The sequence below is a fragment of the Aulonocara sp. 'chitande type north' Nkhata Bay genome, linkage group LG23, assembly GCF_057382095.1.
Source record: "Aulonocara sp. 'chitande type north' Nkhata Bay isolate Kocher_YH1m ecotype deep benthic linkage group LG23, A_spYH_male_GT1.1, whole genome shotgun sequence".
NCBI classification, from domain to species: Eukaryota; Metazoa; Chordata; class Actinopteri; order Cichliformes; family Cichlidae; genus Aulonocara; species Aulonocara sp. 'chitande type north' Nkhata Bay.
In genome coordinates, this window is record NC_141365.1 from 33,571,230 (window position 1) to 33,622,856 (window position 51,627).

Below are 51,627 nucleotides of genomic sequence, written 5' to 3' on the forward strand. Positions count from 1 at the left end.
TTTCTGTTTGTTTTTATGTTAAGGCCTGCACTACTCATGTTGTGTTCATTCCCATGTTTCTCACGGTGTGATTTCCAAATTTTTGTGAAATAGCAGCTATACCAAAAACATCACTAACATTAAATGTGAATATTTGAAGTCTGTTTGAAAACTCTAACCAGCCCTTCTTGTAATATTAATAATTTTGAATAATTAAAAATTAATTAATTTATAGGATTGCTAATTTTGCTACATTGTGTCTCCCCAATTCCTTTTAAATTGCTTCAGTTACATTTTCATAAATGCAGGGGACATTCTATTTTGAGAGGTTTTTTTTAGTTTTCAGTGTGGTTATTAAAATCATTTCTCATTCTCAATAGGACTGAACTATGGCCATCAACCATTCCAACAATTCCAACTGTACCGATTTGGATGAACTGATGAAACACTACTACCTGCCTGTGGCTTATAGTCTCATCTTCATTGTGGGCTTGGTTGGAAATGTAACATCTATCAGCATTTACTTGACAAAGCTGCGTCCCTGGAAGAGCAGCAGCATCATCTTGGTCAACCTGGCGGTGACCGATCTTCTCTACGTCCTCAGCCTGCCGTTCCTGGTCTACTACTACAGCAGATGGGATAAGTGGTCTCTCTGCGGATTCATGTGCCGTGTCGTGCGCGTTGGGTTTCATTTGAACCTTTATGGGAGCATCCTCTTTCTAACATGTCTGGCAGTTTTTCGTTATGTAGTGGTGATTAAACCACTGAGTGCAGCACAGGTACAGCAGAAGCGCTGGGGTATAATTGCCTGCTCAGCTGTTTGGATCATCTCTGCCGCTGAAATAACACCCATGTTGAGCATGATATCAGTGAATGATAACAAGAAGTGCATAGACTTTGCAAGTACTGAACCCATCGCTACTGTGCGGTTGTACGGCTGGCTACTTACTGCGTTTGGATTTCTACTTCCCCTTGTGGTGGTGTTTATGTGTTACACTGGGATAGTAAAACAGCTGGCAAACGGACCACGCACAACAAGTTTCTGTCGGATGCGAGCACGGCGTGTGACTGTACTGATCCTGGTGGTGTTTGTTGTATGTTTTATGCCATATCACGTCCTGCGTGTGTTGCGGATAGAATCAAGATATCATAACGCGACTTGTCCGGCAGAGAACATCGTGCATGCAGCGTATATCATCTCCCGGCCTCTGGCTGGATTTAACACATTTTTCAATCTGGTGCTCTACACTCTTTCAGGTGATACATTTAGGAGGGCCTTTCTCAACGCTTTCCACTGGGAACGCTGCCTGACCAAAACAAGGTCACTGGTCCACCTGGCCGTCATTAGCAAGGCAAGCAGGGACAAGTCTGCTACATGACTGACAACACCTAACTTTCTTTCTTCAGTAGCTCTGTGACTCATACTGTAGACATGCTGTAATAATATGCACTCATTGTGTCGTCTTTACCGTAGGTTCGTCTTGGGAAACTTTGCAGCAACCCAGAAGTGAAAATAATAAGGACTCAATGTATTAATGACTCAATAGTTAAGACCTTTGTCTACAGTTTTTCTTTCTCTGACTGGAAGTCCCCTGAGCATATTTACCTGACTTACAATGGATTCCTTTGTTTGAAGCCCCAAAAATATTTCCTGTGTAGCTATGGACCTTGGAAGAGAGTTTGTATTTCTAAACTCTTTTGTTTGTGATTCAGATTTCCTAACAGAATGCCTGAGCCTCTGACATGCTAATTTTATTCAGATTCTTTCAGCTAGTAAGACAACCCCCTATGAGCAATCAGGTTGAAAAATAAAGCCACAAGATACAATGAGGGCAGCTTCTAGGACAGAACATTGAGATACTAGGAGACTTGCTCACATTGTTTTCCATTTGTGTCTATTTTTAGATTTCATAAGGCAAGCACTGCCTGCTTTGCTCTCCCCAACGAGATGCCACAGTGGTGCCTGAATATAGAGAACTGCTAGATCTCACCTTAAAGTTTCAGAGTATATCAAAAATTGATGGGCAACGTGATAGATAGATATGTGAAACTTTTACAGGCATTATTGCTGTTACAGCTATTTTATACATTTTAAAACATCTACTATAACAACACGCTAAAATTCAAAAAGGAGTTGTAGCTAGCTGAGTCATTTTAGCCTATCATTGTCTGGTTAAATAATCTTAAAATATTATGCTGTCAAACGTATCATATTGCATTAAGCATATTTTATTTTATTGAGTTACACCTCTACTGGAATGCTGAATCTGATTTTTTCCCTATAAGCACCAAAGGCTTTGGCTCATTTGACTAAATTTGATAAAGGAACAAACCTATTTAAAGTTGGATGGATTACCATTTTGTTAAACCTGCTTCACAACATGCTACTTTGTTATTTAAAGCACATTAAAAGACAGCAATCTTTATATCCAAATCTGGTGAAAGTAACAGGAAATATAAATTTCATGTACAGTGCTTGATGTGGCTGTTGAAGGTCTCAGTATGAATAGTGTGAGCAATAATGCTTTTTGACAAGATAAGCAACATTTAAATAAAACAATAACCAAAATAAATAAATGTATTCAGTGTGTGAACTTTTTCTAACAGGAGTCATCAAATATAATTTAGAATCAGCAAATTGACTCGTTTTAATTCACCTCCACCATCTATCTCTAGCACTTTTTTCTTTGAGGTTTCTCTTTGCGTCACATTGGAAATGGTCAGAAACGTTTTAATTGCTGGCCCTAAAAACACTGCATTAGTCATCCTGCTTTGTTGCATTTCCCCAACAGTGCTATAAAACGATTATATAGCCCGACAACACCTCCTCCAGTCATGATCTGTGCTAAGTGCTCACATATCCCAGAGTCTTTCAGAGTTCTCCGTGCAGATGCGTTCACCTTTCCCATGTGCTAGCAAGACAGGCTGTGCAATTTTCTCATTTCTCAAGCCTAGATGCTCTAAGAGCAAGAGCCAAGGACTTGGGACCTTCAAAGAGGCCGATATTACTAAGTCAAACCAAAGCACAAAATTTGTGAGAACACACAAACAATCACCCAGAAGTCCTGGAACAAAGTCATACTGTCAACCCAAAGACATCCTCAACAGAAGCTTTTATATCATTTGTCTATTGCTGCTTCTTCCTGGATACAGCTTATTGTTCTGCTGTTGTTCCCTTTCCTGATTTATATCTGAGATTACATTTACAAAGAAAGCCTAAAATTCGTGATATTATTTGTTGTAAATGTTAAGGAAGCCATCAGTCCTCTGGTTTTGTACGAGGGGGGAAAAAATCCTGCATCACTAACATGTTTTTTGTTTTGTTTTGCTCTCATACAAGCTGTGCAAGTAGAATTGAAGCTACAGCTGGGAATAAAGAGGCTATTTTTGTCTATGGCATTTCCTTTTCTGCCTCCTGACTGATCTTCTCCTCATCCTCATTTGCCTTCTCATAGACAAAACACCTGCATGGAGCAGTCTCCCACATAGTAGACAGGTCTGGCCCAGATCTAGGATCAACCTGGCACTGTTTGCTGACTTCTGGAACGATAAGACGTATGTCATCCAGATATGGACCAGGCCTGGCATAGATGGCGCTGTCTATGTCATGGCATGCCATATCTGTCTTGATTGTGGTTTGGGTTATGTGGCCCAGGCTCATAGAAAACAGGTCTTCCCTGCAACCGGCATCAAGCTGGCACCTCTGACTGACTGATGTTATGGCGGGGTGTAAGTCAACCAGATGTGGGCCAGGTCTGGCAATGATGGCACTATTTATGTTCCTATTTTAGTTAGAAAACCCAAATGCCATGTTGCAATACTATACTGCTATGGTAGCCAACATTTCAAATGCAGGTTTGACAGGTTTGTGAGGGTACACTTTATCCAAAACCTAGTGACGGTTTACTCATCTTTGCCAGTGGGTGGCTGTAGCTCAGGTCACCTACTGATCGGAGGGTTAGTGGTTAGACCCCTGGCTCCTCCAGTCTGCATGTCAAGAGTGTGAATGTGTATGAATGTAGTTAGGAAGCACTCAGTTTAGAGAAAGTGTGTGATTGGGTGAATGTGGCATGTTGTATAGAGCACTTTGAGTAATATGGGAGAGTAGAAAAGCGTTATCTAAGAATCAGTCCATTCACTGTCTGAACAGAGTTTCGTCATGTTACTTTTGCACTATTATGTTCCGGCACATGTTGTTATTACATGGCTTGATTAAGTTACACATTAGGCTGACATCTGGGGTCAGAGCTGAAACTGTTCTGGGCCAGCACAGGGTCAGCAGTGTGTCTGCAACTGACCCGTGGCTGCACACAACTTACATATTGCCCACATACCACAAAGAATGACGGCCCTTTGGTATCCCAGATCTGGCTTTGCCAGAGGTAATCCACACATGGGCCAGCACAGGACCACCAGCGTGTCTGCAAATGGCCTTGTGCTGGCCTATGTGTGGGCTACATCTGGCAAAGCCAGATCTGGGCCACCAAAGGGGCGTCATTCTTTGCGGTATGTGGCCATGTGTAAGCAAATTGTGTGGGCCAGATCCGGGCCATACCAATTTTGCTATGTGGGCTACTGCAGTGTAAATGGAACTTCAGCAGAGCAACATGTTTGTCAAATTAGGGAGGAAAATGTGTTCAGCAAGCTGCTGGGTTTTTGTTACTTTGTGCTAAGCCAGAGTCATGGTCAATTGAACTTTAAATGATCAATCTGGAAGCAAAAAGCCCCATAATCAATGGCCTAATGGTGGAAATACCAATGTTCTGTCTCTGTGATGTAAGAGTTCTGAAATTGGCTCTGACAGCCTGTCTGTCAGGCCAACAGCTCTCCTCCTCTCCTTGAGAAAAAGCTTCATCAGTGTGCGTCACTGTATTTGTGCGTGCATGGTGGTGGAAGAAGTCGGCACACTGAGGGAAGATTTCAGATTTTTATGGTGAGAACATGCTGTGAAAAAAAGGAGCAAGGCAAGAACACTTGCATGTACACATGCATAACAGAGAGTCCATCAGGTACAAATTAACATCACTGGCTGCTGCATATTTTTATTGAACACATTTCCTGCGAGAAATTGCTTCGACTGTTTCTCTTATATTGCAGCTTAATCAGTCGGAAAGAAGAAAACACACTGCAGACTATTGCCAGGTTTGTGCTTTGATATTCCTACGAAGCCAAACACCACAGATTAACTACAAGATTTCACTGTTCAACACAGCGCAAGATCACACACATGACACTGAGGATCCTTCACCACAAGGCAGTCACCAGTTTGAAATTTACTAAAATGGGCCTCCTTAATGACACTTGTTTTTCACTTAGTTCTTCTAACGATGGTTTAAGAAACATTTTTGCTGCTTTGAGAACACTCAGAGCACTTGCTAATAAATCAATCAATCAATTTCGCAACCGCAGTGCCAAAAATAGCCATAAGAAAAAAATGTAAATACAAAATGTCGCCATGAGAAATACATCCATCATAAATATTAAGACACCATTCGGCAGTCTGACAAAGCGCTATGAGGCTGGGAGGGCAGGAGGTTTTGGCAGATTCACAGCAGAGGCGAGATGGAGGAAGACAGAGGGAGGGGAGTAAAGCACAATGAATCAACCAGCCGTCAGTCACCGATGAAGTGTTTGCAGTTCCCGTGTTCTCCTCACCACCGCACGACCTGGCTGCCATAGTCCTCTGTGGTGGCTACCTCCTCTAGCACCTTCACCTCCACCTCCTCCTCTTCCACCTCCTCTGCTCCTCCTCCTCCTATTCCCAGTCTCCAGAGTTCAGCCAAATAGGTCCTGTGCAGCCGCTGTCTCTGCTGCCTCTCCTGCCGTCTCCTGAGCCGCTCCTCCTGGTGTTGCCTCTGGCGGTTATACTGGTAGCGCCGCAGGAACAGCTCCTTGGCATACTCGTAAAGCTCCATGTCGAGGGCGTTGAGCCCTTCGATGCGCCACCGCACCTTCTCGCTGATTCCCACGCTAGCAGCTCGCGTGCTGTTGATCTGCATGAAGGGCCGGATGAAACGCAGGCCAAACGTCCGTTCAAACAGATACTGCGTCTTGCGCTGAAACTCCGTCAGGCCAAAGAAGGCCATGTTGCGTAGGTTGGACTTGGCGCTTGCGAGCAGCACGCGGCCTCTCTCCAGCTCGCTCATGGACGACATGTTGTAGCATCCCACCAGGCTCAGGTCTGCCAGCATGCGGACTTGCCGGTTGTTAGCAAGGTTCGAAGGGCAGTTCATGAAGTCAGGAAGGGGCACCCCTGTCCAGTCTTCACCGCTGTAACAGGCAGGAAGCTCATCCTGAGTGGGAGGGCGACCATCACACATGTGGAGGGCAGTTTTCCAGGTAGCCCCACGCTGCACGTGCTTCCACTCACTGAGGTAGCGTGACACAGGGTCACGTAGCATAGTGATGTAGTAGAAATTCCTGCAGAGACAGATTAAGAGACGCGTTAGACGAGGTGCTTGGCATGCACATCGCACTAGCTTAAAAATTAATTCCAAGGTAAAGACCCAACAATATTGGACATGACAGGAGGAGGTACCCAACAGCATTCAGAACCAGGCTCCTTTTTTCCAAGAGGTAGATAAAAAATCTGAACCCACACTCATTTCTGTATAAACATAAAGTTCACTAAGTGAACATTGAGCAAACATGTTTAAAAAGGTCCAGGTTTTACTTTGAAGGTCTCAAAGGTCTCCATTTCCAGTCGGCATCGAGTGTTAGCAAACGAGTTGGTGTCTTTCACGCAAACTACAGGCAAAAATGACCGTGTATGTGTGGGCGTAGCCTAACTGGCACAAAAAAAGAAGAGTAAAAGTAAGCCAATATTTACATTAGCATAGCTGGAAAATAATAATGAAGGTTTACCAGCAAAAAATTCATAAATCATAAACATGACTTCCCCTAATACCACAAATCAGGCTTTTTGTTTGTTGTTTTAATGCCATGCTAAACTAAACACCTGCTGACTGTAACTCAATATTTGCATACTGACATAATTTCACTTACAAAGGCAAAAATTCATATTTCAGCTGATCCGCTCACAGTTTATGATGTTTTTTCAACCACTGCATAGATATATTTTCTTTATCATTCTCTTTTAAAACCTCAAACTTCAACTGAGTTGCAACAGCACGTGGTATTGAGTACAGGCAGTACTCAGAGAAAGATACTAAAGTCGAAGAAACGTGTCAGCGAGTCACATTTTCAACACAGCAAAGGAGGATGAAACTATACATCAAATTTCTCATATCCTGCCACAGTTAAAAAAAGAAATATGAGCGGAAAAAAGATAACACAGCGTTGGAAGTATATGGAGTGCACTGAAAGTCTGATTAGGGTTTAAATGAAAAACATCACTGAGTATGTCTGAGGGTGTTAGAGAATAATGACATTGAAAGAAACACAAACCAAGCACGCATAGCATTTAATATCCTGCAAATGTGGAATTATTTTTGTTTTTGTCACACCAATTTGCTCCTTCCTGCCTCTAGTAATGAGTTTTTTCATCTCCAGCACCTTTCCTGTCTCTGATCTGCCTCTAACAGCGTTTCAAAAATTGCTGTAACCTAGCTGCACGGAAGCCTTTCAGCGAACAAACACAGCTTTCTGCTCTTATCTATTGATTTCAGTGATGACCAGCATAACAACAAGGTGACTGAGGGAGTCATCGGCAGGAGAAATTCAGCCATTTTCAAAAAGTTTTTTTTATTCCTTCTTCTAAACGAAAACAGCATAGATAAAGGAGAAATTGAAAATGTTCGTCTTGTGTGCACAGATCACCATGACCTTACCATGTCATGCAGAAGCCTGACATAAGGCCTAAATAAAATAAAAAGCGGAACATTTTCTTTCTTTCATTCCGCAAAGCTGAATTTTACTTTCTGGGAGGTTTCAGCTCCAAGGACACTTACCAGCAATGCTGCACTGGAAAATTCTCTTTTAAACCTATTTGCAGGAATGGTTTCAGCACATAACGCAAAAAGAAATTTCCTCATCTACTGGTCTTATGACTTGTTGATGTACCTTTCTTGAACCAACTGTTACCCTGCAGGTGTAACAATCCCTTATGGTTTGTGTGTTTCTTTTTATAGTGTAGCACATGAGTGTGCATGTGTGCGACTGCGTGATTAGCTGAAGGTGGGTTTAGTATGCTGGTGCTAATAAAAGCAGTGCTGGAACACACACATTTCACATGGTGCTTTAATTTGAGTTACAGTTTTTATCAGTCAGGCATGAAATGCTTCACAGTTATTGTGAAGCCTCTTTATAAAACAAAACACTGTAAATTGCCCCGAGCGACAGCTGACAATTTCTGAGATCTAAAAGTCACAGATGGCTAACACAGAGGAAGAGATGATTCAAACCTAAGGCCAATTAATTAGAATTAATAAACTCTTAATAATAAAAAATTAATAATAAACTCTTTAAATAAATAAAAGAGTTGTGTCTTTGGACTCTGGGGGGAACCTAGAGTACGTGGAGAGAGCCCCGTGCAGACATGAAACTAGTGTACAGACACGAAACCATTGCAGTACTGAGTGTATACTGCAATGGTAAAAATTATCCTAACGAACTCGGATTTTTGCTGCCATCTAGGAAGGGTAGCAAAGTGTAATCATTCATGTGGCTGTTCTATCATTAGCAACTCAAATTTCTTTTATTTGTGTTGTTATTTTACACAGCCCTTAATATCTTCTATGCTTTCTATACTGTTCAAGCCCTCTCGCTCTAAGCTTTCTGCTTAATTTTGCCTTTGTTTGACCTGTTTTTCAAGACATTATACATTTGATTCCTGTTTTACTGAGCTTTTGTAAATTTTTTCTTTCATATTGTTTTAATTTTTAGTCATCGTCCTTTAAGAAAAATACTTTTGATTACATTTTTACAAAGGACAAAATGAAAATCAAAAAAGGACACCTATCATGAAAGGAGAGCTGACTGCAGTGATGTTATAAAAGAAATTAATAAAAAGGAGATGAATTTCATCTCATTTTGCTAGTGGAAGAAAAGCAGAAGTGTTTGACTGTAGCATTAAATACTTCTTTGGGTGATGCAACACAACATTAAAACCAGATGCCAAATATCGTTTAGGTTCCTCGAATGCTGTGAAAACAGTTTTGAATCGTCGAGGTATGGACAAAGGGCCTCTGGATTCAATTCAATTCAATTTCATTTATACAGTGCCAAATCACAACAACAGTTGCCTCAAGGTGCTTTATATTGTAAGGTAGACCCTACAGTAATACATACAGAGAAAAACCAAACAGTCATATGACCCCTTATGAGTGAGAACTTTGGTGACAGTTGGAAGGAAAAAACTCCCTTTTAACAGGAAGAAACCTCCGGCAGAACCGGTCTCCAACTACAAGATGGTGACATCTTGTAGTTTATCTCGCCAGAAAGGTGGTAGTGAATTCTTTTGATTGGAATAATCTGACGTCTGAATCTCTTGCCAATGTAACATCCACATGAGTCCCAGGATGTGGTATTAGCAGAATGCTGGACTGTTGGATAATGTATACCGGATGTAAAAAGAGCATCTGTACAGCTGTAATAGCTTAAACTTCAATGCTAAACTGAATAAAATGTGATTAATTGAGAGAGCATTTGTGCTACAGAGTAAAGACTGCACAGCCAAACAGCCCTAAAAGGTCAGCAATTTAGCAATTATTGCCAGACAGCAATATCAATCAGTTGTGATATATACTTAAGTGAGTGGTGTAATGATATCACAGCAGAACACCCGCAGACAGACACACCATCCAGAGATAATAGCCATGCACAGTGCAAGCTAAGTGAATTACTCTGCCGTCTTTACCGAGTTGAACAGACAGCAGTAGATGGATGGGCACACAAGAGCGCCTCACAAAAACAGCCTTTGTTGTACTTCCTGGAAAACAGCTCAGCCTTTTCCTCCTCCTGCGCCTATCATCTATCTGTACAGCTAACCACAAGACAGTCAGATCAATAAATGTCCATGCAAAGCAGCCTTTGTGTGTCTGTGCTTTCATCATGACCTATTGACAAAGAGCAGTAAATGTCAAAGCTCTCTGCTTACTCGTGTCAGGGACAGAGGCGCGGGTCACGCGAAGAAGGTCAAGAATGATTCCTCACTGGGTGTGTAGTTGGAGTCTTCTCATGCAGCAAACATAAACTCTCACTTTGATCGAGAATTTTATGGCGTTTATGAAAGCAGAAAATAACCATGACCTCAACCATAGGAAGTGTTCTTTTGAATCTGAAGTGGCTAAAGTGCTTTCAGTAGAAACATTTCACTCTAAAACGGAAGGTCTTGTTAGAGAGCATTTGTTGAAAGCTGAAGTAAAGTAAATTTGTTTTGGCTACTTGAGAATATTAACTCATTTGTTAGAATAAATGTTTCCCTGCATTCATGAGCTAACGTTTTCTGTCCACTAGTTGTGACAGGGCAGAGAGCGAACAGGAAAGAGGACAAGCATAATTAGCTAAAAAGGGTGAAAACAATAGCAGAGGTTCGGAGTCCTGCAGAGTGAAGGGATCATATTTTTTTCACATAAAAGAAAATGTGAAATGAACTGCAGAGTAGCCCCTCCGCAAATCACTACCTGAGGGGTTTGTGTCTCCCAGGAATCCCAGGGGCTATATTGTCTGGGGGCTTTTGCCCCCTGGTAGGGTCTCTCATGGTAAATTGGTTGTGGGTGAGGGACCAGACAGAGAGCGATTCAGAAGACCCCTATCAGAAGACCATCAAGGGAACAATTCATCCTGCCAGGGATAGGGTTACTGGGGCCCGGCCAGGCACAGCCCGAAAAAGGGACATGGGCCCCCCACCTGCAGGAGGCACCATAGGGGTCGGGTGCTTTGTGAGCTCCTGGTGGGCCGATCCCTGGCTACCAAGACTAGCAATTCACAGTCATTTAAGGATAGTATTAATTTGGTCATTTTAACATTGTGATACCATATACAGGGTGGGCCATTTATATGGATACACCGTAATAACATGGGAATGGTTGGTGATATTAAAGTCCTGTTCGTGGCACATTAGTATATGTGAGGGGGCAAACTCCTCGAGATGGGTGGTGACCATGGTGGCCATTTAGAAGTCGGCCATCTTGGATAGAACTTTTGTTTTTTCAATAGGAAGAGGGCCATGTGACACATCAAACCTATTGGTAATGTCACAAGAAAAACAATGGTGTGCTTGGTTTCAACGTAACTTTACTCTTTCATGAGTTATTTACAAGTTTCTGATCACTTATAAAATGTGTTCAATGTGCTGCCCATTGTGTTGGATTGTCAATGCAACCCTCTTCTCCCACTCTTCACACACTGATAGCAACACCGCAGGAGAAATGCCAGCACAGGCATCCAGTATCCGTAGTTTCAGGTGCTGCACATCTCGTATTTTCACACCATAGACAATTGCCTTCAGATGAGCCCAAAGATAAAAGTCTAAGGGGGTCAGATTGGGAGACCTTGGGGGCCGTTCAACTGGCCCACGACGACCAATCCACTTTCCAGGCAACTGTTCATCTAGGAATGCTCGGACCTGGCACCCATAATGTGGTGGTGCACCATCTTGCTGGAAAAACTCAGGAAACGTGCCAGCTTCAGTGCATAAAGAGGGAAACACATCATCATGTAGCAATTTCAAATATCCAGTGGCCTTGAGGTTTCCATTGATGAAGAATGGACCGACTATCATTGTACCCCATATACCACACCAAACCATCACTTTTGTTGTTCCAACAGTCTTGGAGGGATCCATCCAATGTGGGTTAGTGTCAGACCAATAGCAGTGGTTTTGTTTGTTAACTTCACCATTCACATCAAAAGTCCTGTTCGTGGCACATTAGTATATGTGAGGGGGCAAACTCCTCGAGATGGGTGGTGACCATGGTGGCCATTTAGAAGTCGGCCATCTTGGATAGAACTTTTGTTTTTTCAATAGGAAGCATTCCTAGATGAACAGTTGCCTGGAAAGTGGATTGGTCGTCGTGGGCCAGTTGAACGGCCCCCAAGGTCTCCCGATCTGACCCCCTTAGACTTTTATCTTTGGGGTCATCTGAAGGCAATTGTCTATGGTGTGAAAATACGAGATGTGCAGCACCTGAAACTACGGATACTGGATGCCTGTGCGGGCATTTCTCCTGCGGTGTTGCTATCAGTGTGTGATGAGTGGGAGAAGAGGGTTGCATTGACAATCCAACACAATGGGCAGCACATTGAACACATTTTATAAGTGATCAGAAACTTGTAAATAACTCATGAAAGAATAAAGTTACGTTGAAACCAAGCACACCATTGTTTTTTCTTGTGACATTACCAATAAGTTTGATGTGTCACATGGCCCTCTTCCTATTGAAAAAACAAAAGTTCTATCCAAGAAGGCCGACTTCTAAATGGTCACCACCCATCTTGAGGAGTTTGCCCCCTCACATATACTAATGTGCCACGAACAGGACTTTAATATTACCAACCATTCCCATGTTATTACGGTGTATCCATATAAATGGCCCACCCACCCTGTACTATTGCTTCCTCCTCCCCACTATTGCCAAAGTGCTTGCTCATAGGGGGTCGTATGATTGTTGGGTTTTCTCTGCATGTATTATTGTGGGTCTACCTTACAATATAAAGCACCTTGAGGCAACTGTTGTTGTGATTTGGCGCTGTATAAATAAAACTGTATTGAATTGAACTATAAACCCTTTTTTATGGTTTTTAATAAAGCTTCTTTATAAATGCAATGACTGTTCTAGTGGCTATTTGATTGATGCCTGAGAATACAGGCTCTATGTTTGTAGATACCCCCTAACATTTAGCATTAGGTGCACCAATTACTTAACATTAACATTAGCTAAACTTGACATAGTCTTGCCAATGATTATTTTTTCCAAGTAATTGACATTCTATAATCTGCAATACAGAGCTGAGAAACTCTAGCTTTCCAACCTTTTCCTGTGATGCTCATTGCTTTTGCATGTTAGTTCTATCCAGCATGATCTCTTCTTTATCAACCATTTATATCAGATATCGTCTGCCTTCAGTCCTAGTTAATTCCACATGTGTCAAATCTTTCAGGCCTGAACATTTTCAATGTTTTCAGGTTCTCGATCGATCGAGCCAAAGCCTGATGCTCATTCAAACCTCAGAAAAGTTTGAACAAAGCTACCTGAAGCTACGGTCAAATAATAGCTCAGTCATTGCCAACACACAACAGTGGGTGTGAGATCATGCATGTTGGTCCTGAAGGCAAAATTAAATCGGCTTGTCGTATTTTGCTGGCGATCAATCTGACACCTTGTCAATGTCCTCGTTGCTGCCTGTCACCTTACCCCACACAGCAAACCTGCAAACACTATTGATCGCCCTCTTTCCATCTCTCTTCCTGATTGTCTCTCTCTTACTCTCTAAATCATCATCAAAAAGCTACAGAGGAAACTCACAGCAAAAGATCGATATGTGCCTTGTTAATTCACTCACTACCATCAAGGACGCTATCAGACTCATGATAAAAGCCTTGATGGAAGCTTTTTATGCCACAGAAAAACCAGCCAATAGAGAAGCTTTGTGGATCCACAGCAATCTTGTTTATTTTCTCTTTTAAAACCTGAAAATGGATTATGTTGTATTTGAGACCCTCGTATTTGCTATGGCTCAGCTTTGTACTGTTCCAATACACGCTGTGAATGAAGTATCGCTTTCTGAGGTATTTCTATCAGCCAAGATGGGAGAAGAAGTGACTCTTAAAACAAGCACAGGGCAGGACAATTTCGCTCCTGAAGCCCGGGGGTTGATAACTTACGCAGTTGGAGCAGATCAATTTTAAAGGTGTTTCTTTGCCCCCAAGGGATCTAACATGGAATTACAAATTGCCTCAGCCACCGCCATCCTTAGTCACACGCTCCTGCTGTCTCCACATTTCAGTTTCATCTTTCCAGAAGTCATTTTTAAATGCTAAAATTGACTGATTTGCCAACAATATTATGATTTGAGTAAATAGAGAAGAAACAACTAGTTATTAGTGTTTATAGTAACTTGTGGTTACTAGTCAGTAAGTAATTTAAGTAAGTTCATTATTGCATTATCCACTTCCTTTCTTTTCATGCTACAAGTTGGAAATAAACTCCTCTTTGTGCATTTACTTTTTCTATGTGGATGACATAGCAGCTGTATGAATCAGTGCACATTATTTCCATCCACCACCCTGTCCCTGACGTATGGTATCAGTTACTAGCTATCACAGACTGGTATGATAGCACAATCCAGCTACATAGAAGATCACCCAGCCGTCTATCCAAGTTTAGGATTTATTAATACAAATATATTAATGTAAATTTGTATTTGTAGTTCAGTCAGAATAACATCAAATAGAGGTTGTGGAAAATATTTTTCTTTCATTAATTCATCAAATAATGAAAATCTTGTCAAAACAAACCTAAACAACCCCAATGAAGAAGATAATCTGAGTGTTAAACTGTATAAATAAATTCCCCAGTCCCACCCATGGAAAAAAAATCCTTAGATTTTTTTTATGAGGCTAGAATAAGCCTGTATATAAATGTCTACAGCAGCTAACGCTGCATTTAGCTATCATTCTTTCTCAAATTGCCTCTTGGTGAATGGAAGGCTACAGAAGAGCAGAAGGAAAAAGTTAGTTTGAGTTTGAAAAAAACCCCACTACAGACAGCGGATATCTGCAAATCCAGGAACAAGTTAGACAACTAGAAGAGGAATGTCAGAGGGCAGAGGTAAAGGGCACGTTATCAGGATGATCGAGTGAAGCTGCTCAGATGAACTGAGACCACAGAAATCTCATCTCATCAGGCTCTGGACCAAGAGGTCAAGCGGGATCCATTTTCACTCTTCTGTACTAATTTAATCTTTGTGTCCCAATTACAAGCAAAATGATCCCTGTCCCCATCTGCAGCACAGCGGGTTCACCGTCCACCAAGCACAGCACACACAGAAACTACAACACAGTACTTTCTCTTTGAGTAGTAAATGGTCTCTCAGAAGTGCACTCTCCCCTCCGAAACATTACCCAGTTGTGGAGAGTATCTGCAGGTACCACTGCTTGATAACTGATACAGAACATAGATTTAGAGGGAGAGCTTGAGGAGAGAAGAGATGGGCAAGGGCTGCACTGTGATCTTCATTGGTCAGAGATATCAAAAGCTATTTTCAGCAATAAAAAAAGCCTCAGGGATGGTGGTGTGGAGACAAGGGGACGGAGAAAGACGTGGTGTCCAGGCAAGCCGGGTGTGAAGGTGTGGTTTTGCTAAAAACTGGGTGATAGACTACCTGAAGAGCTGGAGGCCACTTATATTTGAATTGAGTAATCAACAGTTCAATATAAATTTATATTTGCAACAGAAATCTCCATTTATGAAAAAAATAAAAATGTCTGCCTTTCAGATGTAATTCTCCATAAGGTTCTTTTTTTTCCTTTTTTTAGACACAACCATGTCAAGAATAGCACCAGGGACATCAGCACACTTACCTGGCATGTGCAGACTTAGTCATTACAGTGTCTTAGCCTCAACCTTACTTTGACATCTTAATCTTTGCAGCTTTGTCAGGTGTCAGCTTTTCCTCTCGGTCCATGTACATAGAGTAGGGATAAAAGGAAGACTGCACTTGAAAAGGATACTAAAATGAAGTAAAAAGGACTAAATCTGAAGTGTAGTCCCTAAACAATTTAGCAGTTTCATGTTGGCTCGTCTGTCTTATACCAAAAGATCTAACCGATTTTAATCCTTTTTAACAAAAACTTCCTGCTTTTGATTTTTTTCCCCTTGTTTGAACAAAATCTAAACACACACCAAAACACAGCCAGTCCCCACCCATCCCCACCCCCCTCCCCCACAATAAAGTCTGTCTTCGACTGTCCTTAATCCCCCGAAGGAGTATGAAGATTACCAAGATCCTCTGAAATATCTCTTATTTCTCACTAAAATACAGAACACTGCTCACTGCCTTAAAGAGTGCAGTGAAAGCTTTGATTTTTTTCAGAATTCGGGCAATTTTACTTTTTTTCCTTCTACTTTAACACTATTTCTTTACTTTTTAGGAGAAGGATTTAAACCAGACATTTACACACAAAAGAAATGTCTAGATAAAAGTAACTCTGTGTCTCTCTTATTATGGTTAGATATCAATCAACAACCAGACTACTAAACAAGCAGTTGGTGACAGTGGGAAGGAAAAACTCCCTTTTTACAGGAAGAAAGCTCTGGCAGAACCAGGCTCAGGGAGGGAAGATTGGCACTTATGTCATTTTTTTTTTCCAGTTGAAAATGGAGAAGCAAGAATTACTTCTCTGAGATAAGGTGCTGTCTGAGAAGTGACACCTGTCATTCAGGAGAATACTGCTGCAGTTACCCACACCCTAAGCACTGGTGTAAATGCTACATAGCTGTAGTAACTTTCCTCAAGCAAAGCAATCAATGTTACATGTATACTGGGGCCGTAAGGTTGCAGTTTTTCAAGGCAGTTATACATGATTTTCATCAGATGTCAAATGCATCAGTGATCTGTTAAAGACTTAAAACAATAAATAAAAATAAATCATACATAAAGTATAAATAATAAAGCATAATAAGTAATCAGAGTAAATATCAATAGGTCAACAGTTTGGTAAAAAGAAAAAAGAAAAGAAAATAATAAAAAAATATATATTGTAAATGTGACCTGAATCATAAAGCATGTGATTGAGGTCACCCTTTACAATGATACTGGCATAACAAGCTAGTATTGAAGGCTATTTTGAATGCAGACAGACGTCACTAAGAATCTGGTGAGGATATGTTGTGTCACGAGTGTGAAAAGTGTGAAAAGACATACGCTAACACATACCTCGGATTGAGCGCATCAAGTGTCTACACCTCATCATCAAACACTTTGTGTCATATACCTCGTCTGGCGCCACCAAAGGCTAGTCAGAGCTGTATAAGGATAGGAAGAATTTGCAAAGGAAAAAAAAGCCCTCAATGCTAAACACGTGGAGATTTTATCCCTTGTCAGCCTACATCACAATATCAGGCTGCTGCATAGGATCTCCCAAAAGGCCTGTACGTTTACCCTTTCCTAAAAATAAAACTCTGGTGTAAGGTACTGTACATCTACTTTTCCACCCACAGCAAGTGACAAATTAGAAGTTGTGAAATGTCTCCTATACAGAGGTGTGCAAAAATCTACACTCTACATTTCAGACTGGTATCTTTCTGTTCTTTCAAGGATACAGTGTAACATTTAGGCAGATTATAGTTTCGTATGAGATAATGCCACTTATCTCGTAAGTGGCTAACTTAAAATCTCTTAATTTTTTAAAATTAGTCGCACAGAATTACAAAAAAAAAGACAACAAAGATAGTAGACATGATAGTCTTAGGGGCATCAAACTTTACACGAATATCAGAAACATACATCAGACGTCTATGGCGTTATTTTTGTGCCACTATTCTGAGCGCACATAAAAAGAATTTGAGCACACGTAAAAAAAAAAAAATTCCAGGTGCAAGTGTTGCATTTTGAGGAGAAATTTATTTTTGAGCGAAGAAAAGCTAAATTTGAGTGAACAAAATTCATTGCTGCGTGCAAAAAATGTATTTCAGTGTTTGCTATTATCCACACACACACACAATAGCAGCCCCGCTCGCTCAGTTTTTGCATTTGTGCTCGCTCGCAATGTGTTGCTTGCGCTCTCAACATTTCTGCCCGTGCGCGCTCAACTCTTTCTGTACACAGTTATATTTGTGCCACAAAACCTGCCAATCACAGACTTGGATGCAAAAAAATCTGATTGGCTGTTTTGGTCTCCAATCAGCTCAAAATGACGAAATGCAATATCCCAGAATCCATTTCGTCCAAAACTCAAACGAGGCAGTGGCAGAGGAACACAGAGTTTGAAATATTACTCTTTCTGGGTCACAAAATAAACTTTTAAGATATTTTCATGCGAGAATGGTGCTGTGTAAACTTCAAATATCTGCTCGATTTATCAAGACATCACATATTTGCAAAAGTGCTCTAACTTTTTCAGAGATGCCTGTTACCCACGACCTGCCTGGGTGCACACTTGGGTTAAACATAATATATAAGGCTGAACTGACAGAATAGTGGCACAAAAATAACGCCATAGACGTTTATTGTCTAAAATTAAATCATAGAATTGTCAGGCCTGAACTTTCCAGGGTCGGCTTGCCTAGACTACCCACTAATGTTTAAAAAACACTAAATCAACAGTATCCTTTACTTTCATTGTTTGTCTCTTCAGTCGCTTGTCGGGTATGCTGCCTGCCAACTTTGCATTCCTAACAGTTATCTTCCCCATTGTTTTAAATTGTACTATAACAGTAGCACAAACTAGCATTGTCACACCAGCCAGTGCTAGCTTTTTTTGGCTTCAGATTAATAACCCTAAGTTAATAAATGGTAAATGCAATAAGTTAAGCAGATAACATGCACAGGAATATTTCTCATAAAAACTAGCCACTATAAGCTACTGTCATACCAGAAGATGTAAACTGTATGTATGAAATTAAACGCAGAAGTAGATTTTACTGACTGAACTGGTGTAATTAAAGTTGTTGTCTTTAAAAAGTTACAAATTGTCATTTAAAGGAATCCCACACCCACTTGGAGTGTTTTTATGATTTCTGGTTCCTGGAGTTCTCATTTTCTTTTATTTTTGCATTTGTCACACCGATTTTTAACAGCTGTGTTGTTGTCAGCAGCCTGAAATGACCTCATGCGAAAGCATAGACACTGAATTACAGTCAAAGGCAAGGTTGACAGTAAAAAGACAGCATTATGCCCACAGACATTTAAGGTCTCCCCCTTCAGAATGAAAGAAAACCTCAATAATACACACCCCTCTCTGAAATCTCCACATAATCTGACTCATCTGACACATCTGACTCATTGCCACTGTGAGGGAAGATTAATGTCAAGAGACGTTTTTCTCCCAATAGACTATTATTTCCATAAATAATAAAGTATTTCAGTATGTTGATCAAAACTTTCTTACCTTTTTTCCTTCTTGGTTACTAAACCATGTCAGCTTCCTGTTTCTTGTCTTTCCATATTTTAAAGCCTTTAAAGCCATTATGGCCATCAGTAATAGGGTGCCATTGCCAGATTAATAGCTAAGACCACATTATATGTGTAAGGAATCCTAATTAAAACCCTGGCTCATCTGTGTTCTGGCCATTCTTTGTTTAAATCTGAAATAATGAGGTCAGTAGTAAGGCTACACTCTCTGACTGCTCAGTGTGAGGCCAGCAGTCGAGGACGAGCAAGACTGCCTGGCAATTCAAGCAGGGCTGACATGTGGCCTTACAGCAATTTCATACCCCGCTGCGATCTGAATGCTATAGCCCCGTGCTGTGAGCACAGCCCTGAAGGAGGCTTTGGCAGTGGTGTGCCTATCAAAAACTACTTGAAGTGGCCATGTAAGTTTTACGTGTTAAGAGGGAAATTACGAGACATAAGGATAGCTGGATATGCTGCTTAGATTAAGTCAGGGGTGGATGGGGGGAAAAAAACGGGAAATGGCAATCACAGTTCTCATTATATTCTACTTTTGTGAAAGGAGTGTTTGTGTTGTGTTGTGTGTTATCAAATTCACTGTCACCAGCTTGCTGCTGGTCTTACAAGCAAGAAAAACTGTTTGCATGATGCATCCCTATAGCTGAACACTGAACCTGTTTTATGCCAACTCACCTAAAAATGAGGAGCTGATTAGTGATCAGTCTCTAATTTTAGTTGTTTTTTTTTACTCACTCACTGAAAAATCTTTCAATATGTCAACAACCTACAATGACAGCAGCATAAAGAGAATAAAATGATAATTACAGATATGAAACATTTCCACCTATTACAGTGCAGGTATGGTCAAGTTTCTCTAATACCCTGCTGTAGTTTATGTATTTGCTTGTGTTATTAGTTTCCACACTGGCAGTGTGTGTGGGAGAGAGGTGACTTCAAGGTGACTATGAAGTGCTGCTCGAAAGCAGACAGATGGTGCTTCTGTATCCAGAACATACCAGCAGGACCAACAACACACAGCAAATGTGCAAAATATTCCCGAAGTACATTAATAAGAAGAATCCAGGTAGAGAAGATATTTCATCACTGAATTGTGTGACCATGAAAAGAGACCGATTTCAACACAGCCAAGGTGTAGATTGTGAACATGCCCTGAAATATTCTCCACATTCAGGGTACAGCAAAGAATTTTTAGACACACTTCACCTCATTTCAAAATCCCCTGAGACCAAAATATGTTTCATTATGCAGTCAGCTAGAGAAAGCTGGGAAGCTTCAATGGACATATACATTCTTGCCTAGTAACCAGTCGCTTTGCATGACATGACCTGATTAAAAAAAACAAACAAACAAAAAAAAACTGTAGTTAAGTTATCAAGTGCATTGTTTTTTACCTTAGGGGCCACATTCATACAGTTGCCACATTCCATTTTATTTTTTATTAATATGAAAGTTTTCCCACCATAGTCAAAAGCAATTCTATAATCAAAATGATTAAAAGCAATGATTATTAAAGGAACTCACCTGCTGGAGCCTCCCTTGTGTTTACACTGGGACAAAATCATAGAAATATTTCACAGGCGGTGGAAAGATTATGCAAACCTTTAGTCTATGAAATGTTGATGGACTGAAAAAGACAATCGACCTTGGTAGCAACTGGAGGAGTCCTCTCAGCAGCTTCACTGATGTCTTATTTATAATGGCAGTCTATAAGGAAACTGCTTTCTGTGTGATTTTTAAGAAAAACATTTTTAACCAGAATAATGCCCAATGGACGAAATGGGAAAATGGGAAACACCATCGGTTCACATAGAGAGAGATGGAAGTCAAATGAGCTTCATCATCCAAGCTGCCTTATCCAAGTTAGCTTATCCATGCCTTATCTTATTTTCTCCATATCCAAGAACCTAAACCAGCAAACTGAAGAAGATCCACCTAGTGTTCACTACATTAATTGGCTAAAAAACCACGGTGTCTCTCAAGTCATCAGGTGGAGATCTTTTAAATCTTCCTCGAATCAGATCCAAGCATGATGAAGGTGTTTTCAGTTACTGTCTTCCTGTACTTTGGAACAAGCTTCCTGTTGACCTGAGATCAATTACATCTGTGCACACATTCAAAAACAGACTAAAAACCTTTTTTCCCCGCACAGACTTACACTTAACAGCTGTGTTTTCTCTCCATGTTTTCTTTTTGCCATTCTCACAGTCTTAGGCCATTGTAAACCTACACAGGTTCTTTAGTTTTTATCTTATGTGTTAAGCACATTGAGTTTATATATAATGAAATGTGCCATAGAAATAGAATTGCCGTTGTCAAGGGTGACACACCTGGAGGCAAAATGAGGTTCTAGGTCAACTGATGGTCATCCTGGTAGGAAGGACAAGTACCCACAATGCCCTCACCTAAGCCTAGTCCTATAAAGTTCACTCTGTTTGTAAGACCAAGAAGTGTTATATCAAAACAATCTGCAAGAGTGGAAGCTGCCCTACTGGATGCTGAAAGACAAAGGAGCAGATCCGGAGCAGAAACTCTTTTCCACCAGAGATCGCTACAACTACTCACAGATCTTGTGGTGAATCTTGTAGCGGTCCCTGCACACAGAGCTAAAGGAGACTGCAGTGGGCAGCACATAAATGCAAAAGGCTAAAATATAGAGACACAGCAGCAGAGGCAGAACAACGCAGCTGGTGTACTCAAGTGTTCCCTATAGAGGTGGGATGCAGCACATTTGTGTGTGGCCACGTCAACAACCAGACTCCTGGAGAACATGGGGGTTCAAAGATGGGCTTTTCAACTTACTGTACTATCAAGTCAGTGTTACACCCTGCTGAGTGAAGAAGCAGCAGTACCTTTGGAAGAAGAGGAAAAAATTCTTAACTAGGCCATAGATATCCAACGTGAGGGGTAAAATCAGAGGAGGGCACGCCCAGGATGCCAAGTATTAATGTAATGCTCTCTTGAAGTTTCGTAGGCTTATTAAGGAGAAACCCATGAAGGACAGTGCCCTTCTGATGACCCTGGTGAATTTTTTTACCCCTCCCACCTTTACAACACTGATTATTCTTAGGGATGTAAACATCAAGTCTTATAAGCTTAACCAGAGCTATTTCCATATGGCTGCCAAGTTGCAAGACTTGCTTCTACAAGGACTTTGCTTAAGTCTAAATTTAATTAAATCCATTAAATGCTGGAAAATTTAATTCAATGAAATTTAAAGGCGCAACACAGGAAAGAGGCAACAAACTAGATACAAAACCTTATTTGCGAGTCTGTGGGGACTGACTAGCCTGAAGCAGCTGTTAGAAGAATGGCAGTTCCTGGATTTTCTACATTGGCCCTTCCTTTTTCCTTTTAAGCCTTTTTCTAACATCCTTTTAAAGCTTTCATTGACAAACTTTGATAACAGAGCAAGCTGATGCTTTACGACTTTGAATTACATGTCTTCACTTAATGTGACAACAACTCAAGAAAAGAGTTATGACCACTCAAGCGGCATCGGTATTGAAGAACAAGCTGATGTGGGTTAATCTACATTTGCAATAGCAGGAGTTAAACAATGGAAGCAGGATATGCCCGCTCATCTGGGATATGATGAGATCAGCTCCAGATAAATGATACTTATGCACGGACCCTCCAACTATACACGGCAGGTGCACAAGCCAAAAAGGTACAAAAGCACAAGCTTAACCTTGATGAAAAAAATCAAGCTAATAAAGGTCTCTGAAACATATAAAGTAGCAGAAAATGATAAAATATAAACTTTTTACCCATGTTCTGTGTTTTTGTCTGTCTCTGTCTGCAAACTACATCACATCCTGCTTAATGTAGCCTTGAGATAAAAGTAGGCTTCATCTATTCCCAGGTTTGATCACTGACTGTCTGCACTCTCGTCGCTATCTGTGACTTTAATATCAACATGCTTTGACTAAGTTGGATTTTCTTTTGCAGTCAGACGAGGGAAAACGTTTTGAGTGCTTTGCTACTTATGATTATGCCCTAACTTCGGTATAGTCTAAAGCAGCGAGGATTATAGATATTTGGGAAAACAGCTCTAACACTATTTAACCTCTCTTTAGAACACAGGGATCAAGGCTGAAATACAAATAAATCTAGCGAGGCAGGATGATCTTACAGAACGGATCAGAGTAGCATTACATATCGTATTAAGATGAGTCGTAACACGTCTCTATAAAAACGCAAACACACACGGACTCAGTTCTATTTCTCCTGCTCCCTTCGCTGTGTGCGTCACAGTCCATCGTGAATGGTCTGCATCGCCTGAAGTGACAAGACAAGAGTCTTTCAGTTCTGATAAAGCTGCATGAAACCTGGTGGCAATACAGATGACTCTGCGATTCAGCAGCTTTAATCTAAAACGACAGAAAGCCTTCCCTTAATTGTTCCTTTCCTTCCACGGCGCTCTGCGCTGCGTAATGGTTCCCCAATATTTCTTCCTAAAGGTGGCGGACAGAAAATCAAGCAAGCATTATGCTGCGGGAAATGAAAACTTCGGGTGACAGATTTGTGGCTGTTAAGTGAGTTATGACTCACAGCTCTTCCAACAAATTCACGGGTATAAGCTGAGTTGTGACTCATGGTGCATTTGGCTCCGATTTGATACCTTCTTCTAGAACATACACACACAGCAAATTGCAGCAGCACACTGAATGCCATTAGACAGCAGACGCTGATTCGATCCTTATTAAGATGCCAGATTTCTAAAAGCCACTCAGGAGCAGCAGTGACCTCTGACCTTGCTGTGGAATGGCAGAATGAGTGGTTCTCTCCATGGATCAATGTCACATTACCAGTGAGCTCGTCCCCCGAGGTACTTTGGTGTCCTATATCAGCGATTGTCTGGTGCATATGAGCCACAGAATAATTGACACCCACAAGTGTTCATTTTACAGTCATTATCTCCATGAGTGGAAGCATGATCTCCCATCTACCACTTCCTGTTTTCTTTTACTCACAACACAATATAAAATGACTATTTTAAATAGAAAGGGCTGCATAAACCAGATTTGTTTCCATCTTTAAACATGAAGTCACCTCGCCAGCCAGCTGAATGTCAACGCTAATGAGTGCTGATTATTCTCTAGCCATTATATTGAGTTGACAAGTGTTGACTGAAGTGTTGTTGATTCACTCATAGCGCTGATTTGGCTCTGAGGTGACACCTCAAAACTATTCCAAAGCCTTAAATTAAGTCTGATGGCTGCCACTGAGAGCAGTTAATGGATTTGGAGGATTCTTGAAGGCACTCCTCGCCCTCGTCTAGCCCCTTTAACACTCACAGTAACATATGGAGATTTGCTCTCTCAACCAATTGCAGAGCAAATTGGCTTCAACACGCAGCCGGAAAACCTCAGAGGACCGTGCCCTTCTTAAGTGATTTACTACCTTAAGCTTAGCTGTGCTGCTCCTGTAATTACAGCAAATTGAAACAAACCTGCGGATGAGGAAGCGACTTGTCTGCTCAGCTGTTTGCAAGTGTGCTGGAGTGGACATGCAATGCGGTGCTCATGTTGACACTGCAGCTTTATCAGCCCTATACCCTGCATTACATGCCAATAAGGAGAATTGGTGTCATGACCTACAATGTTGATTTGGCACTTCAAGATAAGCAAAGCAGATATACAGTGGGAGAAAATAATTATTTGATCCCCTTCTGAATTTCTAAGTTTGCAACTTACAAAAAATAAAAATAATAATAATACATTTTATTTATAGGTGCCTTTAAGGACCCTCAAGGCCACATTACATTAGTATCAATCAATTACAGATCATTACATGTTCAAAAACAAAAAAAAAAGAGTCAATCAGTTAATCAATACTCCTGATGGCTGCTTCTTATGTGTATTAAGCACATCTGCCACAGAATCGATTTCTTCCATTCCAACCTCCCCACCAGAGAAAACGGAGCTCTCTGGCATCAAATTGATCTGCCATGTTTGGATTAGATTTAACATATTGATGATTGGTGATTTAACATATCACCTTACCATCTATCTCATTGTGATACCATATACTATCACTTCCTGTTAAAAGGGAGTTTTTCCTTCCCACTATCGCCAGAGTACTTACTCATAGGGGGTCATATGATTGTTGGGCTTTTCTTTGTATGTATAATTGTAGGGTCTACTTTATATTATAAAGCACCTTGAAGCAACTGTTGATGTAATATGGCCCTGTATAAATACAATTTGAATTGAATTCTTTTTCTGCTAAGGGTGCAGAATGACTTCAACAGATTGATGGACCAATGGGCATGGCCAAGTAAAATCTTTGACAAGAACCTTCCTCCTTCAGCTGAGCTGAAGCTTCAAGCTGCCAAACAGCAGCCAAAAAACTAAAAGACTTTTTGAAGTTGTCCAAAATCCTTCCTGAAATGTCTGCTAACCTGGTGATCAACTATAAGACACATTTTACCGCTGTCCTTGGCAACAAGGATTTCTTCACCAAGTGCTAAGTCATGTTTTGCTTTGGAATCAAACACTTATTTTATTGAATGATATGCAATGATATCAATTTTATGTGTTTTTTTTCCTGCATTTCTGCCTCTCTCCATAAACACGAAGAGAGTGTATTTCTTTGTAAGTGAGCAAACTTACAAATTCAACAAGGAATCTAATAATTATTTGTCCCAATGCATATCTTAGCCTATTAACTATAAAATTACAAACACATTTAAAAACACACAAAAGAATACAGTGATTTGAAATGGAAATCACTGCATGGGCTCTGGAACACATCTGAAAAGCATTTTCTCTCAATGTAATTCACCCCTGACTCGTGCAAAACTCCCCGGGCTAAAACTAATTCAAGATGAACTGAGGCAAAGTGGAAAACTGTCTAGTGGACTAATCAGAATTTGAAATTCTTTTCAAATCTCATGAATGCCCCCGGAGCTAAAGAACGATTGTCTACGTGCAATCACTGCACTCAGTTCAAAAGCCAGAATTTGTTTTATTGGGGAGGTGCACCTAACTGCCTGCCACACCATTTCCAAGGAAGCCCATTGTCTTGATTATTTAGGTAGAGGGTTAAATATGATGTATTTCCATTTGAGAGGGTTGCACAGATTTCAAGACTGTAGCTCACACGTTCACTCAGTTCAGTATTTAGCAAAAAACGTGCCAAAAAATGTGTAGGAAAAATATGCAAGGTGAATACATAAAGGATCGTCAGGTTTTGACGATGAATTGCTTAAAACATGAACAAACTGTGAGAGCCACCTTATTAACACTTGCTTGTTGAGTCACTCACTCATTAGTTTAGCCTGATTAGTCACTTATCCGTTTGCCCTTTTGTTTACCTACTTAATGAATGATTGAATTAGAATACAGTTGACTGATTGGCTTTTTAATGCATGCACTCATTCTTTTACTGACTGATTGAGTGAGTGAGTGTGAACGAGAGGTTAGAGATGTCTTTAAGTTTCATTTTCAAATTAATTCATTTATTTCATTGATTTATTCATTCTTAAGCTGATAAGAGAGCCAAATGCTTAAAGTGAATAAATGAGTGAATCAATCTGAATAACTGAGGTTGAATAAATTAGGAATCAATCACTCAATCAGTGCCCTGTTGCATACATATGTCGGAGAGACTATGGCTAACTTGAATAGAGGAATAAGCAGACTTTATTTCTATTTCATTGTTTGGCTTATTAACACAATGAATAAGTGATTCAAGAGTGATAGTGTGCCTCACTTATGTGTAGCACATACAGTGGGTTGACATAAAAGTAAGAGGTAGCTGGTTGAGTGAATTTGTCTGTTTAAGAAGCAGTTAAAACATGAATGAATGAATGAATGAATGAATGAATGAAATAACCATAACCGTGACCATATCAGCTGAGCAAACGGATCCACTGATGAAATAATAAGTTAATCAAATCACGTTCACAAACACGAGATCACACCTGTTCAGCAGGTCACCCCTCACCTTTTGCCATTTGGGGTGTTCTTCTTGTCCCTCTTGTTCATCACTACAGGCACGCAGCTCGTGAGCTCGGTCCAGTCTGCATGCAACCCGCAGCTCCAGCCCGTGGAGAACCGCGAGAAGAGCCACGATTCGGCTTTCCCGGGCCGGTGACAGGTGCATTTCCTCTGGCCGGCCAAGCAGTCGCAGGGCTGCTCCAGCTGGATGTTTTTGACCAGGTGCCGCCCAAACGTGGTCCCGCCGGTCTTCTGTATGTGCAGGAACACCATTACATCGTTCCCGCGGATGTTGAAGTCGACGCGCCGGTCCAGGTCCCGTTCCGTGAAGTTGAATCTGGATGTGATTTTGGAGGGGAGATCCTCGTCCGCCTCCGGCTCCGTATAAACCAGCTCCAGCCCCGCAGAGTAGCGCTGGAAGAGCCCCTTCTCGTCACTTCTGAAGTAGCAGGTGTTGCTGTCCGCCGGGCACACATACTGATAGCCGATCATGAGGAAGAGCAGCGCCGCAATGGGGATGAAGATGAGTCTATTGAACTTCTCCTCCATGGTGGAAAACTCCTAAATCACGCCGTCGGCACAAACGGTAGCGTGACGTCCGAGTGGGTCCTCTTCCTCCCCCCGTCTCATCCTGCACTTTGAGCTCAGGGTGATCGCCCGGAGTCTAAGTCCCGACGGCAGGTGAGAACTCTTCCTGCAGGGAAGCTTTGACCGGCCTCGTCCTGCACCAGGACAGCACCACTTCTCAAACTTAAGGCTGTCACTTTGAGTCCAGCTGCTTCCTCAGAGGTTTAAACATATTTCAGCTTAAATGTGTCAAAGTGCTGCCATAACTCTGGTGCAGTAACAGCTCCCAAGCACTCAGAGCGGAACCACGCATCCACGCTCGCGGACCTGCCAACTGCTGATCGGTATCTTAGCCAAGAGTAGAGCCAGGAGCAAGAGACAGACAATTAAGAGATAAACTTCCGCTCAAGACTTTCAAAATACATTGCTTTACCATATTAAACTAACATGAAACAATTGAGGTAAGGTCCAATTAAACTACATTGCTTGACTATATGCAGTTAAAAAATAAAAGAAATATCAAGGCAATATATTTTGCATATTCTTTATTAATGATTTCTTGTATAATTGTGTTTCTTTCAGCTTGTTTGAACTCTGAATATTGCTTTTCTAAATAAATAAAACTTTTCACTGTATCATTTTGATTTGAGGGTTATTCACACTGTCCCAGCAACAGTCCATCAAAACTACACTCAAACTACAAATTACTCATTACTCAGTCCAGACAGACTAGCTAACGCATTTTAGACCTTGGGCCTGTTATAAGCTGTTGATCAGCCCAGATCATCCATCCCTATTCTTCAATAACCCAGTTTCGCCTTGCCTGTTATAGGTACTGATGTACTTAAATCACACAGGGAGTGCCAATGAGTGAAATCACATGGAGTTCATGCTTTTATCTTGAAGTACAAATAGTACAATTTCCTGTTTTATTGTCGCTGCCTTGTTTCAACATCTGCGCCAGTCGTCTGTCCCGGCTGCCGTGTCGGTGACGCAACCGCATCTCTAATCACACACACACACACACACACACACACACACACACACACACACACACACACACGAGCGCGCTATTTGAGTGCCCTGGAAACAGCTGCTGGCGGAAAGTCACAAGAATTAAATTAAAAATGGAATTACATTGAGTCTTGAAGCGGAAATGATGTATGCACGCAGGATAATAATTGTATTTTTCCCATTTGTTATAAGGGACAAATGTCCGTCCAGATTACACGGTGACAAAATTAAATAGTAACTGTATGTTTATTCCACCTGGTTTGTTTTTTAGTATTTTTAATAATTCTATTATGTTCATGAAAGGCTTGAGATTTGCTCTGTTGAGCCTCAAGACACGTGTTACAGGTGGGCCTTTATTTTGCAGTGTGCAGTGTGACTTTGAAAATATGAACTGAGCTCCATGCAGGCAACAGGAAAGAATAAAGTCCTCAGGTCAGTCATTTCAGCACCATGGACAGATTCCAGCAGTCAATAATTGGCAACATGTCTGAGGGGAAACACACGGTCTGACACAGGTCTCCCTGGATATCAACTGAGCTGAACACATGATTCCAATAAAGGTTTTACAGTTGCACAGCGCTGTATGCACACTACATGCTCTAACTAAGTCAAGCCCTCCATAATGGATTTCCTTTAAGCCTGCACTGATCAGAAGCCTTTGTTATTTTTCCCCAAGATGAAATCAATCAAAGGATTTAACCAGGGCTTACTTTGGTATATATTCTATTCAATCCTCTTTCAGCACTGAGTGCCCTCTGCCCTCTTGCTCTGGCACTGACTTAATCTGTATGGGCGCTAAGTCTCCGGTTCCCCTGTCTTTGTCTCTGAGAAGAGTCAACATCCCTCACCCTAGGAGAAGGTAGGGGGCATGAAAGGAATCTGTTATGGAAAGTGTCAGAACAAGAAATATCTCATTTTCTAAAGGTCACGCAGGAGTGAACTGCTGGACCTAAGGTTTGCTTCCGTCTCAGTGATGGTAACGTTGTGTGTCAGCCTGCTCTTTAATAGCGAGGCCTCTTTCACACATGATGCAGCAGGATTCATTTTGTAAAAAGAAATATTTTCTACCAATGGATTAAAAAGTCCTGATTAGAAAGGGCCTCCATTAATATTTTGTGCAGTGAGGCAAGACTTGTGTTGTTCTGCCTGTGCATGTGGGATATTTACGAGGTCCCTGACGCTCACTACACAAGCCTTATGAGAAATAACCCTTGGGAAGTGCTGATTCAGCTGACTGCAGCAAAGTACGGAGCTCCCAGTAATGGAACTAAAGCTTCCTGGAAATTATGATTGGATTGGGATTTCTGTTTATCTGTCTTCGTCTTTTTCATTTTCAGCGTGGCCTTGTTGTTTGCCCGCATGCGTGTGAGCATTTTATGTTTATTAGAATTAGTATTGATTTGAATACTGAGAATAATATACGAGAATATTCTTGCAGCGGGACCTCTGGTGAGCTGAGAGTTTTTGGGGCATTTGTAGTAAATGAGCAGCTTGAGATGCTATTAAGGAAAGCAAATGGAATGTAAAACTGCTGCACAAGAAAGATTGAGAAAATGTAAAGGGAAAAAAACACTGTGGGGTTTTAAAGAGGTGTGTTCAGCTGCTGATTCATTGTGTAGAGTATGAAAAATGTTTCCAAACTCAACAGCCTTGTACCACGAGGGCATAGTTGCCTCTTACTGCAAGTTCTCAGGGTTATACAATGGGAAAAAATGAGAATAAGTAAGGAGAATTAAAAGGATGTTAACAAATGCATAAAACTATTTACTATTACACTGGGTGCAAATATAAAATCAATGTCGCTAAACTCAATTGGAGTGCACTAACATTCTGTTGGGCTTTGGGGAAAGCACCTGTTGTTTGGTTCTCACTGGCCCCGTACATGTCAAATTCATCATATCCCCCATGCAGACATCTATGAACAATTTAGCACAACTGAACTGAAAAGAGCTGACAGAGAATTCAATCGGAAATTCTGACGATTAACAAAATGTCAAATACGTGACATTATGATAATCTCCTCTTTTGTGGTTCAGGAACAGTTTTTCTTTGTTGTTCAAGCTGCAAGTTTTTCTTTTCATTCTTGGACACTGGTTGCTTTTTGTCTCATTTCCAGTCCTTCTAGCTGACCATTTCAGAGGAATGTTTTCTTGTTTGTTTTTTTGTTTAAGATCCCAAACTCAAGGGATGAACCACTGTCCATAACAGACAACTCAGGAAAGGCACAGTTTTAAATTCTTTCTTCGATTATCTTGTCACAAGCATCCTGTTAAAAAAACACATAAATTGCTCCCATTTATTTAGTAGAAATGGTTCTTATCAAAGAGAAATAGGATGAAAAATATGTCACATTGTGCAAGAACTGGACTGAAAATCAGTTGCAACAGGTATTATAAAGTTATGGAATCAAATTTGAAACTTTTGGTTCATCATCAATATATATGATAATTTATACATATTGATGTTCAGGAGAGAAGGACAACAGTGTCTGCAGACAGCTGTACAACACTGTGAAGGCTCTGTCGTGGTTTGGATCTACATATCAGCCAGTGTCAAAACTGATGGAGTCATGAACACAAAAAAGTAGCATTAGATTTTGATCCAATAACCATGTGGAAAGTGATCATGATGATGAAGTGATAATTCCATACACACTGCCAGCTCAGTAAAAGCACACACACAATGGAACACTAGCCAGCGTGGACTGGCCCCCCCAGAGACTGGACCAAAGTGTTATTCAAGAACTGTGGGATCATCTTGACAGAGAATGGGATGAAAGCCAGCCAACAGCCCGAGTGCTTTGGAATGACCCTTAATAAGCTTTACTTACAGAAATGACAAGATAGCACCCCTAAGAGAGTTCAGGTAGTGTTGAAGAATAAAGTTGGTCATATGAAATGTTAACGTTATGTTTGAACATTTTTCAGTTGTTGCACCTATTTCCCATTTCATAATATAAATAAAATATGGGTGACTCAAATTATTTATGCAGTACTGTAATGGAGAATAATTACCAGATTTTGGAAAACATAAATAATTGTTGGTTGCACTTTTACAGCAGTCTTATGAGGGATGATTGCTAGTTCATACAAGGTTTTCTGTATTAACTACAGAGAAAAAAATAATGATTAAGCAGTGATAAAACAAACTTGTTCTACTGAGCTCACTATGACAACATACAGCTAATAAAACTGGAGATTAATTCCACTAGACTGAGCAATATGGTGGAAGACATACAACTAGTCATGGTTAATATTCTTCTTAGTTTAAAAATATGAGGTGGTGTACATGTGGCTTTCTGGGGCCAGTTTAACTAAAATGTGACAAATCTATTCATATCACCTTTTTTATTAATCTACATGTTGTGGTTATAGGGGGGAAAGCATCAAGCATGTCACCTGGAAAAACATACTGATGGTGGTTCTGTCAGGCTGGCAGCTGCCATGCCATCTTCACCTAATTAGCTACCTGTTACCTGTACCGGATACCCAGATCTGTTCTGTAAAAATACATTCCTATACAACCGGTCCATTTTCAATAGCATGTCAGGCTGAATTTATTTTATTCCAGATTATATTTGTTCCTGACATGTCACAAATGCCTCAGCAATCAGAATATACTTGTCATTTATTTTCTTATTTTCCTGCTGTTGCTCCTTTTCAGGCAGCCATTCATATACAAGGTGGCGCCCCGTCATGGTAATACAAAATATAGAGAGAAGTTTCTAATGTGGCTTATCTATTTTAATTCAAGACATGATCATTTCACCAAGCAGTATGAATCATGGTAAAAATGAAAAGTTAAAAGAAAGAAAAGACATCTTACTACGTGAAATAACTAATTCTTTCACCATCATACTACTCAAACTAATTGCATGTTTGTTGTTGTTGTTGTTGTTTTTTGAAAATAAAAAATCTCTTATCACAACCAAAAATAAAATTTAGTTGTAAAGAACATAGGTTAGGATGCTGCTCACTAAGCAGCTGCTGATTACAAGCCTATGATCGACTGACTTATCCCACTTCTTCCATGAGTTGTTACAGATGCTAAGAACACAGAAAAAAAGTAACAACATATTTCAAACCAACTGAAAATGTTTGTCCTTTAAAAAAACCCTGGCACTAAACAGGTTTTATGACAAAAAAAAACAAAAAACAAAAAAACATCCAAAACTCATCTCAATTTAAAAGTTTTCAGTCAAGCAGTTCAGTAACTTTGGGCTTTTCGTTCTGCTCATTAAGTCATTTATAAGCAGTTTAGCAATGTGGTTCAAGGTTCAAGGTTCTTTATTTGTCACATGCATAGTTATACAAGTATAACACACAGTGAAATGTAGCCTGACACGCTCCTCGACATGTGCAAAAATTGGGGGGGCTGTAGAGGAAGAACATTATATATATATATATATATATATATATATATATATATATATATATATATACATAGTATGTACATTGGGTGAATGTGCAGTAGTAGCAGCAAGCACGTGAATTCTGTACATTAATATGAATAGACATCTGACTATTTTACAGGATAGACAATATAAACATATTTAAAATTAAAGGAATTTGAAATGTACATTGTTCCTTGGTTTAGTGTCTGGAAGAGTCCTGTCTCAGTCAATTATAGATGATGTGAGATGATGTGAGCGGGCAGGTGTGTGTGTTTAGGGCACGGATGGCTTGGGGATAGAAGCTCCTCTTGAGTCTCTCTGTCCTTGCCCGGAAGATGCGGAACCTTCTACCAGATTGCAGAAGTTGGAACAGTTTGTTGCCAGGATGGGACGGGTCCTTCAGTATCTGCGCTGCTCTAGTCCGGCATCTCCTGGTGTAGGTGTCCTGAAGCGGGGGGAGAGCAATCCTGCAGCAGCGTTCTGCTGTACGGATCACTCTCTGGAGAGCCTTTTGGTCCTTCACACAGCTGTTCCCAAACCACGATGTCATGTTCTGTGTGAGGATGCTCTCCACAGCGCCTGTATAGAAAATCCTGAGGATCTTTGGAGAGACCCTGAACTTCCTCAGTTGTTGTAGGTGATACAGGCGCTGCCTAGCCTTTTTGGTCTGGACCTGAATGTGGGCAGCCCATGTCAGGTCTGAGGAGATGTGAACACCAAGATACTTGAAGGACTGCACCCTCTCCACTGGAGCTCCATTGATGATAATGGGCTTGTAGTCTCTGTGCTGACTCCTTCTGAAGTCCACCACCAGCTCCTTGGTCTTGCCGACGTTCAGCTGGAGGTGGTTGTCCTGGCACCACGATGCCAGATTCTTCACTTCATCCATGTAGGCCGTCTCATCGTTGTTGGAGATGGCACCCAACACCACTGTGTCGTCAGCAAACTTCACAATGGTGTTGGAGCCATGGGTGGCCACACAGTCTGAAGTGTAGAGGGAGTAGAGCAGTGGCGAGAGGACACATCCCTGAGGTGCTCCTGTGTTGATGGTGATGCTGTTGGAGAAGCACCTGCCCACCCTCACCACCTGAGTTCTGCCAGTGAGGAAGTCCAACACCCATGCACACAGACGGCTGTTAAGTCCCAGATCCCTCAGCTTTGTGAACAGTCTGCAGGGCACTATTGTGTTAAACGCTGAACTGTAATCAACAAACAGCATTCGCACATAGTTACCCTGTTTCTTGTCCACATGGCTGAGAGTGGTGTGTAGGACGTGGGCGATGGCATCCTCTGTGGATCTGTTGGATCTGTAGGCGAACTGCAGCGGATCTGTGGTGTCTGGGATGGAGGAGGAGATGATGTTCTTCAGCAGCCTCTCAAACACCTTCATTACTACCGAGGTCAGTGCAACTAGTCGGTAATCGTTCAGGGATGAGGGTTTGCTGTTCTTGGGCACAGGGATGATGGTGGATCTTTTGAAGCATGTGGGGACCACAGACTTCGCCAGGGACTCGTTGAAGATGTAAGTGAACACACCTGCTAGCTGGTCAGCACAGCAGCGCAGCAGACGGCCGGTGATGCCGTCTGGCCCCGCCGCTTTCCTTGTGTTCACTCTCCTCAATGCCGCTCGGACGTCATGCTCCGCGATGCTGGTCACCGGTCTCTCGCTGATGACGTCACTGTCCTCGGTAGTCAGGCGGTAGATAGCATTAGCCGCCTGGCTAACCTCGAAACGGGCGTAGAACTGATTCAGCTCATTGGTGAATGCAGAGTCGGCGTTGGTGAGGCCACTGCATAGCATTATACGTTTTAAGGAAAAAACCATACAATACCAGAGAGAGAACCTAGACAGTCCCCTATGAGCGAGCACTTAGCAACAGAGGACAAACTCTCTTTTAACTGGAATAGACCTGTAATATAACCAGGCTCAGGGAGGGGCAGAGTTTGTCCATTTCTGAACTCAAACAGGGGTAGGTTTCACAGTAGTGATGTGCGGATCGATCCTGAAATATCGATTCCTCCGATACCAATCATTTATGTTCTAGAATCGATTCTCACATTAAAATATCGATATTTTAGTAATTTAGAGTAAATTTGTAGTTTATCATTAACAGGAACACAGTGGAAAGAAACTATAACATTCGGATTGCCTACATTCAAAGGAACTACTTCCTCTTCCGCCTTTCATAGTCATGTGCGAAATACGGCTGTATAAATGTCTCGCAGCCCCTTGGCGTGCGCACTCACAACAATGGCTGAGCGTAATTGTGCGGATGTATTTTACCTCCACAAACAGCTGAGCCGTAGTTTGCAATAAATGTGGCAAAAAAAGTGAGGTGTTGTGGCCATACTTGCCAACCTTGAGACCTCAGAATTAGGGAGACATTCAAAAGGGCTGTTTGGGCGGATAAATATATTTTACAGGGTTTATTTATCGGATAAAATACGTTAAATGTCACCGTTATTATTGGCCGGCCCGGAAACAGCGGGGGTGTCCAAATTCAGAGGCTGCTTCCACCTGAGGACCGGCCTTCGCGGTCTAAAGAAAGCCGGGTAGTACGTCACGAGCTCCCTCGGTGGAGTGAAACTCTGCCGTCTGCTCCTTGCTGTCTAAAATAAATAAACTCTTCTGTTTAATCAGTTTTCTGTTTGACGTTTATTCAGCTGTGTGAAAACCCCGGAGGAACCCTCCCGAGGGAATAATAAAGTTTAATTTAATTTAATCTAATCTAATAACTTTAATCTCAGCCAAACCGATTTACTCACGAACAAATAAAACACTGAAAAAGCCAAACAAGAACATTTTTAAGTTATCAAAGTGACTTGTACATCATGTTTAACCCGAGTGGTGAAAGACCGCGGGGGTTTGAAGACGATGTGTCGGTCGGCTCAGATATTTGAAGTTTACACAGCTACATTCTCACCTGAAAATATGTTAAAAGTTTTTTTGCGACCCAGAAAGAGAAATAAGAGTGATATTAAAACTAAGTCGCTGCCGTCATTGTTGGAAACTGGAATTGGCTGGGCCGCGCTATGAATTCTGCGATATGGTTTTTCAACTTTGTTGTCCGGGTGGAAAATCTGGAGAAAGGTGGGATTCTCCCGGAAAAATCGGGAGGGTTGGCATGTATGGTTGTGTCAACATCACTAACCTTGTCAAACACCTCAGAGTAAATCATATCACAAAATATGACGAGCGTATGTTGAGGCGAACTGAAGAGGAGGAGAGGGACAGGTGCTGCTAGGGTGAGAGTCTCTCACGGAGTCCTTTAGTCCTCCAGGCAGGCAAGGTGTTCAAATAGCACACAACTTTAGTTTTTTTATTTCTATATGATGAACTCTGCATTATTAAGTGATAAGAAGAAGGTATTCTGATGTCCTGTAATCATTATGACGCTATAATTTGAGATACAATAAATAAAATCCGTTTTGTACAAAGTATCGGTATCGGATCAGTATCGTCGATACCACCCTGAATATTACTTGGTATCGGATCGGAAAGGAAATCAGTGGTATCGCACATCACTATTTCACAGTAGTGGAGCCTGAAAGTGAAAGGCTCTGCCCCCTCTCTGCACTCTGAGAGAAAAGTGGTACTGTGAGATCTTTAATATATGATGGGGCTTGATCATTCACTGGGAACCAAAGAAAAAAAGCTAATATGGAAGAAATCCAATCTCTCTTTCTAATCTCTGTCAATGTTCTCATTGCAGTGTGGATATTAAGTCCTAATTTTGACTATATTCAGCAGTCTAGACATCTGTTTAATGCGTGAGTTAAAGGCTCCAAGGCTCCTCACAGTAGGCCAAGAAAATGCCATCTATTTAGTACACATATTGTGTTAGATAGTGTTTCTTTTGTTAGAATTTTTTGAAACAGAATGTTTTGGATATCAAGAAGAGACTGAAACTAAGAAAACTTTTCTATATGCCCTATAAACAGTAAGGTGTTATAAATTAGCTGATTATAGCTATAATGGGAGGTATTGTAGCTTTAAAAGTTTAAAAGTACCAAACAACCTTGTCAAATGGCACCTTTTCCAAATCAACTCCTAGCAATTTAACAATATGATGGTAACGTGCTTTGAAAGAAGCAGTGAGCAGCAGCTGAGGCATATTATTAGTTTTTCAGTCATCTGAACATAAGCCAAACTAATGGACAAATTAAGATATTGACATCACTGAACAAACAGATTCTGTAAGTTGTCCTTCATGCTTCTTTGCTCTTTCCTATCTGAAATGCAGAAAGTGGTTTACAGGTGAGCTGCAATCCCTTTTTGACTTTCATCTGATAACTGAACATATTAAACCACAGCACCTTGGCTGCCAAGAGTTTACTATCTTTATTTGTAAAATTAAACGTTTTAATTGTTCATGCTACTTGATGCCAAACAGCATCTTTGGTTTCAGTAAATTTATAGCTGGCCATTTGCCTTGGCTGCATGTGGTGTAGGCAACCGAAGATGTGTCAACTCTCCACCGCAGGATTCCACCAGCAGGCCTGCAGACCTGTGGTGCAGCGACAGCACCACGCCAACCTGTGCCAGCCTCCAACCACAAGGCGCTTAATCAAAAGGGACACCCTCTCTACTTGGTGTTGCATGAAAAGGTAGCTGTTGGCCCATGCTGTGCACCTTGGCAGCCTGACAGAGAAGAGCCCAGATTGGTTTACTACCCATAGCACGACGAGGATATAGGAGAGGCCTGTGATAAAATCTGCATTTTCTAGCATGTGATTGAATTTGGGACATTTGGGACAGTTGATGGTGATGTCGCCTTCCACGGTCTAATCAGCCTTCCTGTCCTTACTATCAGCACTGATGGATGCTTATCATCTCCTCAAACGGTGCCTGCATGTCACTTCCCGTAGCAGTTGATTCAAGTCACTGAATGAATGTCATAGGGAAAATTGCTGTAATTTCACTCGTCAAGCTTTAATATACCCCAATATTAAGGTCATCTTTTCTTGCTACACTGATTAATTTAGATAGTTTCATGCGATTTCATTCCAAAGAAGCACCGTGTTTGTGACTCTTTGATTTTTACATGTGCAGTTTCTTACATTTTTAAATCTTTGTTTCTGTTCTTTCCAGGTTTCTGCTCCAAACATTTGTACCAATTTGATACCTTGAGAAATACAGAGTCAATTTTTTTCCCTTTGAATTTCCAGGCCAAAAAAAAGAACTTTTTTGTTGTCCTGCACAGAAACCCAATTTGCATTTCTTACTTCAGATCACAGTGCAAAGGGAGCATGGGCTAAGGGACACATTCAAAATTCAATTCAATTCAATTTTATTTATATTGCGCCAAATCACAACAAAAGTCGCCTCAAGGTGAATACTAGTCAAATACTAGTCAAATACTAGTCTTATTAAAACTGCACTGGTAACACTAGTAGACTTTCGCAACAAGGTTAACATAATAACACTGTGGCGTGACTGAGACATGGTGGAACCACAGTGTTAGAGCCATTTTATTTATTCTGGCTGCAGCTCTTGGCTGTCAACCGCACATCACACAACAAAAAACTAACACACAACAGCCCAGTTCCCCTTATGTAGGTTGCCGGACGGATGCCGCGCAGGTGCGTGGGCCCTCCCTGCACGGCACCGCAGACCACACCCCACCACAAACACATATGATTTTAATAAGGAGAAATCATTTTAAAAATAGAATAAACAGGCATTACTGTAAAATTCTATATTGTGTGTTTCTAGGCTAAAAGCTCTATTTATACAACAAGTTGCACTAACGTTGCCCAAGGACACGTTGGAGGAGACGAGCGTTGACCCGCAGACCTTTCATCTACAAGCTGTACCTCCTGAAGTCTAAGTAAGTCTGGTCCTAAGTCTTAATTATAAATCACCATTAAAAACGAAGGATTTTTAAGAACATTTAACACATTACTTGATAAAAACTGCCCAGTAATTGAAATCAATAGGAAACACAACTATGCAGGAAGACCATGGATGACAAAAGGACTACAAAATGCCAGCAAAAAAAAGAATACCCTATATCGAGAATTCATAAAAAAGAGAACAATAGAAACTGAAATGAAGTATAAAACTTACAAAAATAAATTAACTAATATAATGAGATCCTGTAAAAGAGAGTATTACATTAAAAGGTTAGAACACAATAAAGATAACACAAGAGATATATGGAATGTATTAAACAGAATAATCAAAAATGAATCAAGGAATAATGATTACCCTGGGTACTTTATAGAAGGGACAAGAAGTATTAATAACATGGAGGAGATAGTAAATGGCTTTAATGAATTCTTCGTAAACATAGGGCCAAAACTGGCAGAAGAAATAAAGGTTGATGGAATAGAAAGGGACACTGGTGAAAATATTGAAAGGAATAGTAGCTCAATGTTTTTAAGAGCAGTGGAAGAGAAAGAGATTTATGACATGGTTAGAGGACTTAAGAACAAAACCAGTACAGACTGGAATGATATTGATATGGTAACGGTAAAGACAGTTATTGATGGTATCGTAAAACCATTAAAATATATATTCAACTTGTCGTTTCAAAAAGGAGTTTTTCCACAAAAAATGAAAGTTGCTAAAGTTATTCCCATTTACAAAACCGGTGAAAGACATCATTTTACAAACTATAGACCAGTGTCAATACTCTCCCAGTTCTCTAAGATACTGGAAAAACTCTTCATAAAAAGATTTGACAGTTTTGTGGAAAAATATGAATTAATGACAGATAGTCAGTATGGGTTCAGAAACAACAGATCAACAGCTTTGGCACTGATAGATTTAATGGAAAAGATAACGGAATGTATGGATAATAAGAGGTATGCGCTCGGAGTTTTCTTAGATCTAAAGAAGGCGTTTGATACTGTTAATCATGAAATTCTATTAAAAAAACTGGAAAAGTACGGGTTTAGGGGAGTGGTTTTGGAATGGTTAAAAAGCTATGTAGGGAATAGGCAACAATATGTACAAATAAATGAATATAAATCTAATTTGATGGATATAGCTTGTGGAGTACCTCAAGGTTCAGTACTGGGTCCAAAAATGTTTATTATGTACTTAAATGATATCTGCAGAGTATCGGAGATTTTAAAGTTTGTAATATTTGCAGATGACACAAATATACTGTGTTCAGGTGGGGAATTGCCACAGGTTTTGGAAATGATCACACAGGAATTAACGATATTAAAGAAGTGGTTTGATATAAATAAATTATCATTGAATCTCGATAAAACCAAATTTATGTTGTTTGGAAACCAAAAGAAAAACATCGAAGTAGAAATATGTGTTGACAATGTATATTTAGAAAGAGTAAATGAAATAAAATTTCTTGGGGTGATCATTGACCACAAGCTCTGTTGGAAGCCACACATTACTTATGTTCGGGGGAAATTGGCACGGGGCATTGCCGTCCTGGGAAAAGCAAAGCATATGTTGGATCAGAAAGCACTGCACATTTTATACTGTGCTTTACTACTGCCATATATGAGCTACTGTGTAGAGGTCTGGGGAAACACATACAAAAGTAACACACAAACAATAACTATAATACAGAAAAGGGCCATTAGATTAATAAATAATGTAGGGTACAGGGACCATACAAATGCACTCTTTGTCAAAATGCAAGCTATTAAATTCCAAGACTTGGTGAAGCTTAAAACAGCGCAAATAATGTATAAAGTCAGAAATAAATTGCTTCCCAAAGAAATCTGTAAATTGTTCATAGAAAGAGAAGGTGGGTATAACTTAAGAGGGAAATGGAATTTAAAAATACAAAGTGCTAGAACAACTTTAAGAACTATGTCAGTCTCAATTGCAGGAGTTAAATTATGGAACAGTCTAACAGAAGAAATAAAAGACAGTCAAAACATAAAACAGTTTAAAGTAAAATATAAAAACCTAATTTTAAATAAGTATAAGAATGAAGAAAACGGGGTTAACCCAGGATGGTAATGTTGCTGGTAATGGTGTTGCGGTTCTTTTTTGGTTGTTTTTTTGTTTTTTTGTTTTGTTTTGGTTTGTTGTTTTTCCATAACTTGTGTATCTGCAAATATACACATTCTGTATTTTTCATATGAAAGAAACTATACTGTGGTGGGGCTTGCTAATTTCTTGTTTTTGATTTATGTATGTTATGTTTTGTTTTACTTCATATGTTTATATGTTTCATATGTTGTTTGTTTAATTTAAGACAAAAAAAAAAAAAATTAAATGAATGAGAGGTAAAACTTGAGGGGGTAGGGACAAATAAGTAAATACTTCAGCCTACTCCTTTTCAAACAAATAATGGAATGATATTTTGTAATGATTGTGAAGGCACATGTTTGAAATGTTTGAAATAAAAATGAACTGAACTGAACTGAACTGAAAAACAAACAAACATAGGTCATAGATCACTGGTCAGGCACTGCTGAAATTTTAAATAAGGTGAATTTGAAAGTCTGGGAAAACAGAAGTGGCAAAGAAGACAGCAGCCCATATCATGAAGAGAAATAGAGGCAGAATGTGAGGAACTTATTGAGGTTCCATAAATATTTCATTACCAGTTGTAGTCAAGGGGGACGTAGCGAAACAAAAGGGAATTAAGGGTGGGGTGCTCAGAAAGACAGAAAGTCAGAGATGGGGTTTCCTTAACCTCCTAAGACCCGAACTCTTCCACGGCATGCATTTTTAATTTCTCTTTGATATTTGGGCTGATTGGGACCCGATGAATGTAAAAACAAAGAATTATGAGATTTTTTTTTTATCTGATTTTTGTTTCTAAGAAAACTGAGAGCCACATATGAGGACATTCGTTTTAAGTTTAGATGGAACAGTAGCAGTATAATGTCCTCGTAAGTGGATATCAGGCACTTGTAGAGCAAAATTGAGTATTTTGGTCTAAATAACCCAAAATGTGATGTCCACATACGTGGACGCCAGGTCCTAGGAGATATAGCAAAATCTACGGGAGATTTCTGAAATATTAGAAATGATTGTTGTCCCTCAAAACGCCAACTGGAAGGTAAAACAGGAAACATAGCCATCTTAATCATATTAATCAAGTCTGTGCACAAGATCTTGGAAAGCATTGTATGAAAGTGTGAAAAGTGAGTATTATAAATAAAAATATTTCCCTTTTATTTAGATAGCCACTTATTTTGAACCATAATTTAAACTGGACACAAGGACTGCACGTATAGAATCGCTAATCAAATCTGACTGAAAGGGTTTAGAATAAGGGTTTTAAAGAGCATATTTTCTAACCAGCTTAGTGGTGTAGAATATTTCCACAGATTTCAGAGATTGAGAATTTGTTCACTGTCGTTTCTCTCTCTCTGTCTCTTTTACAATGCGTCCGTGGCTGCTGAAGTTGTAGGGCTAGGACCTAAACAACACAGCAGACCAAAAGCATTTTAAACATTTTATTTTAAGTCCTTCACAAATCCAATTTCAGCATACTAAACCATCTTCAGAGAAGCGTAAATGTATGTTGAAAAAAATCACGGTAGTTGTATTGTTAAAATAGCCAATTTAACCTTTGAAAGTCCGCCTTTGGTACACTTATAAGGAAAAAAGATGCACATTATGTGGGGGTCTAAAAAAGCTACTCTAGGAAATTTCATGCATTTTATGTAATTTTATTTATTTAATTGTTTGACCATCATATATACTATTTCCCTGTTGTTTTATAATTATTGCGCATTAGTCTATCCTACATGCTGTCTTGTTAAGCTAAGAATTACCATGCAGAATTTCATTATGTGACTGAACAATGATGATAAAGAATCATGAATATTGAATTTAATTTCCTGCATTCTGATGAATCTTTAAGTCCCAATTTTTTAATCTACTGCATTAGTTTATATATATAATTTCTTTATGTTTGTAAACTAACACTTCAAGATTTATTTTTTCATTTTCCAGAACTTTCTGCACATTCATCACATGTCATATACGTCCTCTTTGATGTACATTCAAACTATTATGGAAATAAGGTCAGCTGACCTTTCCTGAATACTACTTCTACAGTTATATGGCATACACAACTGCTTCCTGTAATTTGTTATTGATACTGAATCATGATCTGGTAGTCAGGATCGATCTATAGAAGTCATGAGGTAGTTGCATGAAGAATCAGGGAAGAACATGTAGGAACTGTTTAATGCGTCTTCAGTGCCAGAAGTTTGAATGCTGTGAATATTGCAAAAATGTTGCATTTTAAAACAAAATTAAATAAAGATTATAGCATCCTGTAAGGATGCACAGCTATTGGTCATTCATCTATAGCTGAGCAATACTGGAACAGTAATTTGTTTTAAAGTATTTATAGTATGAATTATTTAGCATGAATCTTACTTAGTTTCTATCTTCATCGCATGTTCCATTGTACCTACTGAGACCTACTGAGAACATTCTGAAGAATTTCGAAAGGTCTGAGCTAGACCTGGTCTGATGTCATTTGGTAGCAGGAAAAAAGAAATGTGGGAATCACACTTTTTTGTATCTACAAATAGAAAACAGATTCTGGAAGTACTTTTGTTCCAGTCCACAGTTGAGTGGTTTCAGCAAAAGAGTATGAAATTGGCCTATTTTTGACTTTGATTCATGAAACGCAGGTTTTCACAGATCTAAATGTGGCTTACAGCCTGTACTAGAATGTCTACCACCTTCTCACAAGTGCAAACATGCAGCTCAGGTCCCCTTAACTTTATCATTAACCTTTATATCAGAGCAACATAAAAATGGTTTAGGATCTTCAGTAATCTTATAATGAAAGCTTCACATAATAACTTTCTAAACTTCCTAAAAATGACCTTGTTTGGTAAGGTTTATTAAAACCTGATAGAGAGTGGTGTTCTTGTGAAACCTGGGGGGGGGAGAAAATCAGTGTATCTTTTGTTGGCAGTCACTTATTGGCCCTGACACATTTTAAAGGAAAGTACATACAATTTCAAACACCTTCACGCTCCACAGGGAGATTAATTCAAAGAGATTTGTTACTCATATTCACGCAATACCTGCTGATTCAAAAGAAGGCTTTAATGCAGACACTCCAAAGGACAGAGAGTACTGCACTGTAGTAAATTTTAAAATAGTCAGATTTAGGAGAATGAAAGAACAAGATATTAAAATGATTTTTTCCCCCTAAAGAATGGGGGTAAATGTTCTTTTTATATATATCTATATGCAAGGTCTGTGGGTATCAGAGCAGCCGATCAAGAGCTTAGGATGGTGGCATAATGAAAACCTTTACGTCTCAGGCCAGGGTTTATTGTGACCTCTATTGATCTATCAGATTCCAATTCAGAAGATCAGGAAACTGGAGCGGACAGTCAGTTCCTACATGCGTGGGATGGACTCCTGTGTCGCTTCAGCAGTATCAGCTTGCATGAACAGGGTGCTTTAGAACTGCCTATCTCCAGCCTCACTGAAAAGTGCACCAAATTTAAGTTAAACATGACCAATAACTAAGTCTCAAGATGCAGCAATATGCTGCTCCCACATTGACCACAGGAAGGAAATTGACTCCATCACAGGCCATGCAGCAAGCAAAATCTTCTCTCTGGCATGGAGATATAGTTGGGCAGATTCAGCAAGGAAGGGCAGGACTTTGACTAACTAAGGACTTTGGTTGGCACAACGACTAGTTGACAAGTCGATCCAGAGAGGAAAGCTGATAATTGACAGGTTTTCTTGCCAAGACAAGAAAGACACAAAGAGATTCTCACAATCCAAGTAGGCCGAGCAGACAAAATGGGAAAACCTGGAACACTGTTCACCTGGACGGATCTCTGGGAAATGGAAGAAAGTATCAGCTTTATAATCAGAGCTATCCATGACTTCCTACACTTCAAAAAGTACATAGAGAAGAGAAGGTCCTAGGTGTATATATGCCATTAGCCATTTCGGGGGCCAAACTCTGCTTCAGGTCCCAAAGTCAAACAAACACAGGGTGTAACATCAGTTTTATTTCTTTCTGCAGCACTGGCCCCAACCGTTCTGGAATTCTGTAGCCCTTTTGACGAACGGGTGCATCTTCTTTCACCTGTATATTGTGTTGAACCAGTGATGTGAAGCCTGGTGTTTCTCGAAATAGCTGTGGGTCCACGAGTGGTTCTATATCAGCCTGCTCAGTAGGAGACAAATGAGAAAGGTCAACTGAAGCACAAACTAGAATGTTAGTTGGAAAGAACTTCTCAGTCACCTCCTCATCCCTAACTGAACGCACCAGTAACTGATAGACTGGCTCTTGTCGGCTGTAGAATTCCTTCAACAAGTTCACGTGACTCCCTAGCAGATCGTTACATGGAGAAACCTTTGGAATACAAGCGCGCTGATCCACACAGGTATGCACACGGGTGTTCACTGCTCGTAGACCCAAATTACACCTTTCTTGGCTGCTACTTCGAAGCACATCTGTCCTGCGTGCTGCACAACAACATTGAATATTTAGTATTTACTGCTGTTTACACTTAGCTAGATTAATGCGATGGTGTTGTGTTTAGTATGTTGCTTTGTTTTTTTTTTTGCTTGTTTTCTATTCTTCTCTCAACAGGTGATCCAGGAGATTTTTTTTTCTCCCCCCCTTTCTCACTGTCCCTCTCCCCTTCTGTTTTTCCTTTCCTTCCTCCTTCTTTCTCCCTTTCCTATCCCTCACTCATGTCTGTCCCGTCTGTAACATCTGAAAATAAAATATAATAAATAATAAAAACAAAGATCGACCAAATGGACCAATACGGCAATGCCATGATGATCCATTTGGCAAAGTAAATCCATTGGGTATCCTTGTTGGTCTTCAGACAACAATTCTGATGGCTAAAGAACCAAATGGGACAGGCAAAAAAAAAACAAAAAAAAAAAACAAGTTCACGTGAAATATCTGATGTTTTTTTTTACTTTTTCTGGCATATTCAGTTCACAAGTGACTTTACTCACTTGTCTGACGATCTCGTATGGTCCCTGCCATTTTGTCAGCAGCTTGTTATCACTGGTGGGAAGCAATAACAGTACTTTTTGACCTGGAAGGAAGACCCTATCCCTGGCCTGATGTTTTTGTGCAGCGTTCATGTTGTCTTGCACCAATGATGCCATTTTCTCCAACCCCTCTCTCATGTTTATAACGTAGGCTGCGATGTTTTCACCCTCTGCTTTGGGGTCCTCCCAGCAGTCCTTAAGCAGGTCCAGGGGGCCTCTCACTTGGCGACCATACAAAAGTTCAAAAGGCGAGAAGCCAGTGGAAACCTGCAGGACCTCCCGGTAGGCGAACAGAAGGTATGGCAGCCACTGATCCCAGTCAGCGCCTGTGTCAGAGACAAACTTACGCAGCATACTTTTGAGAGTCTGGTTGTATCTCTCCACTAGCCCGTCCGTTTGGGGGTGATACAGGGTGGTCTTAAGTCCCTTTATCTCTAACAGCTTATAAACCTGCTGCAACAACTTGGATAGAAAGTTCGTTCCACAATCTGTCAGAATTTCTCTTGATATGCCTACCCTAGAGAAAAGCTGCAGAAGACAATTAGCAATGTGACGGGCTTTAATTGATCTGAGTGGGAAGGCCTCAGTAGCGATGACCTGTGGCCCACGATATCCATGCCTAGCCTCTCAAACGGCGTTTCAATAATTGGCAGTGGTTGCAACTGGGCTCGCGCTACTCCTTTGCCTGAGGTCAACTGATATTTTTCACAGGAACGGCAAAACTCAGAAACCTGGACATACATCCCTGGCCAAACAAAACTGCTGCTGATCCTATTCAGCATTTTGTGAAAAGCCATATGACCTGCCCTTTGTTTCTGAACTGTTGTGGGAGTGCTCCAGCTTCGCACTTCCCCTTTCTCTGGTACAAAATGCCTCCTTTAATCAAGTAAGCAGCGTCTTCAAGACAGCTTACCTGACCTTGACTAGCCCCCTCTACCTCTGTTACCTTCTCAAACCAGGGTTTTAGAGTAGGGTCGCTTCTTTGGAGTGCACCTTAATTTGAGGGAACATCAAACTCAAGCTGGCTATTTGGCTTAGGAAACAATGCTGTACCTTTTCCCCCCTGAGCCTTTGAACTTTTCTCTTCTTTTCTGAGCCCTAGACTTCCTAATCTTCCCTGACTGTTTCCAGAGACTCCTCAAAAAAGGGTAGCTCTTGCATCATTTCCTTTGCACTTTGTGCTCTTGTGACTACATGACAGGGTTTAAATGGTTCAACTGTCATATCTAGAGGAAGTGAGCTTCCAGATTCATCACCTAAGCCTTAAATGTCTTTCTCAGCACTCACTTGAGGGTCATAATCTGACTGATGTATTAGATCAAAAAGAGTGGGGATGTCATTACCAAGTATCACTGAATATGGCAAACTGGGAACCACAGCTACCACTAACAAGTAGGTTTAACCTCCCACTGTCATTTAAACCCGAGCAGTGGGGTAGCTGTGTTCGTCTCCATGCACACAACTTATTGTAGCCCCAACCCCACTTAGCTTTTCTCCTGAAATTATGCTAGAATGTACAAGAGTTTGGAAGCACCCAGAGTCAAGCAAAGCTTCCTCTTTACACCCATTAATTAAAACAGGGACAGTACAAGCTTTCTTTCCTACCGGCTCTGTGGCTGGTCTTGGAACTGCACACAAAAGAGATGGTTTTGACTTAAAGGCAGGGCAAAATTGTTGTGTATGGCCAAAGTTATGACAGTGATAACATTTAATATCCTGAACTAAAGAGTTAAAGGATTTCTTCACATTGTGAGGTCTATGGGAAGGGAGATGCCTCGAACTAGAAAGATTTCTAGCCTGAACTTGACCAGAACCCTGTTCACCCCCAATGGACTTACTTGGTTGGGCGTAGTGGGTCTGCCGGCTGAAGTAGGTGCTCTTGCTGCCTTTTCTGGCTGAAGTGAAAACCTCTGCGAGGCTAGCTGCTTCCTTTGCCGTCTTCGTGTCATGCTCACGTATCCAAATCTCCAGCTCTGGGTTAACCATTCTCAAAAACTGCGCTAGAATTATCTGCTCAGATATTTCTTCTACAGTTGGTTTTTCAGGTTTAATCCATCAAGTTATTAGCATTATTAGTTCTCTCAGTCTCAGAGTAGCATTTCTAATTTTGATTGAAACTGTCAGAGAAAACGGCAGCCTCGAGCAAGCCAGGATATTAGTTTACAGAGGCTGTTAGAATTATATGTCTAATGTTAAATGTTGGTGACACAGAAATTTCATCCTAATGGCACTGATGTATTCATAGGTCATAGTAATGAATAGTCATGATTGTGCAAATATTCCACCTTGTAGTGCAGTTTGCACAAATTGTTTTAAAAATGCACTCACCCTACAAACATTACTGATGAGTCAAGATCTGCACAAATTGACAGGAACACTGAAGCAGCTCCACATTTTATTCTTATTGTCATGTATGTCCTATTTGTCAGGTGACAGAAGAACCAACACAAAGCTCAGAGAGTAATGGTGACACAAGATCACAGGTGAAATTGGATGATGACCTGGTGGTTCATGACTGTATTTGAAGCACATGTGTGACTGCATGTATTTGGAATGTCTCACTGTTATTCATCAGGTGACAGAGGCAGCTCTGCCATGTTGTAGCTCGGACAGAGGTGAAGAGGTGAGGTCACAGGTGACTGACTGATGATTTGGTGCTATAGATTAACTAGTATTTATTATCATGACAATTGTTAGGCTGCTGATGTAAATTGATTCATTAGTGTATATTTGACAAAGAATCTGAATTGACATGTCTCACTTTTTATATGGAATATGGGTGAAGTAAACTAAAGTCTAAAATACTTAGTCATTTGTTTAATAGTAATTTAACATTATATAATTCACATATAAAACTATGAATTGTAATTTTAAAAAAGCATGTTGAATAGCATATGTAGGCAAGTATATTTCTCCTTTCTTTTAATCAAGAAGCAAACAGGCCAGGGTTCAGTGGTTGAATCAATCCCCACCAATTCCAACACCAAATCTACACCCTTGCACGATTCGATTCAATTTGATTCAATTTGAATCGGGGAAATTTTGCCTCAGACAGTCAGAAATATTATAATTCAGGTCATGCATCAGTACATTTCTATATTTTTATATCTGTAAAAAGAAATCTGACACTTGCGAGACTTTATCAAAGGTGTGAGCATCACAGCAGATGCCTTTGTGTCAAAGTAGCTGAGGATAAAACACAGAAAAACATGAAGGTTTTTCTGGCCTGGGATTTTATAAAAAATATTCTGCAGTAGATCAAAGACGAAAGAAAACCATTAATGAACATATGAACATTACCTGATGCTGCTGACGTGAAGCAGAGCAAAGTTACAGAGGTTTTATTACAGACACAGCAGAGCATTTTGCAATTTTGCATAATTTTAAAAAGTTTAAATTTGTTCAGTATTGAACAGCAGAAATGAGGCTTTCTTTTCGGAAGTAAGTAAAAGAAAAAAAAAACAGCGGCCGACAGCGCTGTAAGAACGGTAGACTTGTGCATAACAAGCAAGCAAAAATGTTCTTGAAGTACAGAGAGAGAGAGAGTGAGAGCTGTGCATGAAGTGTGATTTTTTTCGTGGTGGCAGCAAAACAATCAGAGGGAATTCATGACGATGTTTATGTGAAGTGTAGTTTGGATCTTCTTTTGCTGCTGGTTTACTCAATATTGTTTGGAGAGAGATAAAACCTGCAGCTTCAGAATCAGCGCAAAAAGGGCGTAAACACAAAGCGCGGACCCGCCGAAACATCAGAATTAGCGAGCTGTCGGCTTTCGGCTCGTGTCCGTGCAGTCAGGTGAGAAAGTCACATCTCACTGATTCTGATGCGTCGGCGGGTCCGCGCTTTGTGTTTACATCTTTGTGCTCTCATTTACTGTTTTAGCTGTTTGGTGGTGGTTGAAATTTTGGGAGGTTTAACCTGAGATTCTGGCGTTTTGGCCAAAATAAATTTATATTAAAAAAAATCGATTCAGGATTTTAATGAATCGATATCACGTTATCCAAGCGAGAATCGTTTTAATCGATAAATCAATAATCAAAACCCACCCCTAGTTTTAAGTCACCAAGCACAATGCAAAGTGTTGGATGCAGTAGTGTAATGCACACTGCCACTGGACTCACAGTCCATCTGGTAATCCAATGGATGAGTCTGGGCTTGGTAATCACCAGGAGGACGGTATTTGTATGCCTGCATTGTGCCAAATGTAAAGTTTGTTGAAGGGGGGACTATGGTGTGGGAATGTTTTTCAGAAGTTGAGCTCAGCCCCTTAATTCCAGTAAAAAGGACTCATAATACTTCAGCATACAAAGACAATTTGGACAATTTTATGCTCTCAACTTTGTGGGAACAGTTTGGGGATGGCCCCTTCCTGATCCAACATGACTGCGCACCAGTGTACAAAGCAAGGTCCAAAAATGGTAAATGGCCTGTACTTATATAGCGCTTTACTAGTCCCTAAGGACCCCAAAGCGCTTTACACTATACACAATCATCCACCCATTCACACACACTGGTGATGGCAAGCTACATTGTAGTCACAGCCACCCTGGGGCGCACTGACAGAGGCGAGGCTGCCGGACACTGGCGCCACCGGGCCCTCTGACCACCACCAGTAGGTAACGGGTGAAGTGTCTTGCCCAAGGACACAACGACCGAGACTGTCCGAGCCGGGGCTCGAACCGGCAGCCTTCCGATTACAAGGCGAACGCCTAACTCTTGAGCCACGATCACCCTAGCCATAAAGACATGGATGACGAATTTGGAGTGGAAGAACTTGACTGGCCTACACAGAGCTGTGATGTCTACCTGACAGAACGCCTTGGAGATGAATTAGAGCAGAATCTGTGAGCCAGGCCTTCTCATCCAACTTCAGTGTCTGACTTCAGAAGTGCGCTTCAGGAAGAGTGGTCAAAAATTCTTATAAACACACTGCTAAACCTCATGGAAAGCCTTCCCAGAAAAGTTGAAGCTGTTATAGATACAGCAAGTGGGCCTATGGATTAAGATTAGAATCTCACTCAAGTGGGAAGGCAGATGAGCGAATACCTTTGGCAATATAGTGTATAGTACGAGCATTCAGTGTCCCTCAGTCAGATCCCGAACTCTGCACTCCCTTTCAAAAAACTAAGATGGTAACAGCAAAACCCACTTACAAACTAACTGGTCATCACACACACACACACGAGTGGTATTTTTTCCGATCTTAAGCAAAAAAAAAAAAGAAGAAGAAGAGGGATTTTTAAAAAAAGAGATGAGTTTGTTTAGATTTCTTTGAAATTCTGTAACTTGCCAAAGTAAACACTGTTTTCTCACATTTTATAGTAAATGGGGAAAAAACATGTTACTTATATTCATAAAAATATTCATACTTTAGTACAAAAATATCAATTACCTTATAATTTATTACTTTATTATTAGAAAATCATGGCACCGTTTTCTTTATAAGTTTTATTTTAGTTGAGATTAATTAGGCATTTTATTCCTTCTAAGGGAGAATTTGTATTCCAACAAAAGATCATATTAGCATAAAAATTCTAATGAGGTTCAGGCTGATTATGGAAGTTAACAGTCTATCTAGCTGGTTTGTGTGTCTGTGCCAAGTTAACTGTGCCTTTGAGCTGAGTCAGTGACTGTCTGGGCCATGAGCCCGAAAACTGTGGCAGTCAACAGCTCACTACTTTACAGCCAATTTACAGGATCGTTGTTCAAGACTGCAGGGTGCATGAATTCACTCATCACACATTCCAGGC

At 40.5% G+C, this 51,627-nt stretch overlaps 2 protein-coding genes across 2 annotated transcripts; one reads left to right on the forward strand and one right to left on the reverse strand.

Moving 5' to 3' along the window:
• The first annotated feature begins 368 nt into the window (after positions 1 to 368).
• Positions 369 to 2,485, forward strand: LOC147302261 (2-oxoglutarate receptor 1). Its single transcript, XM_086283503.1, has one exon. The coding sequence runs from the start codon at positions 369 to 371 to the stop codon at positions 1,356 to 1,358; it is 990 nt and encodes a 329-aa protein (XP_086139629.1). The 3' UTR covers positions 1,359 to 2,485.
• Positions 2,486 to 4,892: 2,407 nt separating this feature from the next.
• Positions 4,893 to 27,869, reverse strand: LOC147302262 (heparan-sulfate 6-O-sulfotransferase 3-B-like). Its single transcript, XM_086283777.1, has 2 exons — positions 26,965 to 27,869; positions 4,893 to 6,399 (listed from the first exon to the last, which is right to left on the reverse strand). Exons 1-2 carry the CDS (start codon positions 27,504 to 27,506, stop codon positions 5,631 to 5,633), a joined length of 1,311 nt encoding a protein of 436 aa, XP_086139903.1. The 5' UTR covers positions 27,507 to 27,869; the 3' UTR covers positions 4,893 to 5,630.
• Positions 27,870 to 51,627: the final 23,758 nt, after the last annotated feature.

What these genes read in the sequence shown, in the direction of transcription:
- LOC147302261 (XM_086283503.1), top strand. Translation starts at nt 369, where the DNA reads ATGGCCATCAACCATTCCAACAATTCCAACTGTACCGATTTGGATGAA.
- LOC147302262 (XM_086283777.1), bottom strand. Translation starts at nt 27,506, where the DNA reads ATGGAGGAGAAGTTCAATAGACTCATCTTCATCCCCATTGCGGCGCTG. An exon ending in AACACCCCAAATGGCAAAAG is followed by an intron (nt 6,400 to 26,964) that starts GTGAGGGGTGAC and finishes CTGTCTCTGCAG; the next exon opens with GAATTTCTACTACATCACTA.